Source organism: Amblyomma americanum, chromosome 6 (genome assembly GCF_052857255.1).
Source record: "Amblyomma americanum isolate KBUSLIRL-KWMA chromosome 6, ASM5285725v1, whole genome shotgun sequence".
Taxonomy (NCBI): domain Eukaryota; kingdom Metazoa; phylum Arthropoda; class Arachnida; order Ixodida; family Ixodidae; genus Amblyomma; species Amblyomma americanum.
The window spans coordinates 81,012,762-81,084,490 of record NC_135502.1 but is presented as its reverse complement, the minus strand read 5'-3'; the positions used below and the strand labels follow the sequence as shown (position 1 = coordinate 81,084,490).

Below are 71,729 nucleotides of genomic sequence, written 5' to 3'. Positions count from 1 at the left end.
TGCAGCGGTGCAGAAGAAAGTTTTTCTAAACATGTTGCCGTTTTTTGTTGAAGCTTCTGCTTAGAATTGGACGCATGTACACAGATAAAGGAGATCGCACAGTTCTTGAATAGATCGCAAAAATGTGCATATTTGACTAAAAAATCCAAATACTACATGCTTTATGTTAGCGATAGTTCGGTGACTGTATATGTCTTCATCCAACCGATTTTAATATTGCAATTGTTTCTTCCAACTGATTTCACGCAACGCACTTATTCGTTTAAGATTACATGATTAAACGTGAATAGCATTTGCTCGACGGCATAGGAAGCCTCAATGCATCGAATGGATGCAATTTACTTTACTTTGGTAATTATATTAAAGGCTTTGCTGAATGTGCACGCTATGCACACGCATAAGCTCTACGATTTACCAGTTTTGGTATATATCATGTACCCATATGCCAGTTCTAGTGCCAAATAGAAGAAAGCCATTGAATGGACCTGAAGAGATTTTTATAATTAAACGAGCTTAAAGGCGCCTAGTCTGTGTAACCTGCCGGGTAAAGCAGGCCAATCATTTTAGGCTACCATTAGAAATGGTGACGTACTTGCCGAATAAAATTGCGCGACGTTTGGGGGGAAGGGGTGACATTATGTCGTCATCTACTGTTCCGCTACGTTTACAGCTCATAAACGCTTTCTTTGAATTAAAAGGCCAATGCCATCGAAGGCAGCGCCTGCAGAACGTCGTTTGGCCGCATGCAACGACGCACGGCCAGTTGTAGGCGAAGGCAGCGGAAATTTTAAATCTGCCCCTCACGAGGCTGACACCGAGCTTCTCCACATGCCTCTGGTGCTGTGAGGAGAAGTGTTAAATTTGCTCGTCGATTGCGTCATCATTTTAAGTGCTAGCACATAAAACTTGGCAACATTTACGTGCTGCCTATATATATTTGAATCCCTGAATGTTTTGGTGCAATTCTCAAAAAGTGAGGCGGCTGCCGTTTAAATCATCATCATCATCATCAGCTTGACTACACCCACTGCAGGGCAAAGGCCTCTCCCATGTCTCTCCAATTAACCCTGTCCTTTGCCAGCTACGCCCACCCTGTGCCTGCAAACTTCCTAATCTCATCTGCCCACCTAACCTTCTGCCGACCCCTGCTACGCTTGCCTTCTCTTGGAATCCACTCCGTTAAGGGTAACGGAGTGGATTCCAAGAGAAGGCAAGCGTAGCAGGGGGCGGCAGAAGGTTAGGTAACGGCTTAATACCCGGCCGTAGTTCAAGCCTCGTATAGCAAGCTGTTTAAAAGGTTTATTTATGACCCTCGACACCAGCACACAACCCTTGAAACACCGAGCCCTGCAGCATTCCATTTCATTCTCTTTCACAGCACCGCGCCAACCGTAGCAGTTTTTGCACCAAACAATGGCCACTTTTTCGCGCACTGCACCGTAAAGATAGAAGTCCCACATCCGGAGTGAATCGCATGGTTTTTGTCTTTGGCAGATGCTTGCGCGCCATCTATATCCCCCAGAAGTTAAATACCGCATTGCCTCGTTCTTCAGAAGGCGTAGAACAGCCATCCACATTGCCGTTGTGGACTAACGAAGTAGGAAAATATCTCTACGTCCTCCAGTTGTATAACGTTGCAGAACTGCGGTCTCTCAAAGAACTTTTTCCTTCAAAAATTTTTGTGACGTTTTTGAGTGTAAATGACAATTTTGTTTTGTAGTGCATGGAGAAAACTGATGCACTGAAGAAAGCGCACTCACTAAATACTGGTCAGAGAAGACATGCACAGCCTTGATTAAAAGTTTTCAGGTCATACTGTACATTTCTGAGACACGTAATAAGATATTTATGGCACCACTGATTCCTGAAACGTCCTAAGGGGTGGCAACGATCGTTTATTTTAATTCATGATGCTCTGTTATTGTGTTACTATGTGGCTGGAAAGTAAACTTTATGGGCTGAAAATTTTGTGTGCATGCTTGCATCAAGTTGAAGACTTCTGTTTGTTAGCTGTGACACTTTTACACCCGGTTAAAAAAAATTCTGCCAATGCGCCTTTCAGGAGTCCGATTTGCACTTTCGTAGTCTAATTCGAGACGGCGAGGTATTGAGCCGGATGAGCGAAGATATAGATGGGCTCGTATATATCGGCTATGATAGCTTTATGTATCAACACACGATGGTGAGAGGATGGCCAAGGCGGCTGAATGCGCCACTAAAGCCTATGAAGAGAAGACGAGGGTTATATAATGGGGCCAAACAGCGAAATCATCGAGGGACAATAAGTGCGTTGCGTTGCACGAAAAACATAAGAAGGAGTGGTTGAATACGACGGTACGCACAAAGTCACAAAAGCGGCTGGGGAAGCCGCGCGCTCTGCCCGTATAAGAAAAGCGGCAGATGACGGAGGCTGCTCAATTCATTAAATCAATAAAGGACATCTTGAAAGTTGCGTACCTTAAGACGAGCAGGAGGCGAAGGCGTTGGCTTATTCAGCAGCCAAAAGCATTCGCCAATTCTCCTGAGTGGATTCTCATCTATGAGCCACCCTAGAATGCACTGCGCTTTTCCTGTAATGCAGTTCATTCTCAAAGCTACTCTGGACAAAGAGGATGGCAAGGATCTTGTTTTCTCTACTGGGTGCCATTCGTACCCAAACTTCCTGAATGTTTCACAGATGTTTGGCTTTATGTTCAGCCTTAATATTGCACCAGTTTCTGAAAATTGATCACTTAAGTCTTTCAAAAAAGGAGCTAAAAGCATTCCATGATTAATAAGTGCCCTTTTTCCTTCAACTTGATAAAATGAAAATAAGGAGGAACTTGCGCCAGTTCTTACCCCTCCTTCGACAGTGCCGCGGTAAGCCTCGCGCAAGGCAGCCGCCCAGTCTGCCGCCGACAGTTTGGGCAGAAACTTTTCCAGGTCGGTCAGGTTTCCGTGCACTGCCGTCCAGTCTCTCGCCAAGACAGCTCCAGACAGGCTGTTGAGCGTTACCGCCTGTGGGGTTCCAGAAGAAGGGCATCGTTTAAAGAGTTGTCATGTAATTAGTAACCTACGCCACATAAAGCAACCCGTGCGTTCAGGGGTCTTTAAGGCAATAAAATAAAAACAATTAATTTCTGTGCTCATGACATAAGTCATATCTGCACGCACGGCGCTAAGGAACTCGCTAAAAGCACGCTGTGGCACAAGGTGTAATGCACAAGGTAACATGGTCTAAGGCTACATATCCAAACTAGAGCATCGGGCCTTACTATCTATATTACCACATAAAGGCTGGTTATTAACAAACGCAGGTGCAGCCCTGAAGTAATAACACTCGTTTTGATGAAGTAGAAGTGATGAAGTTCATAGTTGTAGTAGAACTGACTGATCTGCATTATAGCTTCTCTTTATCAGCTCACTCTCCCTCTCTCTGTTGGCACATTATGTATCATCACCGTCAAAGCCCATCAGCAGAGGGAAATCAACTTCCAGGTAAAGGAGTCACCCTTTTATTCACAATTAACATTCTTCTTTTAGGAGGAACTGTGGACACCCCAACTACCAAATTTCGCCAAATTTTCTAAAAGGGCGGTTCTAGCAAACTCGATATTTTCCTATCAAGCTTACTCCTAAAGAGACTGTGAAACGATTTTTAGCGAGGTTAAGAAATGCAGGCGAGGATTAGGTATTCTAGCACTGCTCATCCCACGCAAAGAATTTTGAACTAGGTTCATTAACGTCGAAAATATCGGTTAATACAAATGACGCTCTTTCATTCAACCCTGAATACAGACTCCGACGCGCCGTAAAAAAAAACTGGATGGGACTGCACCCCACCCACGGTTACTCTGCCAAATGACGCTCGGTTTGCCTACTGTCGACGCTGACAGGCCAACGCCTTCCAAGCAGCTTGCTCTTCTTTAGGAATGGCATGCCCGAGTTTAACGCCTCACCAGTCACTAGCTTCGCTGTCGACGACAAAGCAAGGCGTATTTGTATCGGTCGATTCCAAAAGACAAGGCGAATGAATTCCGTTATCACCGAAAGAAAGATGCGGCAGTGGTAGCAGCGACAGGTCGGAACCATATATGCGTGCGAACGCACCCCGAGGGGTTCGCGACGCCACACGAGGAGACGGCTTTCGTGACTGCCGGAAGCGTGCCTGTGACGTCGTGCTGGTCGTGGCTACAACAAATGGCAGCGTCTGGTGGTCTGTAGGTCATCATGACATCACCCGTGCTAGTGACGCACACACTGCAGACAATAATTCCAAGAGCCGCCACTAGGCAGGGATCAACCGGCCAGCGCACTTGAAACTCTCGCTTTTTTTTTTAATAGTTAAACGCTGAATGCGTTTCAAAGGTTCACACCTATTGTGAATGCTCAAAAATATTCTTTCTACGCTTGAACTCATTTACCGGCAATTTTAACAACCATTTCATAGTCTCTGAAAGCCTACAATTATCAAGCCCATGGGCAAGTTCGATTAAAATGCATGGAATATTTACGTTGCTTCTTCTAGCGGGATATTGTCAAGCTGGTGTATATATTTAGTGATTCCTTGCCAATGTGCTTTGTCTTCATCACAATTTCCCGCTGATTTTCCTCACATAATCTAGTCCCAAAAATACTTGATCCCAGTATATACGCTACTGTCCTATACTTTGCAACTAATTTGAAAAATGTCTCCCCTCCTCGATATTACAACTTACCTTTTCATTTTATTCGATTAGATTTGAAGCCAACATCTGCTTTAACACAGTGGTCGGGGCCACAAAGACACACTTTCTATGCCTCGGCCTCCGTCCCTTTATTCCTCGCCATTTCTTTATTTCTTCTCCGTTGCTATAAAGTCGTCACTTTCTGCATTATAATTTCAAATTTATTCCCGAAAAATGTGTTTCTTGACCAACATGCACGTTTCTTCAGGCGACCCATGACCGCACTGATGGCTTGCGAACTGCGAATGAAGCTGGGGCGAGTTTAAAGGCTCGAAGCGCACGGTGGATGGTGGAGCCCATCAGCGCTTAATACTCCATCGCTCAGTATCTCCGGTAAAATTACGACGGCCCTGAGCGAGCGCTTATCGTACGCTTTCACATAAAATCACACTGTCCAAAAACCATCCTCCAGGATTTTCCCCTGCCACGCCAAAAAAGTCACATCAAGCTTTTGCACTTACGAGTGTGGCCGCAAGACTGCTAACACCCTGGGCGACGGTTTCGAAGCGCCCAATTTGAAACACACCCCCAATTTCAAGCTCTAAGGCCGCACTAAATTGTTCATGGTTCTTAGAAACGAAATTTCCAAATCATGTCATGACAATGCGGCCATGAGAAGTCTCTTAATCTCCAAGAGGCAAGATATTTTTGATAATAAAACTGCCGACTAAGTCGTTCCGCATCGATGCATGCAGGATGCCGGGTTTCACTTCAGCTTCGCATTAGTACGTCTTGAGAAAATGGGGAATTGCTCGCCTGCACGCTAACACTCTTCTGGCGGAGGAACCTGAGGTAGTCGGTCGTGACCGCGCTGTCGTTGTCGTAGAAGACGTGCACGAAGGCCTCCACGTACTGGGCGTAGGTTTGGCGCGAGGCGGACGTGACTCTGTGCAGCGTCCGAGATCCCAGGACGAGCGGTTCGGGCGAGAGCACGAAGATAGGCGCGTTGCCGGCGGATCGGAACGGGAGCATATCCACGCGGAACCACAGTGGGACCAGCCACTTGCCCGAGAGGAGCACGAGGCTTCGTATGAGGCGCGCGAAGCTGGGGTCGTCGCCGTACTTCTGCGGGGACAGGAAGGCCAGGTCGCCACTGCGCAGAACCTCCTTGAAGGCTCGAACGCCAGCTTCGTCGGTGTCCGGTCTCCCGTCCAGGCACAGGGTCATCAACTGGCGCGCTCGGCTGTCGATTTGTTTGTCATCCCAAGTAGCATTGGCCGACTGCTTTGCGCTGAGACTACTCATTCCCCAGAGCCACTTCACCGCCGCCTGCGACAAGGAGTATACGCGAGATCAACTGGAACGTCGCTCTCTAATTTCTGATGGTGACTCCTACGTTTTGACAGCGAGCCATTAGCAAGCTTAATTATTTGCAGTAGGAACATAGCGTTACCTAGTCGAAGAATTCCGCACTTGAAGTATTTTCGAAGACAAAGTTGAAATAAGTGAAAAGAATGATTCAAAAAATCAGATTCACAAAGAAAACGGCGCGAAATACAGGGACAAAAGGGAAACATAAACGACAGGCAGGCGCTGGTCCTCTCGTGTTTCTCTTTTGTCCCCGTATTTCACGCCGTTTTCTTTCTGAATCATGAACCATATAGCCCAAACTAGAGTTCTTCTCAAAACAATCACATAATCAAAAGCCTGACTTCTCAACGTAACTATTGAATAAAAAATGTTTATTTTCCTTGAGGTTGCTGACGGAACTCTGTACAGAAGATTTCGCGGCAGAAATCTGTGCACAGAATTCCAATGTAGGAATACTCGTAGAAGCAGCACTTAAAGGCGTGCTTACCTAAAGTTTCCCGGAGTTAACTTTTAAGGCGCAACTCCTTTGTGGAACCGTTTAGACGTTATCTCTAAGGAAGGTACGTGTCCCACTTGCATAGCAATGTGAGGACCAAATGATGTTGAGAAGACAACGTCCTTTCAGGGAAACCAGCACAGAAAAGCAAATTCTAATAACTATTGAGTGCAGTAATAGCAACCTGGGTTTACTTCTGCATTTATTCAAACAGAATTCAAATTGTCGTTGTGCACTTTGAGGTGCATCTTTGAGGTGCAACACACCATATTACCCATAAACGCTTTGGTGGATCTCCTGATGAATGATTCTTTCAAGTCAGCATGTTTGACTACGCCATACCTGCAGGGTAGTTCAGCTAACAATTTACACAATTTTTAAAAAAAGGCTTTTTGATTTATAGGCTTTTTTTCTGCACAACGTTGTCAGCAGTGTAGTACATCAGAATACAGCTAACATGTGGTAACTAGAAAGCTGATTAACAAACACTGAATAGTTAACTTTTTAACTATTAGTGTTAGGCTCCTTAATTATTGAGAGGCGTGCAGCCCACCGTAAGTAATATCTATATCAGTTTTTAGAATTTCGAAAAGCCGGTTACCCTCTGCGCTGTGCTCAACAAATTTCGGCTTTCGAGAACCCTGCCAGCAAAGCGGGTAACTCGTCCGAATAACCAAACTTTGTTGGGCCACAGCGCCGAGAGTAGCTGCGTTTGACATTCTAAAAACTGACATAAATAGTACTTACGGTGGTCTACCGGTATTTCTGTTATTAAGGAGCCTTAAAGTAATATTTAAAAGTTAAGTATTCAATATTTGTTAACCAGCTTGCTAGGTATTACGTCTTAGCGTACCTATTTTTATAAATTGCGGAAAGTCTTAGGTTAAACACCCTGTATACACGTTCTTAGTTTATTCTCACAGGGCACACATCGATAGGGCTGCAATTTTCCAATTAGTCACCTAGCTACGACTGAAACTGTAATGCGACTGGACCGTAGCCCGTGTCGCAGGACTCGTGCCTTTCACTCGCTCCTCAACACTACTCCCATGCGTTTGTTAAACCATACAATAAACATGCCGCATAATCCTGACATTTTGTTTGACAAATGCTAGACTTCTATTACCCTGAGTGAACGAATTTAGGATCAAAAGGTAGCAAATAAGCGTACGAAAGAGGCTCTCTGCGTTTGAGTAGTTGTTTGCCTTGGCAGGAAATGAGCGCTGCTTATCTGCCTTATTTACTTATAAAGCGGCCATGAAAAATGGGTATGTTAATAAAATGAACAAAATGAGAAACTCAGATGCCCATCATCATTGCGACATTGCTTAGATGCATAGTACTTGTGTTGCGTATTGTTTCTTTCGTCTCTCCTTTCTTAGCGATCTGTTTATCAAATTAGCATCAACTTTCCCAAATCACAGCCTTATCGTAATTTATAGTACCGTGGGCTCTCCTCTATGTCAGTATTTGTGTTGCGTGTTCATTCTTTCGTCTGTTCCGTCTTCCCGCGCTGTTTAACAATAAGTCGGCCCCAACTTGCCCAATTCGCAGCCTTATAGTACGATTGTCGCAGTGTCGTATGCCTCGTTTAGTATTCAGTGCATTACATAGTAGCGTGCAAAAAGCACGTCCAAAGCACATTGGAAGTAGTAGTACCGAAAATTCAGTATGAAGTTTCAACGCGACTTCAAAGGGGGCGAGCAAACAAACGCCATACGACAGCCAGGACCAGGATGATTCGTTTCACGTTCATCTCGTGGAACACAGGGCCTGAACATCATGCTGAGCGATCACTAACCAGCCCAATTTTTGCTACTGTTGTTCCGAAAAGTTAGAAAGTTAACTTTCCCTGATACCCTACTTTTTCATTAGATTGTAGGAGGCGAAATTCAGTAGTAAGAGCACAAAAAACTTGAAACTGCGCCCGGTCTGGCACCCGGTTCGTTTACCTGCCCCGCGACTCTCAGGGAGACGTCCGTTTCCGCGCGAATCCAGGCCGAGCACACGAAAAGACTAAAGTCGTCGCAGGGGTCCAGGTAGCGGGTCCGGTTCATGCCCAGGACGAACGTGTGCCTGAGGCAGTCCGGTGTGGCGCACACGCTGTAAACGGCGGTTTCGTTGGTCGCGTTGGGCTTTGCTTTGGTCTCAACTAATGCGAACGGCACGGCCAACAGCAGAAGCCCTATAAACAGCACAACGACCACGGTCAGGATGATTCGATTCGTGTTCCCCGCAGCGGTTGAGGCGCACAGCACCCCGATTGTTTGGCCCACCTGCACGACAGAAGCGGGAAACCTACTTGGGTGGGGATGTTTGAAACCTTTAGAGAGCATTTGCACGATTTATGGTCGGGTTGTATTTTGTGTCCACTTTTCTTTCCTATTCATTCTTTGTTTTGCTTGCCGTTGGTGTACAAATCCTCCGATACACCTAAGCCAGCTTATGGAATTTGTTGTTTAGGCGTCAGACATGATGTCAGGAGCAGCGACTTCCGATAGCAGAAGAGCGAAAAAATAAAAGTGAAGAAAAGCTGAAGTAAACGGCCCCGCCTTACATCTTTAAATAGGATATGAAAGGGTGCGGCTGGAATGTATAATGTACAAAGGATTGTGGCTCACAGAATTTTCTCTTTTGCAAACAATTTTCTTGCTTTCTAATAACGACAATCACAATGAACAGCAGGTTGGCGAATGAATGTGCATTCATTTAGTGAAAGGCTTTCCACGAGACTTATTCCAAGATCGGCCACAATGGCTAGGCGCTAATGCTTCAGCGCCAATGGCCGACTGGTAAACTGTGGTGCCAGAAAATGGCGCCTGCATTAGAATACACTCAATTTTAATATGTCAAAAACATTGTGTGACTAGTTGAGATAAAACTGACGCCAAGCAATATTTTTAACTTTACCCAACGTTTCGGGACCACCTCGGTCCCTTCTTCAGGGGTGACTAAAGTGTGCCAGCAGCAGCAGTGGGTTGCTGCCTTCGCTCTCCCTTTGTTAGCACGTGGAGCAGTCCACTTATGTACGCGGAGGGGGGCGTTCGTGGAGTCCTATTCATCGCCTCCTTTGTGATCCGGATGTGCCATGACTCCACATGTCGCCTCTTGAACAGGTTTGGCTCCACGGCCAAGGCGCTCACCTCCTCGAAGGTTATCCGGTGATCGGCGCGCTCACAGTGTTCAGCGAGGGGGTTGGATTATGTATTCATTAGCCGGATGTCATTTTTGTGTTACCTTATTTTTTGGTGGCGGTTTCTTGTTTCGCCGATGTATGAAGCCGGGCGCTTTGAGCATGGTATTTTGTAAACGACACCTGGTTGTTTTTCTCTGGGGAAGCGGTCTTTCGGTCGTGGTGAGACTTTAGTCACCCCTGAAGGAGGGACAGAGTTGGTCCCGAAACGTTAGGTAAAGTTAAAAATATTGGTTGGCGTTAGTCTTTTCTTTCAACTATCTCAAGAACCCAGCCAGACGGACTTCCGTTGAAGATGTTTTCGTTCAAATTGTCGAACTATAATGACTCTGAATCGTCTGTTATTCAAAATTACCGAATAAAAATAACATTTGGCTGTCCATAAGCAATGAACATGCTCCTTTTTTTCTTCAACTCAAGAAGCATTCACAGTGAATGGCACCCTTACTTTTCTTAGCTACTCGCTATTATTTGGCGCCTGTTTTCGACCCTATTTCGACCATTGTGCACGAGTCCTAATGGAATCTGTTGCCGGCCGAAAGTTCAAGATATACAGTCTCGAGGTGCCAACACTCAACAGCGTAAGATCTGAGCGCATATAACCCGTACTCTAACAGTTCAACTTGAAATGTTGGCTGTTCATTTTCCAATGGCATGCGTTGGTAGTCTCCTTGATACTAGGCACTGACACGTACCCGGCGCTGTGTCTCAGTAGCCATAATTGTTGCTATTTAGCTGAGGTCCAAGGTTTGATCTCGGCGGGGTGTGCCACTTTTCAGTGCACATGAAATGCAGAAATCCTCGTTTGTGTAGATTCTGGCTGATATCAATGATCTGAGATGACAGGACCCAGTCCTGAGGCATTCAATCGACATTGCCCTTAAGCTTCTGCCAGTGTTGTGACATGAGCAACGAATTTGGTTACGTGAGTTTTTTTTTTCGTTAAGCTAGCTGGGCGCTGATAAAAGTAAATAAAACTAATGAACAATTATTGCCCTGGTCAGCACCGAGCTTATACTACGTTATTAAGAGTGTGTCATTCTACTTACTGCAAACTACACGTGCAAAGTCCTGAATGCTAAGAAAAAAAAAAAGCAGTGCATTACTAAGGTGATTTGAGATCGTGAAGAGTAAACTGAAAGCTGTAAGGCTCCATCTGTAAGTTAGCCCGAACAACACCTGATTAAACAGTCGCGAGAGAAACTTTTATATTTATCGACATGTTTAGGAGCTACAGTCCCTGGCTGAATGATACGAATACAAAAAAAATTGTGTTAAGCAGATGGACGGAGCTTAGAAAAGCTTGACAAGAATATTCATTTTGGCGAACCCGATTGACGCCAACCCCCCCCCCCCCCCCCTCCCCCCCCCCCCCCCCCCCCTCCTCCTCCCATCTGTGCCGCTGCTTCTTTGGTCGTTTCCGTCTTTCACATCGCGTTGGCATAGGTGGCCATACCCGCGTCCACAGACTCCGACGTCGGGGAGCCTTGGGCACTGGCGAATCACCATCGTGGGCTTCCGGCTCCTGAACCGGGCCTGCTGTAGCTTCTTTGCCTGCGGTCGCAGCTGGTTTCGGGGTTGGCTTGGGTGATGGAGACACGTACGGCACGACGGCGGATGGTTGCCTCGAAGGCGTAACTCCCGTGCTTCTTCCAGCGGCGCTTAAGGGATGGTCTGTACACAGGAAAAGGTAGACAGGAAAAAGGTTGCGAGTATTGTTTTCCAGCAAAACAAAAAAAAGTTGAAAAATGCGCGTGTGTCGTGCAGAGCACAAAACGAGGGCGATGGAGAGACAGTTAAAAAGACGAGTCATAATGGCAGGCAGCAATGACTAGACACCTCTCTAGCATTCTCGGACAAAAACTTTCAAAATTGAAAAATTGTAAGACACTTTTATGGAAACATTCTCAGGATATGTACCAAAATCATTCTTTTAAGGTATTTCCACCAATCGCATTTAACAGCTAAGACTGCCGCATAACCCATCTAGGGCTGGGCACTAATAACAGTAAAAATTTACAGCGCGCTCAGAAAATGTATATTTTATTGCTCAAGAACAACCGTTCTCTTCGCCAAGCATGCTTGATAGGCAGAGAGCACATGTTGAACAAAGCTGTCGAACTACTGTCTAAAGCATCCTCGCTACTGATCTGCCCACTGTCAGTGCGTGCTAGCCCTCAATCGAAATGCAAGCACCGGAATCAGAGATAAGGACCTGACTCTATAGAGAGTAACAAGCATATCATGAGTCGTGAAGCTGTAGACCTCATTACAAATCTTTATCATTGTGATCATCACTGTGGAGGCCCCATGTTTCGGCAGGTGCGACCAGCATAAATATACAAACTTCCTAACCTTATGTATCCACCTGGAGTAGCATGCCAGGCCGACAACCAGGCAGGCCTCTCCCCCTCCTCCTCCACCTCGTTTTCTCTTATTCTCTGCAACACTTCTCTGCTTTTAAATCCACTCTGTTATTCTATGGAAACGTAGGTTATCTGTCCCTCACATGCCCTCTCTTTCCCATTTCCTCCTCCCGGCTTCAGCTAGGATATGCAGTCGAGTTCCCTTGCTAACCAATTCCGCTCTCTTTCTGTCTCTTAGTATCAATTATATTCAGTTCCATAGCTCGCTTTGCATATGCGCCTGAGTTCAGCTTCCCAGCGCCTTTGCAGCCCGCTAGTAACGGGTTGGCACAAAAGAACAAAAGCTAGCAGACTGCCACCAATGAGCGAAGGGACGTCAAGGATACGACAAAGCCTACATTTACATTGCTCCAGTCTTAGTAGCACGAAGTTTTTCACGTACTGCGATGTGACCCCACTGAAACAGCACCAGCTGCAACTCGAGGCAGCTTGGACGGTGTCGCCGTTTGCGGTAAGCCTGTCTGTTTGGCAGGAGGGCCCGTGCTCGGCGGTTGAGCTCTGCGTACCGACGATGCGGACGTGGTCGAGCGCTGGGAGCGGCTACTGCCGCTGGTGCTGCTGCCGCCCGAAGATTTCGAGCTGCCCTTGAGACCACGAGTCTTCAGCCGACGCATTATGGCAGGCCGCACACGCCGCTGCAGCGTCGACGGTAGCAAGGCAGAGACTTCGTCCTAACGTTCCCTTCGGATACGACGCAATACGCGTGGTCGTAAAAGGCGAAAGATTGGTACGAGAGGGGGGAGAGGCCAGAGCGAACGACGCGTGCCGACGTGGTCTTCTTCTTCTTCTTCTTCTTCTCCTCAAGTAATATGGCACATACCCACGTGGGGGGATTGGCCAAGGTATAGGGTAGAATGCCAATGAAGCATTTGCGCGGGGAAGGAAACGTCAGAAGACTGAATCAAGAAAAAAAAAATTGGGAAAAATAAAATGAATTCAAGAGGTATGAGTCATCCGGAATAGAATCAATCTAGCCTTTTTGGACATGCGAAAGAATTTTGTGTATAGCTAACAGGATAATCGATTAGTTGCACTTATGTAATCGTGAAGGTAGCCGCATACACTGCTTAACGGGAATCCCTTGGCACTCGCACCGAACGATAGAAGAACTGTAAGAGACAGAGGCAGTCCAAGTCTCGAAAGAGGAACCTCCAGATATTGCTTTCTCTGAACCGCGAACCGCCGGCAAGAGAGGAGAAAATGATCGATTGATTCAACTTGCCCACATGATACACAAAGGTTTGTCGCAGCGAACCCGCACCTGCATAAGTACAAGTTTAAGTGAGGGATTCTACATCGCAGGAGCGTCATGGACACTTCACAAAGCCTTGACTTACACCACCGGATATTCCATGGGTACTTTAGGTGTTGAAAGTCCACGGTATTCAGCAACGGATCACTCAAAGTGGCTGAAATATGTTGGAACCGCTGGAAACGTGAAGCTGCTAACAGAATGAGGTGAGGGACGGGATATATTACAGGTGCGCTGAGAGCTGACCTTGCCAATAAATCAGCCACCTCGTTAAAATAGACGCCTGAATGCCCAGGTACCCAGACCAAACGGATCTCGCGCACTGTGCTCGGAACAAAAAACCTAAGTGAACGAGTCAAGAAAGATTTTTCCGAATTTTGGAGAGAGACAATAACTGAAAGGCAGTCTGTGAGAATAAGAACCCGTGCGACATGTCTGGGAATTTTGAGAAGAGCCAAACCAATGGCCAAAAACTCTGCGAAGAATATAGGAGTATAATCAGGGATACGAACGGAGTAGCTCCAATCTAGATCCTGCGAATATATGCCAATCGCCGCCTTCTCACAGCTGCCGGAGGCATCAGTGGAGAGAACAGTATGATGTGGAAAATTCTGTAGGTGTTGAGAAAGAAGACGTGGTCTACTTCTTCTTCTTCTTCTTCTTCTCCTTAGTAAGCATGGCACATACCCACGCAGGGGGATTGGCCAAGGTGTAGTGGCATAAACAAGGAAGTTTTGATGGAAAACGACAGAAGAATATTTAAAGTAAAATAACAAACAGTATTTCGGTGAAAAAAATAAGCACGGATAATTTAAAAAGAGTTATAAAATCAAGCTACCAGTTGCAATTATGTAATCATGGAGAATCCCATATACTGAACCCAATGCAAATCCTTTGACGCTTCTTCATCTACTTTTTTTCCCACTATGGCTCTCGGCAACAGATGTAGCACGTGCACGTGCTGATGAAGGATGCTAGGGAAAAAAGTAATCACGTTTTAGAGGTCGAATAAGTGATAAAATTTACGCGAAGAGAAACTCAAAAAACATAACATGGACTGGAGCAGGCCACAAAAAAAAAAAGACGGGAGAAAGAGACTTAAAATTATGTCGTTGGTACATCTGTAATTTCCTACTTCGCCTCGATCATACGGTTGAACCAGTTCAAGAAGAGGCAACTACTCCATAGTTTCAGTCGTTTCTTCTACAAGTTCCCAGATCTCCACGACCAACGGCTCAAACAATTCTAGAAGAGACAATTACTTTGTCCTGTCAATTATTCCCTCCACAATCTCCTACTTATTCGCACTCGACCAGAAAACTGTCTCGACCTATTTCTTCGCCCCGACCTGTCTACGTGTGTACACTTTTGTGTTGGCTGTTTGATGTCCCCGCGACCAGAACTAACTAATCAATTCTCGTGCATTCTCAATAACAGGCTCTCACGTCGAGGAGGAGCTACACCCCCCCCCCCCCCCCCTCAAGTCTCGGCTCCTTTCACTCGGCTGCCCCGGCCAACACTACATTGGCGACGAGGAGGGCATGATAAAACAAAAACCTACACAAGAGCTCCAAAGAAATTCATGGTGTCCATGGAAGTCTTGGCGTTCCTTAAAGTCCTACATCGCACGGTACACGAGCGTTTCTTTTTTTATTTCGCCTGCATCTAGATACTGCCGCCGCGGTCGCCATCGAACCCACAGCATTGGAATCGCCAGCCGAACGCCAAAGACACCGGGTCACTTTGGCGGGTGACTAAATGGTAAAGGCTGACCACTACGCAGCGGTGCACCAGTGTCCGCGAGGAGTACGACTAAATATTAAAAATGAAATAGGTGGCCGTAAAGACATGACGCATTCAAACGGCGAACTTATCGATGGATGATTGATGCCAGCAATTTTGTCTTTTTTTCTATTTCTGCTGCCCTGATTTACGCCACCGGAGAAGACGATCAGCATGTTCAAGGATAACCATTTTTCCAACAGGCCGCAATTACCGACGTCCATTTTAAAGCTCGCTAGCAGCTGTGATCAGTGGCTTTATTTGTACGCGCCAGAACTAGAGAGCAAGTGATAGGTAATTTCATTGATTTTCGGGAATAATTGCAATGCGATGACCTTTTCTAGAAAATAATTTGCAATGTAAGTTATTTACATTCGCGACAATTCTAGGAAACTAGTGGGCAGTGTAATTTTATTTCCAGACTTTCGGGAAAGTAAAGAGCAGTGCAATTTAATCACTTTCCAATTTTCCCAAGTATGTCTCCAGACTAGTATGAATCGGAACAGAAGGGACCGCTGATGCCATCCACCAGCCCCTTCACAGTACCGGCACCACTTGAGCGCCCACGGAGACCCATGGCGCAAAGCGTGGCTTCCTAACCGCTATGCTCCCGGGGGATATCTCTAGACAACAAAAAATTTGCTGTGGTTTAGCTCTGGTTAAACATGGTTAAATTGCGGAAGCTTGCTTAGCTTTCGCCTTAGAATTTAACTGTTGCGAAGCGGTAGAGCAACTAGATTCAGATATAGACTCTTCGTCGGTAACTTCCATGGCGAGACTGATCAACCAACGCGTAGCGCACCACTATATATCCCAGTGAAGCCGCCACGGAGCGCGCGCAAGGCGAGGAGGTCGTCATATCAACGGAGAGACCAACTGTTAGCCACGGCGCCGGCTCGGCGGCCACGGCACACGCGACGAGCGGCTCCCTTCTAGCTGCGGCGGCGAGCATGATGACGTCACGCGTCGTCATAGCAACGGAGAGCTGACGTCACACCACCTGCCAAGCGCAGCGCCGGCTCTGGGGAGAGCACGGCATGCGCGACGGGCGGTTAGACATGGCGTAGTATTGCTTTCGCAATAAAACGATTCACTGTTCCTGTATACTCCGAGGCACGACCTGATAAGTGGTTTCCACGGGGCCAGTGCAAAGACGCCAGAAACATGTTCATGCCCTTGTTTGCGAGGACCTCCGCGAATAAGCCTTCCCATTCGGGAAGGATGGCAGCGCTCGACATGGGTCTTCTTGGTTGGGCGTCGACCTTTGCGCCACAATATACACACAAGTGTACACACAACTGCCTAGCAACAATTAGTGAATCATGTGCCGCAAACAAAAATGCACTCGACAGTTAGTGTCACTTCTTCAATCTCCTTCCGTTCCCACATCCCACACCTAACTTGTCGCCAATATACTTTCATAAGACAAGCAAGAACTCATTTCTCCCCCCCCCCCCCCCCACCCCGACTGTTAACGCTACTCTTCAATGCTCAGTTGCCCTAGTACCCCCGCCTCCACCATACTCCAGACATAGTAACTAGCGCAAAAAGATTGCTGACAATGCAGTTTCGTTAGGCCACACGCGAATTAGATACACTAACACTACGATTTTGGTACAAGCGCCCAACGCTGCGCTGGTGCAGTTGGAGGTGACGCCGGCCAGACACACCATGGGAGACCAGAGGCGCTAGTCGCCATCGCCAAAGCATCCGCAGAAGCTACTGGAGTACTGGACTGAGGACCTCACCCACAATCCGCTCTGGTCTCCTTCTATAAAATAAAATTGTGACTCTCTCTCTCGGTTCAGTGCTCGGTTCTCAACGTCAAGCAGGCTTCAGACGGAGATCGGCGAAATCGCCGTCTTAAGGGTATGACGCGACAAGCATTAATTGGTTAATGTCCATACATACAGAATTTTTCGTTCTCTACTTAGCATTCATAGGTCGCTGGGAGTCCTCATACCATTCCAGGCGCCGTGGTGCGGGGTTAAGCGATGCGCCACTGCCCTGCGCTGGCAGGTACTCCCAGCGGTGGGACTTGAGACTCATGTCGCTCTTCCCCAGCAACCTCGCACGATCAATGATTAATCTAACTGCCACCTGCCGCGGTGGGCAGTTCGCTCACAATCCGGTCAGCAGATTGTGATGACGTCACAAGGTCACGTTACCTTGGTGGCCTACCTGCCACCTAGGAAGTGGGGGGACCACCTATAGCAGGTTGCCCACAACCCGGTGGGCAGAGGGACTAAATCGACAACGGCTACGCAGCTGAGTGGAAGTTGTAGTGGTAACGCGCTAAAAGACAGACAGGAAAGGTGTATGGTATGACGCGCCTACCCTAACATTTTACATCCACACTAGTACTGCAATCGGGGCACAACCACGCAACCCTCTTCCGCGCCAAGTTACGTATTCCTTCGAGAGCTCGAAGGCTCCACCTACTTTGCAGAGGTCGTAGTTGCTGGCCCACATAACCGGTGACTACCCTATTTGTTACACTGTCCTTCCGCAGTCCCTGGAAGTACTACCGTTAGCAGAAGTAAGAGACCTACATCCCCCCTTTGTGTTCCAAAGCTTGCCGCTCTGCTTGGGGGCGCCACTTGACGAAGCACTCCTGGTGTCGACGCCGGCGCGAGGAGGAAAGGGGGGTCCTCACTTTTTCTCACAATAGCACATACCTCGTTATTAGGCGGCTTCAGCTCACATAACAAGGTTCGCAAAAATGTTTGTCCTCAAAGTAAAGAGGGGCGAAGGAAGGAGGTGTACATGTCGATGGTTCAGGTTGCTTAACCACGCAGGTGCATACAAGCACCAGCACTGCTTAGAAGGGCCCGGCACTACGAGGAAGCATTGTGCAGCAAGGAACGCTCAGTAGCAGTGCCTACGGATGTTACTCAAGACAGGACGTTTCCAAAATGCTGTCATGAGCGAAACAGAGGTAAGTTTCCAGTGACCTGGAGGATCGTTCGAGGTTTACTAACCGATAGGACCAGGAGAGAGAGAGAAAGTAATTTAATTAAAGGATGGGACCAGAGATAAATTCACAATCGGGCATGTACGAAAAAAAATGGCAACAGAGAAGTGTCCGAAACAAGGCAGGTATCCAACGACTCACGGTCGCTCAGTTTCTACGCCCGAATAATTCTCAGTCAATAATTCCAAAAACATTATAAAAAGAGAACGAGATCAATATATAAGCTGCACTGTCTCAGCTGTTGAAAACGAAACAAACAATTCGGAGAATCAAAGCAGCGTTAAGTTTGCCTACACAGTAGCGGTGCACTAGCACAAGACGCTGTCTTAATACAATTCAGCTTTGCAGAAGACGAATAGAAAAAAAAATGTTCGTTGTAATACCACGTTTCATAAAATGCCCCTTTTCAAAAAGATGCCAGAAAGATAAAGGACCACTAGTGTGTTCACATTAGTTCGTAATATTATGCAGTGTATTTCTCTCATGTTTCGCGCTTTTCGTTTGGAAATATTCTAGAACGCCCCAATTCTGTGTCATCGTTCATAAAAATTGTTTCTCGCCACAGCAAAGAGTGCGAAATAAAGTGGTGCGAGCCCGGTTCATCTCAACCAAGGCTCGGGGCTTCCACGGTCTATCGAATATGCATAACCTCCCCATCAGTGAGTATACACAGACTGCTCCAGCGCGAGAGGCCCGTCAGCGCCGAGAGCTACGCGTTGAGGAAGCTGCATTTTTTGGCCGGGTGCATGGCCGATCCGCCCCCACATTTGAAGGCCCGCGCGAACGGTGCGAAGTTTCGGGCAACCGCGTTGCACGCCGGCGACCAGGTGCTTCCTCGGCCGTCCTCTTCGCACAGAGTGTGACACATGGTCAAGAAGAACACCTGCTCTTCCGAGTACTGCTCCATACCCCTCAGGCGCTCGTCCTTGCCGTTGGACACCTGTGGGCGCGAAACACGTGCACTGGTCAAGTGTTGGGAATCACATAAAATCAAGGTGTAAATCGCATGCAATGTTGGAATCAGATGCATTTGTGCTCCCGCAAAGAGGCAGTGTTTGGAGCTGGGCACGGAGAAAACAGAAAGTTCAAAGTGCACATCAGCTTCGCCAGGCAAGCTAGTCTGTGTTGTTTTGATCGCACGAAATTATAAACAAATTATTATTTGTTCCTCTTTTTAGCGCTAGAAAACTTTTTCCTCGCCGAATCTTCCAAAAAATAGAACCGGAACAAGCTGAGTGCATCTTCAATCATTCAACCCGATCCAGCGTGCTTTGCGTACCTTATTCTAGCGAACTTTGTCATACACAAAAGCTTGCTCTTTTAACCCTTCCAGAAGCTTTGCGCCAAATATTATAGATTGCGAACCCTCGGCTTTATTTTATTCTGCTATGCCAACAGCAATTTCTTCGTACTGATGCATTCAGCTGCATTTATGCCGCTACAAATGTATCTTGAATTTGGCTAGCGCAAAAAAAAAACCGCAAGTTTCCAGAACAATTTGATTGGCAGTGCGCGTCTCAATATAGTCATTTTATAAAATTAAATGTTCATTTTATAAAATATTACTCATGGTTCCTCCTGTTATCGGGTGCATGGAAAATAAGTGATTACATGGTCCCTCTGCCGAATACTTCCTTTAATATTAAGAAACATGTTATAGTTTCTAAAGAATGGCGACGATTCCTCGAAACAGATTAGATACTTGATGAAAATAACAGTGAATATTTGAAGTTTCAATGGACAGTTTTTAGCTTTCTAATTCTATTCCATTCGTATGTAATTATGCAGTAATAAGTACTACTACTGACTGTTACTGGTTAACATGACGTACTTTCCCGCCTTTGATGATGTCGCATCGTTTATACCAATCGCGAGATTTGTAACACTGTCATTTTCTGGTCGATGCTGTGTTTTCGTGTCCTGGGCCACCTAATGTTTTCGCATTGAAAGGCAGCACACTGGTGTTCTCAACGCTCCCTTGCTCGGCTTATGGCAGGCTTACCGCGTCGCACCAACTGATGTAGTTCCTTGTGATGGCTCAAAGCTACCACAGCGTTCCACACCCCAACATCACAGAGCCTAAGGCGTTCGTCTGCTTGATCGCATTCGGGTGGCGCTCGCTTTCCGAAAGTGTCAACGCAAAAGCGCATGTTTGCTGCGATATATCTGCGCACGCAGAAGAAACTCAACTCGACCAAAATAATCTGAACTCACAGTCAGGCGCTTGCTGACATACACCTACCCGCAACTTTAGTTTAATGAACAAGGTACATCCAACAATATACCGAACACATGCCCATTCTGCGGAGAGCACCCGAGTCTATAGCACACAGTCTATAGCCCGAGCCTGTAGCACACAATAGTGCAAGCACTATTTAAGTAGACGCAGTCCAGCTCAAAAACCGACGACCAGAGGATCCTAGTCCTAGGGCACGAGCAGCAGCAGCAGCTTTCAATGAAGCCTTAGACAGAATACTCGTCACGCTCTGCCATTTAAAATATTCTTTGTCTTTACGATCACCAGCACCTTTCCTAACGCCCGTCAATGTGCTTATTTTTCTTAAGGCTTGTTTCTCTCCCCTCTCAACCCTTCTTCATACTTCCCTCCACGGCGCACTTCATTTATTCAAAAAATTTGCTGGCGGTTTACCATCGCCAACCACGAAATATTGTGCGAGAGTAGGTTTCGCAGGTGGCCACCACAATATTTCGTGGATAGCGATGCTAAACCGCCAGCAAATTTTTTGGATAAATGAAGTGCGCCGTAGAGGGAACTAGTTTTTGCTGGTGGACGCTAACCCACCGCGGTGGGTCAGTGGTTAGGGCGCTCCGCTACCGATCCGGAGTACCCGGGTTCGAACCCGACCATGGAGGCCGCGTTTCAATGGGGGCGACACGCAAAGGCGCCCGTGTGCTGTGCGATGCCAGTGCACGTTAAAGATCCTCAGGTGGTCGAAATTATTCCGGAGTCCTCCACTACTACACCTCTTTCTTATTTTCTTCTTTCACTCCTTCCTTTATTCCTTCCTTTACGGCGCGGTTGAGGCGTCCGCCGGGATTCGAGACAGATACTGCGCCATTTTTTCCCCAAAAACCAATTAGTTAGCAGGTGGACACCAGCGCCACGCACCTGAAAGCGCGATTGATTGAAAGAAGAGCTGTGATTGAAAGCGACTTTCCTTTCGTGACTTGCGCACAGATGGAGCTTGAAAAAATACGACGTACAATGCACAAAATTTTGTCGTAATTTTCTATAGAAATTTCTTTGCTTATGCCACTACACCTTAGCCAATCCCCCCGCGTGGGTATGTGCGATGTTTACTGAGGTAAAGAAGAAGAAGCGCGAGTGTGTGATAACAAAGCGTGATCGGCTGCGGCTTTAGCATATAGTGCTTTTGTGCAGTGGCCAGCAAAGCTGATCTGTTTGTGCCGCCATATGTTCTTAACCCAGTTGCGGCAATATACATTTTATTTTTCCAGGTTGTCCAAGGTCCACCACATTCAAAGTCTTGCTTATTTCTCGCCATTTCCCGCATCACGTGACTAAATTCAGCGGCCTCACCACACACCGCCATTTTCCAGGTTAAGAAACGAATATTGTTTTCGCACTACAAATTACTATTACTATGCATATCGCTTTTTTTCTAATCCGCACTTTGGACTCTTTGTGTACAACTATGTGAGCGCCACGATATCGCTCTTGAAGCTTTCCTAAGCTTCAATAACGTGCACACAAATTTCACCCCGCGCAAACCGCTTGAGCCGATCTTACCTCGAGGTAGGCGGCGTGCGCCACTTCCAGCGCCGGCAGATAAGGAAAAAGAGCTCCTTTGTCAACGTTGGGATCAGGGCAGCTGGCTGCGTCGGCCAGACGCGTCTTGGCCAATGGCGAGTGGCCTGCGGTGGAGTCCGTGATCTGCGTAACGACATCCAAGCCTTGAAACATGCCCCGCGCGAACAGGAAGCCCAAGCCGCCGAACAGCATGGCCGCCGTCCCGCTGCGGTAGTAGAACGGCGTGTCCAGAGCCGCGGTCGACACTTGGATGGCTCTCAGAGCAGGGTTGTACAGGGCCAGAGCCGTTGTGTCCACCCTGTATATCCGGCCCACGACTGAACGCATGTGCCTGCGATGAGAAGCCTGTTCAAGCTCAGACTTTTCAAAGAGAGCGGACTTGTGTAGCAACAAGCCGCATTTTAGAAACGTCGGCAACAAGCCATCCTCCTCGGTGGCTCAGTGGTTAGGGCGCTCGGCTACTAAGCCGGAGTTCCTGGGGTCTTACCCGGCACCGGCGGCCGTTCTTCGATGGAGGTGAAACGCAAAAGGCGCCCATGTGCTGTGCGATGTCAGTGCACGTTAAAGGTCCCCAGGTGGTCGAAAATATTCCTAAGCCCTCCACTACGGCACCTCTTTCTCTCTTTCGTCTTCCACTCCCACCTTCGTCCCTTCTGATACGGCGCGGTTCCGGTGTCGACCGAGATGTGACACAATTACTGCGCCATTTCCTTTTTTCAAAAGCTAATTTTAATTCTTTTCAACAGGCCGAGGCTAATACAACATGAGGCAACGGCAATTGTAGGGTTGGCATCCTTCGCTGGAAGCGGCAACACACTGTATAGTAGTAGGAGTAAACAGCGGCATTAAGTATCGACATCAAAAGTTCCTGTTTTCTAGTAGGGGCAAATAACTACGTTACGCAAAGGAGGCGGAAGGGAGAGTTCTCGTAAATGTGACCATGTGGCTCAGGGGGTCTTGGTTCATGTGGGCGACGGAGTGCGCCTTCTGGGGTCCCGTTAGTTGGAGAAAGAGAAGGGCTACCACAGCGATCGATATCATGCCTCGGGTTGAATGGAAACCTGGGAGTTGTGTCTTCTCTGCATGATTCATTACTTTGCCTCCCTGTCATTGGTGCCTAACGTCTGTGACGTCGGGTCTCAAGGTTAGCACGCAATACCTGTCCCTGACCGGATATCTCGGACGTGGCTGACCAATTAAAGGCACATGATGAAGCATGAGGAACAAAGTCCTGGATTCTTTTCGCATGACCCGGACCAAACAAATCAATAGCTGTTCAATGGTACTTTTTTGCCGCACAAATTCCTCATGTTTGTTATCTCCAGAAATAATTTTACCACAAGGAATGTGCACACAGTCTAAGAGCACCTCTGAAATGAGAATGAAAGCATTCTCATCAGCTATCTGGGTTATGGGGTTTACCGCCCCAAAGTGACTTAGGCTATGAGGGACGCCGTAGCGAAGAGCTCCGCAAATTGTGACCACTTGTGATTTTTAACGTGCACTGACATCGCACAGTGCATGGGCCTCTAGAATCTAGCCTCCATCGAAATTCGACCGCCGCGGACGGGATCAAACCCGCGTCTTTCAAGTCAGCAGCAGAGCGCCATAATCACTGAACCACCGTGATGTCATCATCAGCTATCTGTTGAAAGCGAGGGTTCTCTGTCCCGTATACAGCTATCGTTATGAATGGAATCTTCATCAAATACTACAGCTGGGTTGCATACTCAAGTACCATTTAGGTTTGGCCGCCGCCTGTACATTCGTACCTTCGTCTGTTGCGATCTGCCTAGAGAAGCCGAACTCTGGCCGCTCACTAGCGAATTTTTGCATGACGACGGAAAAGAGCTTGATGAATCCGGCCATAATCACCGAACTTCTAGCGCAGAAGTTCTCACAAGGAGCCTTTTTCTCAACAGAGAGTTTCGTAGCAGGTTATCACAGATTGAAAGAAGGCACAGGCCACTCATGAGCAGCTGCTCAAGTGCACGCAAATATACTGTTAATGCTGCTTGCAATCTCCGGTCCTAACCTTGGCTGCTTTTCATACGAGCAGGTAAATGCCTGTTCATTGACGGCATTAGACGCGTAATGTAGTTGACAAGCCAGATGGGCTCCATTTCTTTAGTAAAATATCGCAACCTCGCAACCTTCACTTGTGGGTTAAGGCTGCTACTGCAGTAGAAGCTGTGGCTTTGATTAGTTAATCGTGCAGCATAAATAGCAAGTGCATCTTGAGGTAGCTGACCACAGATTAGAACTAAACATTAGCATTAGGCATTAACGGTAAATGTTAGTGATTCATTACTCTCTTTCTAGTTTTCATTACTGATTCTGACGTATTAATCTAGTATGCAATTGACAAGGCGTGTATTTTAAACAGTTCAAGCGCAGAGGGACAGAAGTACAAGGCGCGGTAAATATCGCCAATTATTCGCAGCACTAGCGGACGTATTACAGCCACAACAAAGATGCACCCTCAGTGCCAACGAAGGACGCGTGCAGAGGGCCAAAATAAGCTTTTCCTCACAGAGTTCTAAGGGAGTTCTGCAGCTCCTTGCGGCTGGACAGCCAGTGCCCGAAGAAGCCCCGGCTGTTGTCTACAGTCTCGCCGTACACTTGCTGAAGCCCTGCGGCGTTGGTGTGCGTCATGGTAGGCCAGATAATGCCTCCTGTGCGTTTCAGCTCCGAGACGAGGGCGTCGCGCACGTTGTTCTTTAGGCGCGACACGAGCGCCACCTTCTTCAGGGCCAAGGACTGAATGAGGTCCAGGCTCTTTGTTATGTTATCTGCCTCGCTGCCGCTCACAGCAGCGTAGTTTGCTGCAGCCAGCAGCACGTTGTAGGTGACGGCGATCTGAAAAAAATGAACACCCACAATGAAGTCACCGGCCGTATCGATGTAGATTTGTTCGACTTTCGATGAAACCCCGTAGAAAACTGAAGTGGTGACAACCTTTGAAGAACGCCCCCTTCGATTTCACATCGCTCCTTTGGCTAAAAACTCGCATTCTTTTTTTTTCGTTTATGGCCGCCGTTTCTAATTGTACAACGCAGACGGCTAGATGTCGCTACCACTGGCATTTTAAAGCACAAAAAAACTCTACTCGAGAGTGCTGGAAGCCTTCGCTCCTCCCGCGCCTTTCACCCACTGCCGCCTCTTCCGATTGGATATTTCGACACAGGCTAGATGTCACCACAGATGGTGCGTGGAATAAAAAATAAATTAAACAAGAGTGTTTTGGTTTGACGCTCTGTGGAGGAGCAAAGTAGAGGGTTGAGAGGTCGTTCCTTTATTTATTTATTTATTTATTTATTTATTTATTTATTTATTTATTTATTTATTAATATAACCCGCAGCGCCAAGGAGTTACGAGGGGGGGGGGGGGTACATTAAGAAATACATAAATCATACAAATTATGTGACCCTCCTCGGCAGAGTAAAAAGTATAAACACCAGAAAAAGACAAACGAAATGTAAAGAGCTACACATGCACATACATTTACTACAAAGAAAAGAAAGCATCATTTCATGCAGCACCCACCACATCACTCGGCAGCTAATGACAACTGATGGTGCTGGGATAGAAATACATCCTAAACAATTAAGTTTTCGTCGCAGTTTCACGAACATTAAAATCATGGTCAGCACGGTTAGATTTGTAACAAGGCTGTTGGAAATACTTTTCTCGTTCAACCCGAATAGTTCAATAAATAGAATGAAAAAGCTTCAAAACGTAATTTCATTCGGCGCGTGACAAGCAATTCCCAGTTGAGAGCTTCTTTCTTACGCGATGCACCGAACTGAGACCCACGTGTGCCCGACTCAAAACGAGAGGCAATGTTTTGCACCCGCTCCAACTTGTCAGCTTATTATTTTTTCGAGAGCTTCAAGTCTGGAAGACCAATAGGGCCGCAAGACACCTCCTTGTACCCAACGTATGACGCATAAAGAGATCGCAGGTTCTTAGTCTAAGCAAAAATGGCTACATCCCCTGTACTTTCTACTCGGAAGAGCGATGGCCGTCAGCAGAGTTAAGTGAAAAAGATTAGTCCACAGACTTTCGCGCCTGTAATATCAGCACATTCTACCTCCTGTCACAAATTTACAGAATCTTAATAGTGCTTATCGTTAATCATCGCATGAATAAATTCCTTACCCGGAGCAACCAAAACTGGAGGTTAGTGCGACCAAAGTACACGCCGTTGCACGGACGCACCAGTGCTCTGTCAATTAACAGAATGCGTTCAAAAGTTGCTAATTTTACATCCCTAACACCAAGGCCGGAAGCAGTAGGCAGAGTGATATTCTATATTCTGAAGGCCACTTTTTTACCGAGGTTAAAACTCGTTTGTAAGAAAATATAAATGCAACACATTTATTGCAAGTTTTACAAGACACCCTGAATCTTTTTTACTAAATATTTCGCCCTTGAGTCACCTCTGGTATGTGCCGTGTATCACAATGTTCCCTTTTCTCGCATTAAGTAAGCTTAAACTTTGTTACTTGTCTTATTGGAGAGAACAGGAAAGTTTTCTGCCTTGCAGTAAGTGACTGATGACATGAACTCACAGCCTCCTATACTCCACAGGTCTGGTTTTAAGCTTAGCTCAAGTTACGCTATATACCAGGCGTTAAACGATGTCCTCCTAAGATGGCACGTTCAGTCACTCCACAGCGAGTCGAAGACTGCACTTGCTACTGTTGTCTTCATTCCGGCAATGCCATAGGCCTTCAGAAACTGCACCTAAGCTCAGATTGTGGCGTCCACTACGTCATTCGCCACGTTGCTTCTGTCTTATACGATAAGCTGTACGCCACTTTAATTTATCAACATTACGGTGTAAAACGATCCACATTTCCCTTTGGGGTAGCCACTAACGGAACTTATAGCGCAGCCAGCGATGAAACAATTGTGATTTCCTCGTCCATGCCATATTTTCTGCGCCAGTGCATTCGGTTCCATTGCTGCAATGCATTCCCAAAAGCTCTCCAAAACCACCCCGCCAGAGGCCAGCGTCAAACGAGCCACGATGACCAACACAGAGCTGTCGGCACTTGAACGGCAGCAAGAATTCTTTCTCCAATGAAGCAACAGAACTAACTAATGGCAGATGTTATTAGGAAGGAACCTAAAAAGGGGAAAACACAGAAATGATACAAAAAACGGCGCAATGGGCTTGAAACACACGCTGCAGGAAGGGTCTGAAAGGCTGGAACAAAGCTATCCTAACCGAGAGAAGGTAAAAAAAAAAAATGCTGCCAAATGTTCTCTAAAGCATCAACCTTTATATTGTAACGGAAAACAGGGAGACAGGTCGCTAACCAGCAGAATACAGCAAGCAGCCAGCCAGCCAGCCAGCGCGAGACACTTCAACGTCTTCGAAGACACTTCAGCGCCACCTGAGAACACCAGGTGGCATTACTCCCCCTCCAAAAAAAAAAAGAAAAACAAAAGCGGGGTTGCAGTATGGGCAGTGGAAAGAGAAAAAAAAACAGCACAAGCACACAAAAATGTACAAGGGAGGTGGGCGAAGGTGTCCCACGCGAAAACTAGCAGAACACTGAGCGTACTATCCATTACCGCGTGAAGTAGGGTTTCATGCGGACAACGTGCACAACCTCAGAGCGGGGTGGACGACGCTGAGGCTGCACAGTCCCGTCAGGAAGAACTTCGTAGGTCACTTCGGTGACGCGGCGCAAAACTCGGTACGGTCCAAAGTAACGGCACATCAGTTTTTCAGACAAGCCTGGGCGGCGTACCGGGGTCCACACCCAAACTTGGTCTCCCGGATGGTATTCGACGTGCCGATGACGGAGGTTGTAGCGGCGTGCATCCGTGCCCTGCTGCCGCTGAATGTGAAGACGGGCAAGTTGACGTGCTTCCTCGGCGCGCTGAGCGAACTGCTCGGCGTCTGGCGTGAGTGGGTGGTCATCAGTGCTGCATGGAAGCATTGCATCCAGCATCGTCTGAACGTCACGTCCGTAGACCAGACGAAATGGTGTAAATCGGGTCGTCTCCTGCGTGACCGTGTTGTAAGCGTATGTGACGTACGGGAGAATCTCGTCCCAGGTTTTGTGCTGCGAGTCTATGTACATTGCGATCATGTCGGCGATCGTTCTGTTGAGTCTCTCTGTGAGCCCGTTCGTCTGTGGGTGATAAGCAGTAGTTTTGCGATGGTTCGTGTGACTGAGCTCGAACACGTCGCGCATGAGCTGTGCCGTAAACGCCGTACCTCGATCAGTGATTACGTGGGACGGTGCGCCATGACGCAGCACGATTTGTTGCATAAAAAACTGGGCGATCTCAGATGACGTACCGCGCTGCACCGCTTTAGTTTCCGCATACCTTGTTAAATAGTCGGTCGCGACTATGATCCATTTATGACCGGCCGATGACACAGGGAATGGGCCCAGAAGATCGATGCCGACTTGATCAAAAGGCGTCCGAGGGGGTTCAATAGGTTGGAGCAAGCCCGCTGGCTTGAGAGGAGGCGCCTTACGACGTTGGCAATCGCGGCAGCCTCTGACGTAACGCTGGACGGCGTGAGAAAGTTTGGGCCAATAATACGCCTGGCGCACGCGTGCAAGTGTGCGGGCAAAGCCCAAGTGGCCGGAGGTCGGCTCATCGTGACAAGCAAGAAGGATATCGGCGCGGAGATCTGCCGGAACGACGAGGAGGTGCGCTCGGTCAACAGTGCTGGAGTTTTTCTTAAACAAAATGCCGTTCCGGAGACAGAAGGCCGGCAGGTTTCTAGAAAATTGTCGGGGTACGACAGAAGCTCGGCCCTCCAGATAATCAATGATAGGTCGCAGGTCTGGGTCAGCTCGCTGGCGGGTCATTAGGTCTAAGGCGCTGACAACTCCAATAAAACCACTCTCGTCCTCTATGCTATCATCCGCTAACCCGACGGGCGCGCGAGAGAGTGCGTCAGCGTCTTCGTGCGTCTGGCCAGATTTGTGCACAATGGTGTAATCGAATTCTTGGAGGCGGAGGCTCTATCGGGCTAGGCGCCCCGATGGGTCGCGAAGATTTGCAAGCCAGCACAACGAATGGTGGTCGGTAACTACTTTGAACGGGCGGCCGTAGAGGTACGGACGAAATTTCATGGTTGCCCACATAACCGCAAGGCATTCTTTTTCTGTGGTCGAATAGTTTGTTTCAGCGCGAGAAAGCGTGCGGCTTGCATACGCGATGACCCTTTCCACGCCACCTTGGTGTTGGACGAGTACGGCGCCGAGGCCGACGTTGCTCGCGTCGGTGTGGACTTCGGTTTCAGCCTCTTCATCAAAGTGCGCAAGAACAGGGGATGTTAGCAGTCGTCTGCGCAGCTCGGCAAAAGCCTCCTGCTGCTCGGCAGCCCACACGAACTGTGTATCATTGCGCGTGAGGTGGTACAGGGGTGCGGCAATCTTTGAAAAGTCGGCGATGAAGCGGCGGTAATATGCGCACAGACCCAAAAAACGTTGCACACTTTTCTTTGTTGCAGGAACAGGAAAGTTGGCGACGGCAGCAGTTTTCTCGGGGTCGGGCTTAACGCCATCGGCACTCACGAGGTGACCGAGAAACTTCAACTCTTTGTACCCAAAGTGGCACTTCTCGGGCTTTAGCGTTAAGTCGGCCGATCGGAGGGCATCTAATACTGTCCTCAGGCGTTCAAGGTGTTCGGCAAAGGTTTCGGAAAATACGACGACATCATCGAGATAAACCAAACAAGTTTGCCATTTTAGTCCAGCGAGAACGGTATCCATCATCCGCTGGAAAGTTGCCGGCGCTGAACATAGCCCAAAAGGTAGCACTTTAAATTCGTACAGTCCGTCGGGTGTCACGAACGCCGTTTTTTCGCGGTCCCGCTCGTCGACCTCTATCTGCCAGTACCCACTCTTTAAATCAATGGAGGAGAAGTACTGGGCACGACGAAGTCTGTCGAGCGAGTCGTCGATACGAGGCAGCGGGTAGACGTCTTTTTTGGTGATGTTGTTCAGTTTCCGATAATCCACGCAGAAGCGGAGTGTCCCATCCTTTTTCTTCACCAGCACGACAGGTGAAGACCAGGGGCTGCTGGAAGGTTGAATGATTCCATCTGAAAGCATCTCCTTCACCTGCGTTTGGATCGCCTCACGCTCCTTCGGTGAGATACGGTACGGCTGCTGATGGATGGGGCGGGCATCGTCGGGCGTAATGATGCGGTGCTTGAGAAGAGCCGTTTGCCGGACTTTCGACGAAGAAGCGAAACAGGAGGAGTATTCAAGTAGGAGGGCACGTAGTTCTCGCTGTTGAGTCACCGAAAGGTCCGGGCTGATGTCAAGGGATGGGCGCACAGGTCTAACAGCGTCGAACGCGAAACATTCAGAAACCTCCGCTAAGGGGTCGGCGAATGCGATGGCAGTAGCACGAAAAAGGTGCCGGGGCTCGTTAGAGAAGTTAGTCACCAGGAGCTCAGAGCAGCCGTCGCGGAGGTGGATGAGACCTCGCGCTGAGCAGATGCCGTGGGTGAGCAAAAGGGACAGGTTGCCCTCTGCGACCGCTGTCCCTTCACGTAGTCCGTCGCAGTGAACACTCACAAAAACGCTGGCGCGTGGCGGAATCCAAACGCTCTCGGCGGATATTCTAAGGGCGGCGCGGCGTGGACAGTCCTCGGAGTAAACATCAGCTTTCTCGGTAGAAAATGTGACAGTGCGCTTTCGGAGGTCAATAATAGCTCCATACTCTCGGAGAAAATCAACGCCAAGGATACAGTCACGGGAGCAGTTCGGTAGAACTAGGCAGCTGACAACAAATGTGGAGCTGCGAATTTGGACTCTTGCTGTGCATAGGCCAAGCGGAGTTACGACATGTCCGCCAGCCGTGCGAATCTGCGTGCCGGACCATGGTGTCATTACTTTTTTAAGAAGCGCCGCTAGCTTTCCGCTTAAAATCGAGAAATCAGCGCCAGTGTCCACCAAAGCACTAACCTTATAGCCATCGAGAAGCACGGGTATATCCAACGAGAATCGATCTCCGAGTTCAGGTACTGCAGTCGTTGCCTTTAAATCGCGGTCGGTCGCTGTTCGCGTTGTCGGGGGGTCTTGTTCGTATCGATTGCCAGCGGCCTCGCCCCCTGAGGTCGCTCTCTTTAGTTTTCCCGGCGGGGACTTGGCGACCGTCTCTGCGCCATCCAGGAGGAGCTTTGGGGCTGCGGCGAAGGTCGGCGTGGTGATGGAGACCGAGACTGCCGCTGGGGAATTGTCGCCATGCGCTGCTGGGCTACGTAGTCCTCGATCTCCCGGGGTCGTTGACCTCTTGGTGGACGGGGCATGTCGATAGGGAACCCCTGCAGCCCAAGCTGTCGATACGGGCACTGGCGATACAGATGACCGGGTTCCCCGCAGTGAAAGCAGAGACGCCGCCGATCCGGAGCACGCCACAGGTCCGTCTTCCGCTGGGGTGATCGTCGATTGTCGATGTAGTACGTGTCGGGGTGTGCGGAAAACAGCGAGCCTTGATTGGACGGAGGAAACTGCGCCGAAGAGGGCGCAGGACGTTGCAAGGCTTCAGCGTACGTTGGACGACGGCACTCCGTTGGTAAAGGCGGCGGGTCAACGGACGGGAACGAAGGTCTCAAGGCTTGAACCTCTTCGCGGACCAGGCTAGCGAGAGAGCCGGCCGTCGGCAGGGGAGCACCGAAAAGCGCCTGGAGCTCTTCGCGCACAACGGAGCGGATCAGGTCGCGGAGAAGACCAGGGTTAGCCCCGAAGGCAGGAAGCGGCTCTGTAAGTGAAGCGGCGAGTACCGGCCGGTCGTAGGTGGTAGACCGCCGCAAGAGCATCTTCTCCATCGTGACCGCCTCCGAGAGAAACTCAGCAACAGTCCCAGGTGGACTGCGCACGAGGCCAGCGAAAAGTTGCTCTTTAACGCCGCGCATGAGATGGCGCACCTTTTTATCTTCGGGCATGGCCGGGTCAGCTCGCCGGAAGAGCCGAGTCATATCCTCCACGTACATGCTTACAGTCTCATTCGGCATCTGAATGCGAGACTGCAAAGCCCGTTCAGCCCGTTCTCGACGATCCGTGCTGGTGTAGGTCTCCAGCAGGCGTCGGCGGAACTCGTGCCATGATGTTAGGGCGTCTTCTCAGTTTTCGTACCAGGTACGTGCACCATCCTCGAGACTAAAGAAGACGTTTCGAAGTTTAGCGGCGTCGTCCCACTGGTTGAATGAGGCCACGCGTTCAAACTCGAGAAGCCAGTCCTCTACGTCTTCGAGCTGACTGCCGTGGAATGGTTTGGGCAGTCGCGGATTCTGCAAGGTGTAGTAGGCAGCAGCTGGCATGACAGGTCGATGGGTGGGTGCTCTGGCAGACTCCAAAAGCCCGTGTTCGGGAGGTAGGCCTTGATTTCTCCGGCTAGCACGGTGCACGGGGGTGTCCACTAGCGAAGGACTGGAGCCCAGGGTATCCGGAGGAGTATGAGACATATACAGGGATCTTTACCCAGCGCCTACACCAAAATATGTAACGGAAAACAGGGAGACAGGTCGCTAACCAGCAGAATACAGCAAGCAGCCAGCCAGCCAGCCAGCGCGAGACACTTCAACGTCTTCGAAGACACTTCAGCGCCACCTGAGAACACCAGGTGGCAATATACATACCTACATTCACGTAGGCAGTCAATAAATTGTCCAAAGGCTGCAAGTTTATTTAAGGTAAGCATGTCCGCCATTGTGAACCACGCGACTTATGTTGTGGTTATACGAGTGAATAGTGGCGTGCATAGTTCTTTCCTAGCGCGCTACCCTTCGTCTCAGTTGCTCGGAGAAAAGAATTATTGTAAAAGACTACTTTCATAAACACTCGTTTTATGTCTCTCAGTTACCTGGAAGGCGCAAGCGACCACCTGGACCGTTCGTCCGAACTCCCCGTATCGTGTCACGAATGCGTCGAAGAGGGCGTTGCTCGTAAGGCTGCCGATCTGCTGGGCGAACCACCAGGCTGTGTGGTGCAGTAGGTCCAACGCCGTGTGCTGTGCCATCACTTTGTTCATGGTCTCCAGATGCACTCGGCTCTTGGCGTGGATACCGTCTCCTGGCGAGATGGTGATGGGCCGCTGCGGAAGAAGGTAAGGTTCGCAAGCGTCGCACGTTTCCATTGGTTTGACAGCGAAGCTCAGTGGGTTGGGTTACCGCGAATGGAATATTTCGCCCGAGTGCACACAGGCACAGTACCCAAAGTGCCTCCAAACGCTGGATGCTTCCCTGCCTAACACAAAAAAGCGAAAGCATCAGACCTGGAAGTCATGGCAACAGCATGAACGTGCGCGCATTCTTTCGGATGCATGGGGCATCGAGCGATATGCACCCACTGGCAGCTTGATTTTAATCAAGTTATTAATGGTAGTCCTACGCATCATTACTTTCTCGAAAAGTTTCAATGGTATCTACTCAGACTACCTAATTAACTCGTTGTCTTTGATAATCCTTATAGTCCATAGTCAAAAACAACGCTATTGGAGCGCCAGCATTTTTAATAAGGCGCGAACCTGTTCAATCGTGTCCGGGAAACGACCACAGCTGCTCTCATGAGCTCGCAGAACTGCAAGAAAGCGCTCAGCAGCTGATTATTACCACAAGCGGCCGCCAGTTTGTGACGTACTTTGTGGAGTATTTTACCTCCTTCAAATTGTTGAGCAACTGTTTTTTGAATAAAGTAGTTGAGCAACTGTTTTTTGAATAAAGTAACAATCAAGTAACAAGGAAAGTGAAAAACAAAAATTATGTGCAAACGTCATACAGTGTGTAGGCTGGAAACGCAGTCAGTAAATAAGTCAGTGACAATGACAAGAGCGAGTAAATCTTATTTTTAAATATGTAAGTGCTGCACGCACAAGGGTTTAAAGAATGGTTCACTCACCACGGTCGACTGAAATTTATTTCATGAGAACAAACGCTTGCAGCACGGAATATCTAGATATAACTGGAAAGGATTGTTTCATACGAGAAAAAAAAGCAAGGTAACAAGCAATAATAAAAAGATGTTTGCTTTGAAGGCTGAGGCTGTAAAGGAGGCAACAGGATTATTCTGCAACTGCCAGCATGCTTAAGCCGGCGTTGTGCCAAAGACATTTTCGGCGGCGTTGTATAACGGAGCATGGTCAGTAGGTATTGACGCATGCTTGTAGATCAACAACAGGCTATAATTTTTGTTCGGGTTTCGTGTGCACTTAAATAAAAAAGTTTTAGGCCGAAAAGAAAGGCGAAGATTTATACCAATCCGTAGTCAAGCGTGCTGGTAGGAGTCCAAGACTAGATAGTGCGAGTAATGCGCGTCTTTAGGCAGTTTTAATCAATCGTTCACACCAGCAGCTTTGCGAGTATACCACATCTCAACTGTGAGGAGGCACGTTTCGCCAGCTAACTTACTGCCTCTGGAATGATAGAATGGCATTAAATCGGCGAGTGTTATATCCTTGCCTAAACCCATATTTACATTCTCACTCTAGAAATAATGTCAGCGCAAAAAAGAAACGCACTGCTGTTAAGCGAGATGTACGAGCGAGCCCATCGGTATTTTGTTTTTTCGTGCACTCCGTTGGAGCCGATTTAGTTCTGCTGTGACCACGTTTGTTTTTGTACTTTTAATATTTGTATGTTTCTCTTTATCAAGCAGTAAGGCGTCGGGAAACTAGAGCTGGTTTTAAGAGCTAAGCCACCCGCATCGACTGAGCATTGCACTTCACCATTCGTCTCGTTCATGCAAGTGGTGATACGTCTTAATTTGAAATATATCAGTTTGTTTTAGTCACTGTTTCAGGATAATAAAAGAGCGGCCTTCTGTATAAACGCTTTAATTGGCAAGCGCATTAAAAAACTATGCTATAACAGTTTAGCTGCACCCCTGCTCAGTCAAGCCTTTCACACTATAGTGATATTTATTGAAATCGTGTGCTCCCATCCTGCTAGCCGCAAGCCTTTTGTCACTTGCCAACCTTCTCGTGATTATCTCTTCTGACCTGAGATAAACGGTGGATAACGTAGAGATGCATGGTTAAATATTTCCCGCAAAAATGTCACATGCATGTGGCGCATACGCGTGCAGCATCGCCATAATTTTCAAGTCAATCTTGCTAAATTTGTCACATGCGTATGCCGTGCACATTTAGGTGTACATTTGCCCTGGAAGCCTTGTGCTCTTCAGAAAAGCACAATTCGTCTCGATTGGATGAATTCTACCAGGTGCAAAGCTTGCAGTGTGATTGTCTCCCATTGAATGTCTACTGAAGAATCTGTTTTATTCATGCGAGCAGCCAGCAATGATGACGATGACGACGCGTAATGATGATGATGAATGATGCAATATCTAAAGGAACCCGAAACACGCGCTTCTGCTATCAGAGCAACATTTTAATTTAATTAATAACGTCAAACACATGCGACTTTAGTTATCTACTTAGAAATCAAAGCTTTTGAGTGCATTCGGGCTCAAATTCAACCCGACGCTAATTACTACCGCGAAAAACGTAAATAATCCAATTATTACGAGAGCTCATAGTGCTTTAATTGTATTTGAATTTTCTGCAGATGACAAGCGCAGAATAATACCTTGTTTTATCAGCCCGTTAAGTCCATACAAATATAATTACCGAATTACGCTTATCCCATTTCGATATTGACAGGACAAGCATTTAATTAGGAAGTGCAGTATGGAGAGAATCGAGCATGCTCTAAAAACGAAGATATCATAAAAGCGGTCAAGAGGAAAGTAGGCAGAGGCTAAATAAGACATATGCACTAGCTGACAAAGCCAATGCCATTAGCAGAATGGATAAGATAGTCAAAGTAGCCGAAGAGTTCTACATAAATCATACAGCTGCGAATGCAATCAGGACGTTAATGAGGTGAGCTAGTAGCGCACAGCAAATGGACATCCCGCCAGTCACGAAAGAAGTAAACAAAGCATATTGGGCAATGCAAAGGGAGAAAGCAGCTGATGAGCAGCAGATCTCTTGCAGGGCTATGGGAAGATTGTGCTCGAAAAACTAATCACCCTCTACGCACAATGCTTTGCAACCTCGAGCACACACGAATCATGTAAGAACGCTAACAGCATCTTAATCCATAAAAAGGGTCGTGAAGCACTTGAAAAATACAGATCGATCAGTTTATTTTCCGCTTCCGACAAGTTATTTACTAAGGTTATCGCAAATAGAATCAGACCAACATTATATTTCAATCAACCAAATGATCAAACATTTTATGTGCAGAATATAACCAACCCCTATATATAGAGCTAACAGATGACGCGAACGCATTAGACTCAGTCGAAACATTCATGCAGGAACAGCGGAATCACGATGTAGAAGAGCTTTATGTAAAAGCACTGGAAGATATCTATTACAGATGCACATATACTGCAGTCCTGCCGAAAGAGAGCAAAAAATATTCCAATAAGGAAGAGGGTGCGGCAAGCGGAAGCGATCTCTGCAGTGTTACTCACCGCCTGTTTACAGGAAGCATTCATAAACCTGGATTGCAAATAGCTAGAGATGAGAATGAATGCAGACTATATAGAGTAATCTGCGAATCCTTCATGACATTTGCAATTAAATGCAAACTATGACCAATGGCAAAGCAGAACGGTTGGTACAAATTTAATATGCGGGATGCCAAAGCAATGTTCAGCGGTCTCGGAAGGAGAGAGTAGTTTACGATTGGCAGCGAGGCGATGGAAGTGGTAATGGTATACATCTACTTAAGGCAGGTAGTGGCAGCTGATCCGGATCATGAGAGGGAAATTACTGGAAGAATAAGCATGAGGGGGAGGGCATTTGGTAGGTTCTCTTAGATCATGAGTGGCAGTTTACCAATATCCCACAAGACACAAGCAGCTGCATCTTACCGGTACTCAGCTATGGGGCAGGAAGACGGAAGTTAAAGAAAAGGGTTCTTCTTAAATTGTGGAAAGGAAAATGGAAATCAAAATCCTTTGGTGCAGTGTTAGAGACGGGAAGAGAGCAGAGTCGCTATGGTAAAAAATGGACGCTAACTATATCTTCGTCGAGATCAAGATATGGACTTAGGCAGGGCATATTCAGAGTCGATCCCACTTGTCTGGAGTGGGCTGACGGGCTCTCCGTACTGCACTTGCCCGACGCCCGGTCGCATGCACCGGGTTTGAGATGGCGTGGTCAAAAACGCCATGGTCGTGGATGCTGCGGCCTTCGCGACCGACCAAGATAGAAGCCTGCGTGATTTGCTAGCCGCAAGTGCTGGCTCTGTATTACTGAGAGAAAACTGGTGGCGACAGGGCCGTGAACGCGCATCACGTAGCCCGCACGCACTTTCACGTCGTTATCGCATCGCGCGAGGCCTCGAAGCACTGCGATTAGAGTGGCGTCAGCGCGACGTTTCCTCGGCTCAGCCAGGAGTGCTATTTCAATGATAAAGAGTCCGTGGTCTTGGCACGCAAATGACACGGGCCAATATCTCGGTCGGCCGCGAATTCTGCAGCGTCCATGCTCGTGGCGCTAGTTGCCGATGGATCTCGAACCCGGTGATTGCCGCCAGGCGTCGCAGGCGCAGTTCTGAACGCCCGTCAGACCCCTCTATGCAAGTGCGATCGACTCTGTAATGCGAAGGCAAGGGAAGCGATGGTCGTTGAGGGTAACTGACTGAATTTTAAGAGACGTGCAGCAGAGGCGACAAAACTTTAGGTGGGCGGATGATGGTTTATGGTTTATATGAGGGTTTAACGTCCCAAAGCGACTCAGGCTATGAGAGACGCCGTAGTGAAGGGCTCCGAAAATTTCGACCACCTGGGGTTCTTTAACGTGCACTGACATCGCACAGCACACGGGCCTCTAGAATTTCACCTCCATCGAAATTCGACCACCACAGCCGGGATCGAACCCGCGTCTTTCGAGCCAGCAGCCGAGCGCCATAAGCACTGAGCGACCGCGGTGGTTAGGTGGGCGGATGCGACTAAGCAGTTGCTTTGATAAGGGGGCCGCGGCTGGCACCAAACATGGTTAATTTGAAAGATACGAGAGGCCTTCTACCTCCATTGGGCGTATAAGGTTGATGATGGTGAACCTTTCTTTATACATCAATTACAATTACTTAGTTGAGTTTTTTTCAACTGATATGAGGACCGAAGGATGGAAGGGGAGCGGCTCCGCAATCCCCGGCTAACTGATGTTCGGACTTCGGCTGCAACGAAATGACCCTGAATCGTAATATTTTTACGCGTTTTTCGAATATCACATTGGTAGATATAGCAGTTGTTCCGCACCATCCTAATACAATGCTGATCCGGAAGGACAATTATTCCGATTATTCTTAGCCTATTGTTTCCGGCCAAAGGCAAGCTGCACTGACAGCAGCTATCAAGTTGTTCCACTGCGCGCCTAAAAACTGCTGCCGTCAGCCACTTTGGCAACGGCATACGCGAGACCACATTCTGAAAGATTGGAAGCGCGTGTTTGGCTGATAACATTCTGGACGCCCTCGATGTAGCCCGATTAGCTGACGCACGCCACCTGTAGCTTCAAAAGAGCGCGGAAACTCATGCAGGTGGGGTGGAAAAGTACTGCTATAGTGCACAAAAAATTAATTTTCTTTTCACTACGCTGTGTGCTGCCTATACGGCTTAGAGTTAGGGCTAGCACGAGTAAGGCAGTCGTTAGTATCGGCGCGGCCGCCTGGGCGAGCCTGAAGCCCGCTCATCCCATTAAAAATAGCTCGCTAGAAGAGGTAACTGCAGGTTATTCCAGAGAAAAGAACACAGATTCAACCCGTGCCCAGTCTCTGAAGGAGCCTCACATCGACAGTGCTACCTCGTCGCAGCTCGAGAACGACAGAGACTGGCATATGCAGCGAGGCAAATCGAAGCATGGGCACCACATGGGACGGTGACTGCTTCCAGAAAACCTTCGGTGCTCCTTCGGCCCACTGACAGCACTCCGGTGAGTGAAATTTGCACCACTGCACTGGAAGCGGTAGCCTTAATAAGTACCTTGTTGCCAATGCACAATAAGCTGATCAGTCAGTGACTTTTCGAGTCCCGGAAGTCCCTTTTTTTATGGATTAAGGTAATGATGCCGTTCTTCGAATATTCCGACACGCTCGAGGTTGTAGGACATTGCATGTACAGGGTCGCCAGTTTTTCCAGTACAACTTCCCCACCGTTCTTAGTAATACCTTACTAATCGGCGCTTCGCTGATTACATTTGAATTGAGGACAGCGCAGTGAGATATAGAAAGGAAAATGATGGTGCAACGTTAAGAGACAAGAACAGAGTGGGTGAGCGAACAAATGCGAGTTAATGACATCCCAGTTGAAATCAAGAATACATGGACAGGGCATGTAATGCGAACGCAAGGTAAGCCATGGCGGTTAAGGATTACAAGAGAAGACAAGCTTAGGAACTGTCTGGGGAACGTCAGATCGGCGGATGAGACTAGGGCATGTGGTGGCCGCAGCCGGCGCAGGACATGATAAACTGGATAGATATTAGAGAGGCATTTGGCCTGCAGCAGGCTCAGTTCGGCTGATGATGACAACGATGCTCTGGAAACGGGAAAAGTCCGAGCATTTTGCAACGTGACCCCCTCCCCAAGCGACAAATCCGATTTGATCACAATAACTGTCGGCAGCAAGGACATCTCTGGAGCATCTGCCTCGTAAAAAGAGATCCTTGTCAAGCAAAGCGAGTCCCGTAGGAAGATCCCTGTAGACGTTGTACCACTCAACAACGAAGGCACCAGAAATTGAAGGCCCATGCACACGATATGCGAACAGGCAAACATACCAGATATTAAGAAATTGTGCGCCAGCAACAGCGCCTAAGCTAGGCTCGTGAGATACCACGTGCAGCTCATGACGACTCGGCCCTATCGGCCGAGACAATTACGAAGTTGTATGTACCTTAACAGGTGTGTCGAAAATGTAGAGGAACGCATGGAGATCACAAAGATGAATGACTGCAATCGATAGTGAGTACGCGATCCTGTCGACGGGAATCTGGTGACGTAGAAATAATGCCAAAAAGAGACTCCCAGTACAGTACCAAATTTGCAAGCATCGTTCATACCGTGTTGCATTGCCCGTACTTTTACATGCAGAGAAATGAGCACTAGCCTCAACACGTACATTTGGTGTGCCCCAACACAGGCCCGGACGGTACACTACCGAGTGTACAGAGCTTCTACTTGCAATACAAGCTCCAGTTGGCAACGTCAAAGAATAAATACATGGATCTAGCAAGATTCTCAAGAATAACGTCTCACCAAATCCCGATCCCTTTCCTCCTTCCCTATAAAATGGACACGGAGCTTCCTTTTATTTATTCATTCATTCATTCATTCATTCATTCATTCATTCATTCATTCATTCATTCATTCATTCATTCATTCATTCATTCATTCATTCATTCATTCATTCATATGAACAACTGTGGGTACACCTGCTGCAGTGCGTTTAAAGCACTACCGACAAGAAACCTAGGGGTGCTGCCTTTGTATTTATTATACATCAAAAACTGCGAAAACATTTTGCACAGATCCATAGAAACTGTGGCCGACAGAAAAACTGCATGACAGAGTGGCTGCATGCCCGCAATAGAGCGCTGCGGATTTTTGAGAGTTTACCGACGTTAGTATGATAACCGCTTCTCATTTGCTACTGGTGTATGAGGTTTAACGTCCCGAAGCGACTCAGGTTATGAGGAGGAGGTCTCCGGATAATTCCGACCCCCTGGGGTTCTTCAACTTACACTGACGTCTTACAGCACAGAGCTCTAGCATTTCGCCTCCAGCGAAATGCAACCCCCCCGGCCGGCGTTGTACCCGCGTCTTTCGGGCCAGCAGCCGAGCACCATAGCAAGTGAGCCATAGCAGCGTCGTGCTCCTCATTTTTGGCGCTTTCTTTTTAATACGAGCTTTTGATTGGGGGATGTTCCAAAGTTTGATTTCCTTAGTGTTTAATAAGTAGCTACAGTTTCAGGGCCCAGTGGTGCATCACTGAGTAAAGAAGAGGTGTACAAGAAGTCAGCAGGGACTTTTATTGACGGGAACTGTTACTAATAGCAGCATAAGTCATTGAAAAACACGGCCCCAAAAATCTTTTTTGCATAAAAGCAACTCTCTCTCTCCTAACAGCATAGCTGTATATTCAAAGGTGGCACTAAAGAAATTGATAAATAGAAAGAAGAGGAAAGTGCTAGTCCTTACCCCTCCTTGAAGGGTGCCGTCGAAAGCCTTGAGCAAGGCCGCTGCCCAGTCGGACCCTGACAACCTCGGCAGGAACTCTCTCAGGTCGAGCAACCTTCCGTGCACGGCCGTCCAGTCCTTGGCGAGGACAGCTTCATTCAGGGCGTTGAACACTCGTGCCTGTGTAGTTGGCAAATTAGGAATCCGATGAAGAAGTCGTTGGGTGCCTACTGTTACACACAGCGTAGCATACCTGCTCCGACGAAAGGGCTCAGCGCTATTACAGAAACATTAAATGATATACGATCGGTTTAGGTTGTTTTATGGGGGTTTAACGTCCAAAGCGACTCAGGCTATGAGGGACGCCGTAGTGAAGGGCTCCGAAAGTTTCGACCGCGCACCTAGGGTTCTCCAACGTGCACTGACATCGCACTGTACACGGGCGTCTAGCATTTCGCCTCCATCGAAATTTGACCGCCGCAGCCGGTGTCAAACCGGAGTGTTTCGAGTAAGCAGCCGAGAAGTGGTATACGAATCCACCTCATTGTTGCCATGACGTGTATCCTTCCAGACCTTCACAAGCGATTCCCTCATATTCATTTATTTGCCACCACAGAGTCCTCATGAAGCAATTCTGAATACTGGTGAAATTTCACTCCAGCTCCTTACGAGAGGAGAATGAACGGCCAGAAATGTTGATGCCGGGCGGAAGTAATGAGCAGCACTAATAATCGCGTCGCGGGGTTTACACATAGCTAAAGCAAAATGTCCACTCTTTTCCCCTTATATACTGGTTTTTATTGTCTTATTTGGTAATTTTTTACATACCACCGGCATAATCACTTCCCAAGTTAAATCCCCTGGGAGGCAAATAACTCGCCCCATCATTTCCGCTTACCCTGATCAAACACAGCGCGCTTTTGGAACGAATAGTCATGGCTTACTGTACTTCGCTTTCGAGGCAATTTTTGAGCCGAGTTTCAGGTTGTCGTAGGAGATTTCATTGCTTATTTAATTTGTTTTTGAGCGAATAGATACGCTGCCTTCACGCGTTGCTCGTGAGAGCAAAGTGCGCTCCTGATTTTCTTATCCTCCTAAGTTTCTAGACAACTATTTCTGCGCAGTTTAATGAAACGTGTTTTTTGCATGTCAAAATGATCCAAATAAACTTTTTTTTCAATGTAGCCGTTAAAAACGAAAAAGGGAAGTTCGGAGCTTGTTGGTGCCGAGTTCGGTACTCTGGGACTTCGTGCGTGTGACAGTGCAGGAAGCAGCTCTGGTTCGGAAGACAACTGAGGACACGGAATTACGTCCATCTGAATTTCCTGCTGCAATGTGGGTTCTGACACTTATTTAACTTCATCTTGAAATGGTCGGGATAGTGGCCACTCATGTCTTGCCATACATTATCTAGTGGTAGTGAAATAAACTTAGCCCATTGGCTTGTAATTGCCTCCCAGTCATTTGCGCGTCTTCTCGAGACCTCCTTGAAGTGGGTACGTTTGCTTGCATGAGCACTTTAATTTGCTCTGTAGATCCACAGATGTAGACTCTCTTTCTTGTGAACGATGGCATCGTCATTGTCCCCGTTCCACTCTATGCGCCTATTGTAGCATGCATGCCCTGTCCAGGAAGCGTGTGAAAACGCGAACAGTCCATTTCTTGCTGCGCGCAGTGAATCATTAGTTCCGAGCATTGCAGTCAGTCAGGTGAACTCCGCCCATGTGCCTAATTTATCTGGCTACAGTGTCAGGTTGCGCGACTTCGGTTTTCTTTTCCTCCTTTGACCACTTTCGTCATTTGCCCTCTCGCTTAGTGTCAAAGGCAGTTGACAACATCATGACTGACTTGTCCCTGCTTTTCTCTCGAGAGAGCTCGTGGCCACTCCGTACACTGAAGTGTGATTCACCACTCTTAAATGATCTGTCATTCGCCGTTGAAGCATTTTGCGTGAAACACGCGGTGAGATAAAAGCTCTTTTTTTTAATCCAAAAACCACGCTACAGAAATGTTGCTGTCAATGAACAGAATCTTGCTTATCGCTGAGTTACAGTTGTCATCACAGCTGTGCATTTTAGCGCAATTGTGATCAGACCTGTTGATTTCATCATCTTATTCATCTGAACCTTAAGCGCCGTTAGCAGACAAAAATGAGTTATTACTGTCTGACAAATTGACATAATTCGTGATCGGTCAAAGGCCCCGCTTAATTTTACAAAAGCATAACTGAGTCTCAAAGTACCCAGCAGGGTAACTTCAATTTAAAGCTCTGAAAACATCAATGTTTCCGTAAAGCGTATTTCAAATTTGCATCAGCATGAGCCATACTTTCTCTAAAATAACTTCTGTGCTGCGTAATGACCCGAAAGCACCGGGGAGTAAATTAAAAATAACTATCTTCAGCATGTAGACGAATACGTGCACGGAAGGTGGACATTTTGATCTATAACTGCACATGTTGTTATAACACCACAGCTGGAAGCGCCATCTAGCATACAGGACTAACAATATGGTCAGCCGAATTGAGCGATGCAGGTCTCAATACTGTAAGTTCATTTAAAGAGAAGCTGCCAGTCTTTGAAACTAAGGCACACAATTGGGTGCTCAAGGAACACGGAGGTTATGGTTCGGAAATATCGTGTATACCTGAGCGAGTTCACGGGCTCGTTGGTTTTGCACGGTGAATATACAGGGCAAGGCACAAGGCAAGAGACAGAAAGAGGAAGACAAACACTGTGCACGTGTGTGTCTTTTTGTGTCTGTCCTTTGTCTTGCGCCATGTGCTGTATATTCACTATTTGCATATCTGACCTAGATAAATCTAGTAAGTCATTGCTTCCACACCAACAATAAAATGTTGCGCCTTCTCTGGCTCCAAACTCCACATTGCCGTATGAAAAGTGAAGCTGGTCCGCTTAGGATATCCTCGAGATCATCGCCACGAAAACGTCCATACGCCTTATGCTTTGTCCTTGGTCCACTGTTCCTCGTCGTTTATGATGCGCAAGGCATGAGAGTCATTGCTGTCAAGACCGATGGGCCTCGCCATCTGTAATGGCGTCCGAGCTATAATCGTAATCAAAACAAAATCTAGTACAACATGCGGTTGCTGTGACGGGTTGCGGTTTGTAAATGGAGCTGACGCTAGATTACGAGAGCATACAACCAGCAGATTTCGCGTACACCGTTACTTAATCCGCCATCTCGAACATCGAGCAAAACCTAACACACACAGAACGCGAGCGCGCCTCACATTCGCACATTGTCATCCACCAAAGCACTATCATACAGCTACAAAGGACAGCGCTAAACCTATCCACTACTTGCTGGCCATCCTAGTTGGAGTTTGTAGAAAAACTGCCCCAGATAGGCGGTGGTCCCGGGTTCGATCCCGTACCAGGACGAACTTTTCTTACGCGATCGTTCTGTGCAAAGCTGTATAGCATATGGCTGCGATTAACTGAATGCTTATGAACAATTACTCCTCATTCCCATTGATCATGTCTGTCGTCACACAGCTCCGCTTTAGAAGCGACAGTAGAGCCACCGATTCAATGTCTCACCTCCACGAGGATACTGTCCTGCCGGAGGAACTTAAGGTAGTCTGCCGTGACGGCGCTGCCGTTGTCGTAGAGGGCGTGCACGAAGGCCTCCACATACTGGCGATACAGTTCCCGCGAGGATGACGTAATCATGTGGAGCCGGCGATAGGCCAAGACGAGCGGTTCGGGCGACAGCACGCAGAGGGGAGCGTTGTCGCTGGCACCGAACGGGAGAAGCTCCAAGCGGAACCACAGAGGAACCAGCCACTTGCCCGAGAGGACCGCGAGGTTTTCTATTAGGCGCGCGTAGCTGGGAGCGGTGCGGTACTGCTGCGGGGACAGGAATGCGAGGTCGCCACGGCTCAGAATATCCTTGAAGGCTTGGACGCCAGCTTCGTCGCTTTTAGGTCTCTTGACCAGACAGAGTGTCATGAACTGCCGCGCTCGATTGTAGACGCTTTCGCCACCTGAGGCGTCGCCAGTGTACGTCATGGCGCGGAGATTGGCCAGCGACTGGATCCAATCCATCGTCACCTGCGACGCGGTGTGTGCGCATTCTTTGCAGGTAACATGGCAGAGCAAGGTCAAGTGATTACATCTGGCAACGACTCTTAAATTAAGGCAGCGACACCTTTTTCGATTGTGCCTAATAATCAGCCGTTTATACAGGGCGTCCAAAATTAGGCTATACAGATTTTCAAAAAAAAAAATGCCGACAGCAGTACACGTCATTTTTTGCACATGGCTTATACGGTCAGGCGAACACAGAGCGAAATTCTCGCCGTAACTTGGGTAATTCACAAAAATAATAATTCTGTACAGCAATGCACTTAGCGTGCATTACTGTAAAGAATAAGTACAGCCAGCACCCTAAAAATATTATTCTATTTTAGTACAGCTTTAGTACTGAACCTCTGCCCTGAGAACTGCACGTCTTAAATTTCGGCCCAAACCGTCTAATTACGCATGCGATACCGCAGCCTAAGGCTCCTCCCTTGTGTGACGCAGACGCATTACAAAAATTGTAAAAAATAAAATAGTTTTGGAATGCCACTGTCTTCAAGTTTTCAATATAAGCATGCACGCTAACTGCCATAAATAGAAAGTTAATGATTAAATTTTAGTTACTCAGTTTGCGTTGATAGTTTTTCTCATATTTGTGTCCCGCTAACCGCGTAACCCATTCACAGAAACGGCTTGTGTGTACTGCTCTTCTTACCTTTTTTTCGTAAAGCCTAATTTTGAACACCCTGTATAATCTGCGCTTCCAGTCTTTTCCAACGCAACTGGCACATTGACTGAAAGGAAGTACTGAACGCTACGTTTACTAACAAATAGCAAGTATGCTTGTTTTCTATTATGGCTCATTCACACTCCAACATTTCTCAAAATCTGCGCATAGAAATTCGGCAAGACTAACAGATGAAAGGGTACATTTTATGCAGGCTTTGGAGCCATTAGACTAACATGTCCATTATGCGGCCGGCCTAGTTTGGCCCCTTACGCCTCAGACAAGGTAACGTTAATTTCAGTCGAATCGAGCACACAACGCCGAACTATTTCTCATAATTTATTGTCGACTTTAAAGAGCCCAACCTTTGTTCCTTGCTCATTTAGTTGCAGAACCGGCAAAAAGATCCTGCAATGATGATGGACCCAGCGCTGAAGTCGTCGGCCACCATCGAATGTATAAAAGGTGGAAACAGGATAACAAGAGTCACGCAGTTCCAGATAACCGACCGGCATTAGCAGAGTATTTTTGAATTTTCGCTAACTTTCTACAGGGAATAACAATGTTTTTGTGTGGATGTAGCAATGTCGAATTTCTTTTTTTGACAGATCGACGGTTTCGTTTTCTTCATGGTCGTGAATCTTCAGACCACTTACATCAAATCAGGCAACCGCGATAAGCTCTGTTTTGTGCAGACCGCTAAACAAACCACTCGTATTGCACCTTGAAACTACATAAAGCGCCACTTTTATTTCACGCGTGAAACATGCGAACACTCCACTGTTATCGGCACCGGCTGTTTCCCGTCTTCTCGATAATGCAGCCCACTATTTCAGTGACGACGCGGCGCTGTCGAACCACAGCCCGGACATCTGTACTGGACCCAACCGCGCGCACACTAGACAGCCACCTTTTCTCCGCCTCCTATTATCCTCCTCCAATTCTCACTCCTCTGACACCCGTATTTTTCGTTGCACACAGCATCTCCATGGCGTCCATCCAAACTCAGACAATTATTGAACCTATCTTTCCTCGCACTGTCCTCTTTCCTCTCTATGAGTGGCACAAAATATTACTTTGTGCTAAAAGCCACCAGCCGAGAGCGTAATAAAAAAAACGATGGAATTGTTTGCTAATGCGTTAACTAACTCTGGCATAATTATCGTTGAAACGGCCTCAAAGTTTACTGTGTCTGAAAAGTGAATAGAATGGTAAATTATAACCTATTGCTTGGCCAGAACTTGACTACAGATCCTGTCGGCAGGTTTATGGCTCAGTTGTCGTCAACATAGCACTAATTTTCATCGCAATGCCACAGCTTCTCCAGTCACTGTAGCATGTTTTCGCACAGTCCAAGCTAGACTCTCTTCAAATTTTGCTCGAAATTAAGATGCGGAACAGCTAATTCACAGGGACGTGCACCTCATCAACGAGAGGTTATTAGTTTTGACCCATGTGCTTTGCGCCATTGAGTTACCTGTCCCGTGAGGGTATTAGATATACCCGGGAGCTTCTGTATCCATGCAGAGCACACGAAAAGGCTGAAGTCGTTGCAGGGGTCGACGTAGCGGGTCCTGTTCATGCCCAGAACGACCGTGTGCGTGCTGCAGTCTGGAGTGGTGCACACGCTGCGAGCGACGGTTTTGTTGGTTCCGTTGTGCTTGACGTCGCGACCGGAGAATGCCCACGGCACAGCCAACAAAACGAGCGCGGTGACCACAATGGCCGCCAGGGCACCCGAGAGGATGATTCGAGCCGTGTTCCCCTCATCAGATGATGCCATCAACACACCGACTTTCTTGCGCAGCTGCAGAAAAGAAACTGTTGAACTTAAGGTGTGACGATTTCAGCTGGGGGTAAGCGTTTATGCGATATTCCAAAACTCCAGAGTAACGACCGTGTCCTGAAGAAAACGCACACATCAAGAATGGCGAGCAGAGTCAACGCGTCCACAAAATGGTGCACTTTGCAGCAACACTTATTCATCCTGCCTTCTTAAGGCTGCATCTAAGGACCTGGGCGTACCTGTCGCAGTAAATGAGTGTCCTGGCACCAACGAGCTCCGTGAACACTTTCATCACTCCAGTCCAAAAAAAAACCTATGATCGCTCCCACCCACGTACAAACCATGTGCATGTTATGGTCTCCGCTAGCACCGCAGTAACAACAGGGGGGGAAGGGGGGGGGGCAGCCGTTTCTTATAGAAGAGACAATGGCGTGTTTAAGTCGCATACAAAGCACTTGAATTTCATTGCTCAAAGTTGACAGGCCTGCGGCGAAAGCACAGGGTCAGGCCTTCAGCTTCTAGCTTCGAAGCGTGAATATGTCCACAGGTGAATGCTGACTGCATCCTAAAGAAGCTATCCGCCCTCGCAGCCGAATCGCTCATCCTCCGAATGGTGTGACGGCGCGGGGAACCTTTAGGGGGCTGGGAAACGGGCGTTGCCCCCTTACATTCTTAATCCTCCAGTCTACATAGGCGAGGGGGGCATGTTTTATTAAAATAAAGCTTTATGAACCCATGCCTAAGTCTTTCTTCGCTGTTTAGTTCCCACGTGAGGACACCTCTGCAGTTTTGAGTGGCAAGGAAAAACAAAAAAAATGATCAAGACTACGTCAGACTGCTTACGTGCTTTGAATGGGACAGCATTGTCTCATCGTGAGTCCTGTCGAGAGGTTTATTAAAGATTCCTTCCTTTCTAATCAAGCACCCACTCACTAGTGTACAGTAGTTACGCAACGCACACACCACGTTCAACTTTATTCACCAAGAAGCAACGCAGTTTTGTGGCCCAGAAGGTTGCGTGCTCGCTTCGCAATTTGAAAGTCAATAGCTCAATTCTCTGCACCTTCAGAAGAAATTCTATTTCTCTTTGCTGTAGACGTCACTATCTTATGGTCTACTGCTGAAGTCATGCAAGACGATGGTGGCATCACTGGTGGTTTTCGGACAACTCACGGTGGTCAATGCCGCCGAATTTCGTTGCCGATGAGCCATTTAATGCTTCAGCATTAAAAAGGGAGGGTAAAAATTGACAATGGTTAAAATTGGTTTAGCTTTGGTAAAGCCAGGAGTGACGCGATAGCTGCAGCTGGCCGAGTGGAACTTGGTCACGTGACCAACCACGTGACAAACCACGTGATCAGCCACGGCGCTGCGCCGCCGACAGCTGCTCCTCATCACGCGACCAACCACGTGGCAGCGTGGCGGCGCAGCCACAGGGTGGAAGCGCCACCACGCTGAAGGCTCGAAATGCTACCGTAATGTAGCTATCGCTACAGAAAACATCAAACGGTCTAGCACTGCGAGGAGCAAGTAAGAACGTCAGAGCATGCGCCATAAGGTGACGCCAACTACACGTGCCACAGCGGCCGCGATACGCATTTGTATAACCTCATGGACTATAGTAGGCAGTGAACTTTGCTGTGTTAACATTATGTAAAAATACACGCAATATTGGGCACACACTACGTGACGAGCACAGAAAAGCTTGCCAACATCATTCACCCCACGCTTCTGGGGAACGTTATCGCCAACGAGCAACATTTTCACGGCGGCGCTAGTCGCGACTTTTCCGTCATTCACGTCGCGCTGATTGAAATGAGCATACTCGCGTCCACAGTCTCCAAGTGCAGAATGCCCCGGACTCGGCAGAATCACCGTCGCGTGTTGTCCCTTTCAGACTCGAGCCTGGCACGGTTTCTCTGCCATGGCTCCCAGATGACTGGACGGCTGGCTTGGGCCCTGAAGACACGAACGATGCGACGGCAGATGACTTGGCCGCTGCCGGCCGACTCCCCACTGGCACATGCGCCGAGCTGGCTAAAGAAGCGCCTGGACCAGGCTCTGTGCGGAAAATGACGAAGAGTAAACAAGAATGCAATTAGAAACATAGTATGCTCAAACATAATAGCGGCCGGCATGTTTGGGATCAAAAAGTGCTGTGAAAACATGAGCGTTTCTCTTATTTACTACGGCCAGCTTCTGCGCCATGCACTATGGAAGCTAGGGTCTACCCCCTAAGGTGCACCTGTGGCGTCACAAGTAAACTATTTTTTGTCACCGACCAAGAAAAACAGAGTGACATAGGACACTGTATTTGAAAAAAGGAGTTTGAGGAGGAGGTGTATATCACTTTAAATAGTCATGCACGAGTATTATTACCCTTCATCCGCAATCGCAGTGGATCCCAGTTGTAGAGACGCAGTGAGTTACAATGGCGTGGGCAGCACTGTCTCATCAACTGCGCTGCTTGTTGTCTAAAGGAACACTGAAACCAAACTGAAGTTGGGGTATGCATCGATAGATTAACGCCAGTAACTAGATGGAAGTTTTACTGAAAGCATGGCTATTATAAGATAGGAGGGGTAAAATGAGTGAAATACCTGTATCGTCGCCAACGGCCAAACTCGCAAGCAAACTGCGGTGATCTTTTTTTATCTCGCGCGGATCCCTGAGTTTAGGCTGCACCGCCATTCAGTCCCGAACGGGAATCGAGCATTTTTGACGTCACGACTTTGATAACAGGGGCGGAAAATTTTTTACACACGATCTTCTAGCCAGTGATTGCTTCTTTTGGTGGCAGATAAAGATCAACGTAGCCAGATTAAAGCCTTAAGACTGATATTTACCAAGCGTAGCAGGCGACGACAGAAAAGTAGGTGGGTGGATGAGATTAAGAAGTTTGCGAGCATACGGTGGGCGCAGCTGGCAAAGGACAGGGTTAATTGGAATGGCATGGGAGAGGCCTTTGCCCTGCAGTGGGCGCAGCCAGGCTGATGATGATGATCATGATGATGATAAAAGTTGGATGGAATCGTCCTCAGCGGCCCTTCAAATCTGAGGGGTGCCGACACATGCCGGCAGCATTGGTATCGACGACAGTATTGGCATCGAGGTAGCTGCTGTGGGTAAACGAAGCTCTCAAAGATACTTAGCCCAACAGATTTATGAACGGGTGGACGAACAGATAGCACTAAATGGCATAAATATAAAGAAGAATAGAAAAAAGATCAGTATATTCTAATTTCAGCGAACTACAGGTGGTGTCCGAACACTGAACACTATTGAAATACCTTCTGAAAGCTCGTTATCGAAAACAAAGTGCTGCCCAGAAAACTCCTGCAATTAAAATGCGCCGACTATTACACTCGAGTATCACATTTGTGGCAATCCGCCTATTTCGTTTTCTTGCGCTGCCACCATGCGTACCACGCTGGAACCTGAATGTTGGGGTACTGCGCCGGATGGAGACACCTGCTCCGTACAGACAAGTGCGCAGTTGTCGCTGCGGAATATGTTTTGTTTGCCTTGATTCCCTTTGCTCTGCCGAGGTTGACGTGTCCCGGACAGCATTACAGCACCTCGCAGATTTTTAGGGCTTAATTACGTGTGGGTACGAAATCCGAGGTGAAGGCAAGGCAGGCGCGCGTTGAAAACGGCTGGCTCAGAGCACTCGCCCATTTGGCCTTGTTGCTTGGAAAAGCGTCGGGATGAAGTTTCGTTGCCTTCGTGACATCAAGGCTTTTTATGCCCATCAATAAAAGGTTTCTTCACAGAGCTGCCTCAGCACCTCGTCCGTTGCTGTCACAAAGTGATTCTCGCACACTGTTGACGTGACGGCTGCAGAGAGCTGCCGTGATCGTCCAGCTGCCGAACAGCTTTGATCCATGCTTCGCGTTACCCCAGTCACTTGGGCAGTCTAATAGCGGCTATGCCTAACCGCGGTTACCGAGCTTAATCATGGTGAATCAGCGGCCTCAACGAATCAGAACGAATTCCGAATCAGCGGTGACCAAGCAATTAAGTGGCGCAGTGATCGGTATAGCGAATCTGTCTTTGCAAATATCTTGCACTGCAGTATACAATGCCTCCCTGAAGCCGTCCACGCCAAGGCAACATCTTACGACGGATCCTAAGCCCCAGCGTCATAGAGCCGTGCTTAAGTATCTTCTTGTGTATAACAGGCTGGGATAAAGGGTGATAAAAAATTGATCCTCCTTGAGGTTCGCGAATCCGAACAAATTTGCTGATAAGAGTAATGACTGCGATACAAGCTAGCTTCTGTTCACAGCCGCGTAGCAGCTGCCGGTACAGCGCGGTGGACCCGATCTTGCAGCCTTGCTCGCTAGCTCCGCTGCAAGGCGCGTCGCTGAAATTGATCATATATCTTGCTTTTAACAAGAGAGAATGACGTTTTCACTAAATTAGTGCCATGTGTAGACCATTTAGTAAAGCGTTGGTCAATTACAAAGCCCAGTCCGTAGTGGCTTCGATGAGAAACAAGTTAGGTGTAGCGTCGACCTCGGCGTAGCGCACTGCCAGAGCGCCGTCGTCCGCAGCGATAATAATAATAACAATTGCTTTCTTGGGGAAAGGAAATGGCGCAGTATCTATCTCACATATCGGCGGACACCTGAACCGCACCGTAAGGGAAGGGTTAAAGGTTTGGGTTAAAGAAGAAAGGAAGAGGTGCCGTAGTAGAGGGCTCCGGAAAAACTTCGACCACCTGGGGATCTTTAACGTGCACTGACATCGAGCAGCACACGGGCACCTGATATGCTTGGGTATCGGGACCGAGGTCTTCACCGCATGACGATGAACTCTGCAGACGACGGAGAGAAGCCTTCAGGAGGGTTGGTAAACTTGAAGGTTTATTTACATATTTCCAAGAGAAGCAGGGAGACCAAAAGTCAGAGATGAAGTGCTGCATATTTACAACAGAAGCAGGGAGACCCAAAACTCAGAGATGAAGTGCCGTGAAACCAGCCAAATCGCGGCTTAAATACAGTGGATATTCCCTAGGCACCTAGCTAGGGAAACCGGTGGCTGATCAAGCATCCAATGGGCAGACACACTCTTCATAGTCTCTTCCCTAACCCCGTGACCGCTCCGCCCCCACAAACACGTGCACAGGCGATAAGGAATCCTGGCGCCTTGAGGTCCTGGAATTGTTTCCGACCGGTTGAGCAAGTGCATAAGGTCGTTGGCTTAGAAGGCGGTGACCCCCTGCGTGGGAAAGAGGCGTCCTGGAATGTGGGTTCCGACGGGTTTATCATGTGCACAAAGTCGTTGGCTTAGCAGGCGGTGATGCCCTCCGTGGGAAAGAGGCGTCCTGACGGCCCCGGGCATTCCAGAGGGTAAGATGAATCAGCCGTGTCCGCCCCCGCTTTGTCTGACCGCACGTGCAAGCGAGCGAGGCGGGTTCGGCGCCTTTGTTCGCGTCTTTCTGCCGGTCCACGTGATGGCGCAGTTCGGGAGCAATGCCGCATTCCATACTCCGGACGAAGGGATGAGAGTCCTTTCGTCACAGCTCACCGTCGCCAGGAGCCGTTCCTAATCCTCTTCTCAGGACGACAGCACCTATGGGTCAAGCATAGTTCGACGGCGCCTGCCGGGCTCGTCTGTTCCCGCTGCCGGGGCCTCCGATCACAACAATCCGTCCGCCGCCAAGAAGACGCCACGAAGTGGTTGCAGCTGGTCGGTGCACCACGAATGGGCGTCAGAGTCCCAGTCGGCCTCGTAGTAGTCAGTCCACTTGACCTGCACGGCTGGCAAGGGTCCTCAACGGAGCATTAGCGATCCGATCTGAGCTCAGCCCCTACCTCCGGCTAGGCAGCACGCGGCAAGCCTCAGAACATTGCCAGGTCTTTAATACAGAGCAATATGGCTGCAAATTTTGGATGACTTAACCCTCGCCAACAGCTCACGCCCGGAAGTCCGCTGAACCAAAACTACTTCCTCTTTGTTTTTCCTTTTTTTCGCAAAAGACATGGGTCTGAAATTTGGTAAGAAAGTTTCTTTTTTTCGGCAATGAGGTAGGTACGGAGAAGCAAGAAAAAAAACCAAAAATGATACGGTAGCTTTTTTCGAGCATTAGGGCATTTTACCCCAGATTATGCAGGAAAGCTACGACTGAGACCGTCGGCATTCCCGTTTTCCCGCCCTTTTCGGTAGCGGTAGCCCGACTGAGTCACTGGTAGAGGACCGACTACGTCCCCCACCAAACGACGGAAGGGTTCGCTAATCACGGGCACTAGCTTCATCGGAGCCCTCCTTAAATCCCCTGGCTTTCCGACACGCTGACAGGTGTCGCAGGACTTTACAAACTGCTTGACATCCCTGACGCAGCCGGGCCAATAAAACTCCTGTAGAAGCCTAGCTTTTGTTTTCTTCACTCCAAGGTGGCAAGACCAACCCCCACCATGGCACAATTTAAGGATGCCTGCGCCGTATTTCTGCGGCACCACGAGCTGATCGAACTGGACCCCCTTTGAGTCCTTGTACTCGGCGTCGCATCTGTTCCTGCCGCGAGCCTCTCCGCTCGTCTCTGAAGCATCGCCTCCTGGGTTAGCCCCTGCCCGACCCGTCGTGGGAGAGCCTTCGTTCTTCCTACGATTTACTTCAGCTGCAATCTCGTGAGCCTTCGCACGAGTGAGCGCTTGGACGGTTCGATTGCCGAAACTGCGACCCTCTTCTTGGAGCATCTGCTCCAACCGATTTGAAAAGAGGTACGGAAATTTTTCCGGCAGATTCGGTGATACCGCTGCCTCCGTTTCCAGAACGCCAAACGGGCCCTCTATTCCAACTCGTGCGATCGGCAAGCACGCGCTATTCTCTTCGGCCACCTGCCTAATCCCTGCACATACCCCAGTAAAATCAGCTGCGTTCACGTACGTGGGGTGGATTACGTCCATGGTGGCCGCGGAGTCCCTCAGAACCCGGCACGGTTTTCCATTAACCTGCATGTCTTTCAGGTATGGCTCTAGCAGGCGCATGTTCTCATCGCCCGCCTCCACCAAGGAGAGAACGATTTCCTGCTTCCTGCAAGCGTGGACGAAGTGACCGGGCTCGTGACAACGGAAACACACTTGTTTCTTTCTGGCTTCAAAAGCCTTATCCCTCTCTTTTTCGGTCGCCCCCTTTGTGGGGTTGCTTGATTCTGCATTGTGGCCCTCCTTCCGCTCCCAGTAGCGGCTTGCTGCCCCTCCTGGCTGGATCCGTTGAAAATTTTTTTCTACTTTTGGGCTTACGGGGACACGCGCACCCTCTGCTACGCGCTTGACATGGAACTCTTCGGCCAGCTCTGCTGCACTTTCTAGGGTTTTATTTCCCGGCCTGTCCTGCACCCACACGCGCATTTCTTCCCTTAAAGAGCCAAAAAACTGCTCCAGGCAGATCACCTGTATTACTTTTTCGTGAGTTCCGTAAGCCTGTTCTCCCTTTAGCCATTCCTTCAGGTCTGCCTTAAGGTTATACGCAAAATCCGGAAATTACTGGTTAGGCTGTTTTCTGGCTTCCCTGAAGCGGCGCCGAAAGGCCTCTGCGGACAGGCGATACTTTTTTAGGAGTGCTGCCTTTACTTTAGTATAGTCTGCCGCCTCTTCTTTTGCCAGACGAGCGAGTACTTGGGCCGCCTCACATGGAAGAATGGTCACAAGTTTCTGCGGCCAAGACTCGGTCGGGAACTCGCAACTTTCACATGCCCGCTCAAAGTTCACGAGAAAGAGCCCTATGTCCTCTCCAAGTTTGTACGGTTGCAAGAGGTCCTTTATTTTTATTTTTGATGCTGCCTGGCATGCCACTGTGTTCGGCACCTCTAGCCTAGTGCGTTCTGCCTGTGCAGCCTGAGCTATCTGTAGATCGAGCCGTTTTTTCTCGATCTCTCTTTCATGCTCTCTTTCCCGCTCTTCGCGCTTCCTTTCGTGCTCTCTTTCCTGCTCTTCGCGCTTCCTTTCGTGCTCCCTTTCCTGCTCTTCGCGCTTTCTTTCGTGCTCCCTTTCCTGCTCTTCGCGCTTTCTTTCGTGCTCTTCGCGCTTCCTTTTTTATTCATCCTCTCGCTTCTTTTGTTCATCCTCTCGCTTCTTTTGTTCCCTTTCCTTCTCCAACTCCTCCTTAATTAGCTCCCAGCATTCTACTACCCACAATCAATGCCCAATTCCCCGCATACGAGAACTAGGTCTGGTTTGCGCAGCTTCTTCCAGTCCATGACTATTTTAGAAACGGCAAGTCTCTACTCACATGGTCAGAGGAGCCCCGGCTGCCTCTTATACCAACCTTCGATTACCTAGGCTAACAATCTTCCAAAGTTGTAAAACCTGGCAATGCTCCAAGAGAAAGACCGCGCACTTACCATACCAGAGTCAGGACCAGGCGCAGACCATCCCACCGCTGCCAACCAGTTGATATGCTTTGGTATAGGGACCGAGGTCTTCACCGCATGACGATGAACTCTGCAGACGACGGAGGGAAGCCTTCAGGAGGGTTGGTAAGCTTGAAGGTTTATTTACATATTTACAAGAGAAGCAGGTAGACCAAAAGTCAAAGATGAAGTGCTACATATTTACAACAGAAGCAGGGAGACCCAAAAGTCAGAGATGAAGTGCCGTGAAACCAGCCAAATCGCGGCCTAAATACAGTGGATATTCTCTAGGCACCTAGCTACGGAAACCGGTTGCTGATCAAGCGTCCAATGGGCAGACACACTCTTCATAGTCTCTTACCTAACCCCGTGACCGCTCCGCCCCCACAAACACGTGCACAGGCGATAAGGAATCCTGGCGCCTTGAGGTCCTGGAATTGTTTCCGACCGGTTGACCAGGTGCATAAGGTCGTTGGCTTAGCAGGCGGTGACCCCCTCCGTGGGAAAGAGGCGTCCTGGAATGTGGGTTCCGACGGGTTGATCATGTGCACAAAGTCGTTGGCTTAGCAGGCGGTGATTCCCTCCGTGGGAAAAAGGCGTCCTGACGGCCCCGGGCATTCCAGAGGGTAAGATGAATCAGCCGTGTCCACCCCCGCTTTGTCTGGCCGCACGTGCAAGCGAGCGAGGCGGGTTCGGCGCCTTTGTTCGCGTCTTTCTGCCTGTCCACGTGATGGCGCAGTTCGGGAGCAATGCCGCATTCCATACTCCGGTTCGAAGGGATGAGAGGCCTTTCGTCACAGCTCACCGTCGCCAGGAGCCGTTCCTAATCCTCTTCTCAGGACGACAGCACCTTTGGGTCAAGCATAGTTCGATGGCGCCTGCCGGGCTCGTCTGTTCCCGCTGCCGGGGCCTCCGATCACAAAACACCTTAGAGTTTTGCCTCCATAAAACGCGGCCGCCGAGGTCGGGTTCGAGCCCGGGTACTCCGGATCAGTAGCCGAGTGCCCTAACCACTGAGCCACCGCCGCGGGTCCGCAGCGATCGCGGACGCACCACTGCGGTATGCTCGCGGCTTTCAGTGAAGCGAGCATTGCGAACTTGTTGCCTAATGCCTATACCTTAACGATGTGGTAGGGACCGGACCGTTTTCTACTCTTACGGCGAATGCTTAGTTCGAGCAACGCGGAGGGTGCTGCAGTACGCTGCTGCTCCGCCATCTGACAGTACTCGAAGGCTGCATAAAAGCGCCGTCGGGCGGCACTCAACGCTGCCTATCTTAATGTGCTGCTCTTGAAACATGACTTTCTGCGAAAGATGTTCGTTGTTGAAGCGGGTCGCCTCATGCACTTTTCGAACTCGGACGATGACAGGCACTCTCCGTCTACTGACGTTGCCATCTTCTCGGTTAACTATATGCAAACCGAGGTCAGCAAGCTCGGACCACGATAACTGCGGTTTGTGGCGTAACCGCGATTTAATTGGTCCTCCACGCGAACAGCAGTAACCACAGTCAACGAAAACCTCGGTCATCTTTGCCGCGGTTAAGCGTGATCAGGAACGGTCCGGTGAATTAAGCGCTCAGAAACTGAAAAAATTAGCGGTGGTTTAGCTTTGGTTAAACCTGGTGAGAAGCGGAAGAAACCTCAGACTCCCGCCTGAAGTACTTTCTGCTGTTTCTTTGCAGTAGCACTGTTCCGTCGTTTCTCGGCGCGTGTCGCACGTTCGTCTTCTGTCTCTTCCGCACGGCGTTTCTTCCTAGCCTCATTGAAACGTTGAAGCTTCACTTTCCGCCGCGCTATCACGGCAGGATGTTCTTCCTCCTCCATCTCAAAACCGGTTTCTACCCCTACCGGCTCGCCGTTGATATATATGCACAGCTCTCCATTGACGTCACAGACGGTGGCTCCGCCCCCGTTGTCATCTAGAGTATATATCTCCATGATTGATGTGCTTGTTTACTCAAATTTTTTTTGTACACCGTCATACAGCATCGCAAGTTGCCCCAGCTCTTCAACCTTTGACCTTGACCTTGACTTTGACCTTCGAGAGATTTGGGGGCGGCCCACCATCTTGGTTTAGCATATATGCTCCACCATGGCCTATGCGACTTTGCTACATTGTTTGACCTCTAAAGCTTTTCTAGGTCATAAAAGGAAGTACATTACCCTCTTGAAAACCTGGCGTAGTGCAGCTTTCGGTTCAAAAGCCGAGGCAGCTTCCGTTTACGCACCGATAATTGCAGCCATATATACGCGACGAAAGTTGTCGGCATCGTCTAATGTGTCGCACGCAACGATCAGCATGACTGGTGACGGCTGGGTCAGCCAGTTTGTTTACTCTGCCAGTGTGTTTCGCGAGACCGCCGCCAGGGGATGGGCGCATGCGCAGTCGCGTCGTGAAAAAGGCGGATTATAGGGCAAGATCACGGTGCGTGAGATGTCCGAAAACGCTGTGTGGCTTTGCCGACGGCGCTATCGCGCATGAGGTGTCGCTGATAGTCGAGACATAGCTCAATCCGGTTGGCGGACTCGAAATCAGCGCCCTCGAACAAAATAAACAAAGCTGACATGACTGAGCGCCTGTATTAAATAATCACGAGTTTAATGACTAAGCCGCGCGCAAAATGACTTAACTGCAATTACATTGTTTTTAGCAAGTAAGGCTTTCGTGCGAAATGCGTCCCGGAAGATTCCGTGGCGGTCGAATGCGTATGCGACCTGCGGCCCACATATGGACATACCTTAGAAGCGTGTGATAGCGCTTTCAGTCTGTCCAGTGCAAAATTTCAGTATTTCTTCTAATAAAAAGTCCCAAGTATTACTAAACATTTCAGTCAGGACAGTTGAAATCTTGAGGATCGAACTGCTTAGTATGAAGTACGAACTATGTTCAAAACACACAGGAGTAAACTGTCCTCTGGCGCACGGCCGCTATAGCAGATATTACTCCCTTTTTACTCTCATAGAGGCCTATTCTTGTTTAGAGTGTATATAATGCCCCAAGCGTTCATCACAGATCAGAGCGTGTGGTTCACAGCTCCCGTAGCCCCGTTAGCTTAGATGGGGACTTCATGGTAATCCAGAAATTTCGGTTTGGAAGCAACCAATCAAACGGCTTTCCGCGTGTGCCAAATTTGTTAGAATGTCCGAAGATTTGCTTCAGAGCATGCTTTATCACAGTCGTGTTGAGATATAGGTGGGGAAATATTGAGCTTCGCTCTTCACTCCAAAGTTGTAACTTAGACAAAAATAAAATATTACAGCTTATTAGCTTCTACCTAGCAGGATTGCAGGATTTGACAGTTGAGAAATTTCTTCGTTCTGTCTCTCCTGTGCCTTACTCATTGTAAAAAAAAAAGCTTGTTTTTTTTTTGTAAAACGAAGGCTGATCTCCTTGTGTGGACGCAGTTTCGTTAAAAAAATGTTATATCTAAGCAGCAGTGGCTCAATTGTTAGGGCGCTCGACTACTGAGCCGGAGTTCCCGCGTTCGAACCCGACCGCGGCGGCCGCGTTTCGATTGAGGCTAAACGCAACGGCGCCCGTGTGCTGTGCGATGTCAGTGCACGTCAAAGATCCCCAGGTGGTCGAAATTATTCCGGAGACCACCACTACGGCACCTCTTCTCCTCTTTCTTCTTTAACTCCCACCTTTATCCCTTCCCTTTCGTCGCGTTTCGGGTGTAGACTGACATGTGAAACAATTACTGAGCGATTTCATTTGCTCAAACACAAATTTTCATCCAAATGAAACTTAAAACAAAGCTTTTATGTGCAAGAAAATTGCGTAAAAGCTAAGTACATGTGCCACCACCACTTGCGAATTTGTACCACTGCGGCTGGAGACATATTTGTGCGCTTTCTTGACCAACGATGTTTCACCGCCGAAATGTGAGTAAAACCGCGTGGTAAGAATAGCCAAGAATGCGAAGTTTCTTTCCAATTTTCAGTGTTTTTCAAGCTTACGGGCTTAGCGCATTAATCGGCGAAAGCTGGTTGACATTAGCGCCAGAAAGGTCTGGAGTGGCAGGCCCCTTTTGACGTTTCAAAGGCGACTGCCCTATTGGGCGTCTCACAGGCCCATATTGGCGTCTATACGCTCACGTGCATACTCTGCCTTGTTCTACTTTCGCGTTTTCGGCATACTTCACTGGCTCTCGGGCCCACTTGTACGAAACAGTCTAGTTCCCAGTGTTGACTTATTCGCAGTCTATACCCTCCGTTGGTCTTGAGAAAAAGAAAGGCGCATAACTGGACCACTGGATCAGAGGACACCTCAGTCGCGCTGCGAGGTGCCGGCAGTGTCCACATACAAAATCAGGCCGTTTTGCGCCTTTCCTTTTCTCAAAACGAACGGTGGGTTTAGAGTCCGTTGGTCTTGAAGAAAGGAAAAGCGTATAACAGAACCCGTGGCTCAGTGGACCACAATAGCGCTTTGAGTTGCTAGTACGTTGCAGTGGTGCCAACCTAACGCGTTAAACGGCTACCGCTGTACCCACTAAATTGCTTCTTCTAAATGGCTTGTAGAAAGCTATGACATTCTCCTCTGTAAAAGAAAGTGGTTCAGTTTCATGGAGCTGGTCGCGTACCTGGCTGTGGTCCAGCTTGTGCGCGAGCGCCTACGGTCTGCGGCGGCATTGATGGCGTCGGCGTTTGGGATGCGCCTGTCCCCTTGTCAGGGCCAGTGCGCGCCGGCTGGGCTCCGCGTGCGGACGTGGACGAGGTCGAGCGCTGGGAGCGGCTGCTGCTACTGCTGCTGCTGCTAGCCGACTTCGAGCCCCGCTTATTGAGGCGACCCTTGCGCGGATGATGCATGGCTACAGGGCCTACCTGTAGGTGCAGTGTAGGCGGGAGCTAGACAGCGACTTGGTTCTGACGTTCCCTTCGGACGCGGCGCAAGACGCGTGCTATCGTGGTGTCCTTCTTCTTCTTCTTCTTCTTCTTCCTCTTAGAACATGGCCCATACCCTCGTGGGTGGGGTTGGCCAAGATATAGTGGCACAAGCAAGGAAATTTCTATAAGAGGTTACGACCAAATGTTAGCGCCAAGCGTGAATTTTGAAGTCTATCGATGAAAAACGGCAGGAGAATACTTAAAGTAAAATAACAAACAGCATTTTGGTGGAAAAAGAAGAGCTCAATAAATTTTGAAAGAGTTAGCAAATCAACCTACCAGTTGCAATTATGTAATCATGGAGAATCCCACAAATTCCACCCAATGGAATTCCTTTGGCACTCACTCCGAACGATAATAACACTGGTAGAGATAACGGGAGCCCTAACCTGGAGTGAGTGACTTCCAGGTAAATCTTTCTCTGAAGTGCGAACCTTGGGCAGTAGAGGAGAAAATGGTCTAAGGATTCAACTTCCTCGCATGAGTCACATAGGTTTGTCGGTTCAAGCTGGCAAATTCAAACTGGAAATCCCGCACCGCAACCGCGTCATTGATGCCTCACACAGCCTGGATTTACACGAACGGGTGTTTCAATTATATGCTAAGTCCTGATAATCAGTGGTATTTAGTAAGGGAATGCGTAACCTGGCTGATATGTGTTGGAACCGCTGAAATCTGGAAATCGTCAGCCCACTGAAATTAGGGACCTGATGTGTCACTGACCCGTCAAGAGCCGACCATGCTAATTAATCAGCCACCTCGTTTGAATGAGTACCTGCATGGTCAGGAACCCAGAAAAAATGGACCTCCTTCAAAGTGCATGAGACAAAAAATTGCAAGAAGCGGCTCAAAAAATTGTTTTGTCAATTTTCAAGGGAGATTAAAACTGAGAAACAATGAGCGGGGGTGATAAAGTGTGACACATGACATAGAATTTTGTGCAGATCCATTCCAAGAGCCAAAAGTTCAGCAGAGAATATATGAATATAATGTCGGACGTGAACAGAAGAGCTCCATGCCAAATTCTGCGCAAATATGCCAACTGCAGCTTTTTGGCAGTTGACGGAGGCATCGGTAGAAAGCGCCGTATGATGGGGGTGCTCCTTTATGTGATCAGAGAGAAGACTGTTTAAAATGTCTGTGGGCATGTGTTTCGCATGAGATGGCAAGATATGGTCAAAATGGAATTCCAATGCTGCCAGCGTGTCATTGTTGTTGTTGTTATCCTCACACAATGGCACATGCCCACATAGGGGGATTGGCCAAGAACTGGGGGGCACAGGCGGTTTTTCAGATAAATCTTTTCGTGGACGAAAATAAAATGAATGAATGGATGGTTGGCGTGTAATCAACCCACTGCAAAAAAAAATTATGTTGTTGATGTTGTTCCCCTCACAAAATGGCACATACCCACAAGGGGGATTGGCCATAACCAGGCGGTGACTATTTAAATTGCAGATTGCATGTGGCAAACGTGGCATGATCGAACAAAAATTGTGTAACTCTGTTTCCGTAGCAGAGGAGGTTGCAGGAGGTTAGGGCGACCTAAAACAAACTGAAAATTAGGTAAGGGAATCAGTAAAAAAATGAGAGAGAGAGAGAGAGTAGGAATTGCAAAAAGTAGTTACCCAAATACGAAAGCTTATGATGATATGGGCAGTACGAAAGCTTATGATGGTAGACGTTTTTATTCCAGGAGAAAATTTTGAACAGCAAAGCAAACATTCCCATTGGTATGGCCAAGCATAGAAGCGCCAAGGGACAGAACAACCGCAGAAGACAGGCGCAAATTGAGATTCTGCATTGGGACCTCTAATAGTCGCCTCCGGATCGATGAGTAGCGACGACAAAAGAGAAGAAAGCGCTCTATTGTTTCCGGCTCAGCACAATACGTGCCCAATGGGGAGATTGCCTGACCAGGCCTGTAGAGGTAAAAATTTAGTTGCGGCACCCGGCAACGAAGACGCGTGAAGGAAACTTCAAGTTTGCGCGATCGCCATGCTGTGCCAAGGCCGGTCTCGAGGGGAGCGCGCGCTCTCTCTTACGGCCTCAGCAAGAGGGGCAATTGCGGCCTACCGCCGCATCTCTCCGGGAGCGCTGCGAGCCAACCCTCTCCGCTCGAAGGGAGCCGCTGAAATGTTCGCTGGAGGCAGCCTCGGCGCGCGCTGGTTCTGACGCCTTGCACATGTTACTGAACAGGTGCTCTCAAAACATTGGATTGGAAGTTGGAACAGATGGATCTCAAAACATTGAAGTTGGCATGCAATGATGGCCCATAGCTGGGATGGATTATTTGGGACTGACTCGAGTAAAAGTGAAGCAATGCATTTCAGTAAAAACCAGGATTTGGAAACATTTGTTTTCATCTCAAAGGCCGGCAAAGTCTCTGTCGGTACTTCAAAATGTATTCTGACAATAATATAGCATTTGCCGCTCCAATGCGTTCAAACGCATCTGTTCAATCTGTGCGCACTGCGCGAAACTCAATACATCAGACAGATCATTTGCTCTTTGAAGCAACGTTTCACATACTTAAAAGAACTTACACCAATAACAAGAACTGCTTGTAATTAATTATACAACATTGTCGTGCGACTGACAGTTCCGACTGATTCCGTTTAGAGCCTGAAATGTTTTCGCGTTGGTTTGTGGATAAACCCAGACGGCTTGTCATTTTGGTCTGTCAACTTCTTTGTGTAATTGACGAGAATAATTCGGAGAAACTTTTCCGAGACCAGATGTGCTAAGCGTTTGGCGTGGCTCCTGTCAACACCTTCCGGGCAGCATAGGAGAGGAGGATCTTCAAGATGTGGCTCAACGATTAGTTGTAAGGTTTCAAGAATATTCGATCGTGGAAGATCCTTCAACGCCTTTTCAAAAAACGTCGAAATAATTTCCAAGAGAGCTAGAAATTCTGGCTTTGGATAGTGAAGTTCACCATTCTCCTGGGCACGCAGAAGTTTGTAAAGGGGGCTGCTAGTCTTGTTCGTCGTCACAAGCATAACGCAAGCGTCACACACAAGATCACTGATAAGTTTGGCAATATAGCCGCCTACGTACACCAAGCCTGAATAAGCAACAGACGCAGGCGGAGCTGGAAGATGTGCTCGCAGAGCTTTCAATTCTTCAACTAAATCTTGGGGAACAGAGGCGGCCGCTTCTTCAGCGTCTTCACCTTGATTAGTGGCTTCTTTCGATGGCAGTGCTTTTTTCTTTACAATGTGATCCAGAGCTGCTGTAATGGCTCTTGCGTCCAGCGCGTCGTTACCTCCGCACATAAAGCGCAATTTTCCTAACAATGCCTCGATAGGATCACCGTTTAACTTTCTAGTAAGAACGTAGTTGACGCCTCTTCTCAGTAGAAATTAAGTTACCTCCACTGTGGATTTCGTGGTGTAAAGTAGGGCACTGTACGTTTCCTCTGTGAAGTTCCCAACACCAGTGGCGATGGAACAGTCTTGAATATCCTTCACGTAGCTGCAAAACTCAGTTTGCAGCCACAGTAGTTGGCCATCGTCTTCCTTGGAGATGGGCATTTTGCAGTCACTTCCCTTGTATGTTGTGTCATGAATGTCGAAACATTTCTTCATCACTTTCATGAAGTTAATCGTAGATGTTGCGTCCTTGAAAGCAAAGAGAATGGAACTGACTCGCGAGTTCTGCTGGAGGTGCTCCAGAGCCGCGGTGAGTTGGGGCGAAAACACCTGCACGGCGCGTAGCATGTTCATTTTCTCAAGGTTCGACGGATAAACGTGCTTTCGTGTTAGATTTCTGGCCAACTTTACCGTCATTTTCTTCTGGTGCTCATACAGTTTCTGCACAAATGCACCGCTGATGACGCCATTGCCGTCTGTGAGCTCCCGTTCCAAAAATTGGCTGCGGACATTCTTGAAAACATGGCAAGGATCGAAGCTAAAAAAAATTACTCTTTCATCGTCCTGAGGATGCTTCACTATAGTTGACAACGAACCGTTCCCCATGTGCTTGAACATCGTTCTGTTGGCTGAGTAGTTATCCGTAACGATACGAATTACTACAAAGCCGCATTCCTCAGCTGCAGAGATGGCGTCCTTCGTCCACGCATACAAGACTCTCCCGCTGAGTTGCTTTGTAAAGGAATATGAACATGGTATCTTGTACGAGCTGACCACTCCGTGGAGCACGAAACATAGCACTCGGTTGGCAAGCGTTTCGTTCTTGGTACGTGGCGCACCATTTCCTGGCTTGTCTCTGATGCCAAAAACACGTCGGACTTCCGATCATATATGCACTTTGGCTTTATTGCTGCTTCATCGATTATTAATGACGCCATGTGCTGTTTGTGGCTGAGAAGGGAAGCCTCCTGAATTAACCTTCCTTTCATGGCGTTACTCATTCCAGAAGAAGTTGAGCTGGGACCAACGTAGCGCTGAAGTGTGCACTTATGCGGCAGTGTTAGAAGAGTAGTACGCGCATGATCATAACCCTTCGGCGAAAGAAATCGCCATATGACGCACTCTCTGATTACTTCTTCGGGATAAGACTGGAATTTCTTCTGATATTCGTCGATTTGGTGAAGCAGGAAGACGGCCTTTTTCTCCCCCTTTTCAGCACCTGAGGGAATATTTTTAAGAGATGAGTAGCGCTTGTCGTCGCGATATGTGGGTACTACCTTCCTTTCTGCTTCTAGTTGCTGCTGTACTTTTGAGACCTTGGAGCGATAGTACGCTACCTGTGAGCGAAGCCTCGCTGTCATTAAAATGTATCGGCTAGCTCGCTGCGCATCGTTGTTTGTTGTTTGCGTCCATATAGTAGCCATCTGCTTGGCTTCACCTTCCGGCGACTCTAACAATGCATTCTCGCAATCTTCCGGCTCTGCCTTTTGTCTTGCTGGCTTCCTGGAAGGAGCAGTGTCTCTGACGTTTAGGGTCCTGCGTGCTTCGCACTGGGTGCTAGGTAAGAAGGATAGCCTTCAAATACGGTTGGAACCACACCGGGAACCAGTTCTCTTATTTTAGAATCACTTACGCAGTCACTCAAGAAATGCTTGCTGCATACTGCAGTCGAGGGTGATTTGTCATCAATGACGAGATTTTCCCGAGAAATGTTTTTTTGACATTTGGTGCACAGTTCCTGGTCAACTGGAAACTGGTGAAACGACACACCGGGAGTCTTTCCGGACCGCGACTGACAAAACGGCACACAACACGTCACAATAGCCACACTATATATGAGCGAAGCTTCGCTTCACAAGCTCGTGAGACGAGTATCCATGAGAAGTCTGACGCAGAAACTTACTGGGGAAGGTGTCCTTATCAGCATGGCGAGCGAAGCATGAGGCAGGCGTATTGATGGCACCGCGTGGCAAACCTTCCGTTCACACGTTTAAGCACAGCGACAAAACGTGAAGAAATGGGCCCGCACGCACGGCGACTTGCTGCTCAAAACCGGCTCTGGCGCCCCCGCAGCAAGGGTTGGCTCGCTGCGCCCCCTCGCTGAGATCAGCGGTGGGGCAGCGCAGAAAAAAATGCATTGTCCCCTTGTCGCCTGCTCAGGCCGTAAGGAGAGAGCGAAAGCGCGCGTCAAGACCGGCCCTGGCTGTGCTTCTCCAAGGGAACAGGAGGTGTTGGAAGTCGTCCAATCAAGTAAGCGCTGATGAACCAAATTCTTTCATTACAGTGTACATTCGAAATCGTGCCTCCGTGATGTAAGCAGTTGTTGGAAGGGGGTCAACAATCGGTCCACTCAGGGCTGCCTTCGGTAGAGCATCAGCTGATTCATTTAAGAGAAGACCCTATGCCCAGGAACCAAAAATAAATCGAATTGATTTGATATGTTGAGGGATCAGGAATTTTAGTATCCGAAAGAGCTGCGATTCAGTGCAGGCAGACAGGGAAGTGCATAAGGATAACGAGTCCGTAACTATTATTACCGCTGATAAGGAGATTGGTATCTTGAGCAGAGCATAAACCACTGCTAAACACTCAGCCAGATAGATAGGTGTAAAATGTTGAAGACGGAAAGAAAGGGACTGGGAGTAAATGCCTACACCTGCCTTTTCGTGACACACCGAGCCATCAGTCGCAATAGCAACATGTGTGCAGAAGGTCGACCAGTAATCCTGCAACATACCATTTAACAAAGAGAAAGGCAGAAATTTGGCATTGCGTGGGTAAATATCGTCGAAGATGATGGTCACAGTTGAGGGGATGGACCGCACCGGAACAATTTCAGGTATTCGCACATTTAGTGGGCCCATCAAGGATTCAACGAAACAGATTTGGGGAGTTTGAAGCCGAGACCAACCGACACCCAAGAACTCCACTCGCTGCCCTAGTAAGATCAAAATGGGATGCATGCTGCTCCGAGTCGCAAAATTTTAAAAACGCCTGTATCGTCAACAGGCGAAACCTTCCAGTAAGAGGCGGCACCCGCGCTTCCAGATACAAAACATAGTTTGCCACGTATTTAGGAAGACGCAAACAGAAGCCCAAAGCTTCACGCTCTAAGAGCAGAAGTGAGCGCAGTTTATATGCAGCCGCTCCAGAAAACAGAACGCAGCCAAATTCCAAGATAGGCCGGATATACATTTTGTAAGTCATCAGAAGAGCATGTCGGCGCATACCACAGCGTGGGCTACTCAGCCTTACCTTCTTCTTCTTCTTCTTCTCCTCAAGTAATATGGCACATACCCACGTGGGGGGGATTGGCCAAGGTATAGAGTAGAATGCCAATGAAGCATTTGCGCGGGGAAGGAAACGTCAGAAGACTGAATCAAGATAAAAAAAAATTGGAAAAATAAAATGAATTCAAGAGGTGTGAGTCATCCGGAATAGAATCAATCTAGCCTTTTTTGGACATGCGAAAGAATTTTGTATATAGCTAACAAGATAATCGATTAGTTGCACTTATGTAATCGTGAAGGTAGCCGCACACACTGCTTAACGGGAATCCCTTGGCGCTCGCACCGAACGATAGAAGAACTGTAAGAGACAGAGGCAGTCCTAGTCTCGAAAGAGGAACCTCCAGATATTGCTTTCTCTGAACCGCGAACCGCCGGCAAGAGAGGAGAAAATGACCGATTGATTCAACTTGCCCACATGATACACAAAGGTTTGTCGCAGCGAACCCGCACCTGCATAAGTACAAGGAGCGTCATGGACACTTCACAAAGCCTTGACTTACACCACCGGATATTCCATGGGTACTTTAGGTGTTGAAAGTCCACGGTATTGAGCAACGGATCACTCAAAGTGGCTGAAATATGTTGGAACCGCTGGAAACGTGAAACTGCTAACAGAATGAGGTGAGGGACGGGATATATTACAAGTGCGCTGAGAGCTGACCTTGCCAATAAATCAGCCACCTCGTTAAAATAGACGCCTGAATGCCCAGGTACCCAGACCAAACAGATCTCGCGCACTGTGCTCGGAACAAAAAACCTAGGTGAACGAGTCAAGAAAGATTTTTCCGAATTTTGGAGAGAGACAATAACTGAAAGGCAGTCTGTAAGAATAAGAACCCGTGCGACATGTCTGGGAATTTTGAGAAGAGCCAAACCAATGGCCAAAAACTCTGCAAAGAATATAGGAGTATAATCAGGGATACGAACGGAGTAGCTCCAAGCTAGATCTTGCGAATATATGCCAATCGCCGCCTTCTCACAGCTGCCGGAGGCATCAGTGGAGAGATCAGTATGATGTGGAAAATTTTGTAGGTGTTCAGAAAGAAGACCATTTAGGGTATGTGCGGGCATATGCTTCGCATTGGACGGGAAAATAAAGTCGTAATAGAAGACGGGATCAGCCTGCGTGTCAGTTACTCGTTGCAAGGAGATGAGATCAACTTGAAGCGGAGCTAACAGATTCTGCGTGAACCTAACTTGCGGAAGCTGATAACGTGGCCAGTGATTCTTTTTCTGCCTCTTCTTTTGTTTACAACCCGATCATATTGTCGTTTGGCGTCGCCATACTAGGGTTCAGCCACCGGTCTGTTTTTACCGTCATTCAAAATTTCTTACTGGAATCTAATCGCCTACCTTGCTACCATTTTGTTATATTAATATTATTTTTTAGTCACTCGGCTGCAAATATCACAGTGTCCATCTCTTGCGTGCGTTATGCATTCCCCGTTTTAATTCCGTGCTTCTTTTTTTGGTTACTCCTCTATGCCCCAGCATTAGTTATATTTTCGTCTGTGATAAAATTCGTCCGAAAACGCTCTCTGTGCACCCCAGTTCTTGACCGACCCCCCAGTGTGAGCATGCGCCATTGTATGAGGTTAACAACGACAACAACAACGACAACAACAACAACAACCCATCGCGTCAAATGCTAACGCCACCTAAAGATCTAGATGGTATTGCACATACGCATGCTGCTGGCGGAGCGAAAAAAAATTCTTACAGCGTCAGCTGTTAAGGGCATGTTTTCTGTGTGTGCGGCGTAGGCTATGGCACAATCGAGCCTTGCTGACTAGTTAGTCACTGTTTGACTCTGTGTCTGGTGAACATGCAGCAACAGCACGCATGGCGTTACTCTGCAGTGTGCCTTAGAAAAGTACCACGCTGTGTGGTCTTGACAGGGGACCTCACGAGTGACACCGTAATGATGCCCAGTATACCAAAAAACGAGATAAATAACAAATAGTAAACAATATTATTTTCGCCCCCACCAACTATGGCTGAGTCTCGCGTTGCGCAGGATAACCATCGTGTGGATTTTTGATGATAGAAAAGGGGAAGCTTTTAATCGTTGGTGCAATACCTTTCTAAAATTTGGCCACTTTCGAGCCTCCTTTGCGTAGCGCGAGGCTTGTCGCTCGACAGAGCCGCTCTCATGTATCGAGTGTGCACGAACTCTTCCTATACGCCGGAATGGTCGCACAAGATTCACCGCGCCACCTCAGCTGTGTGCGTACGCTGTGATGTGGTGGGTGATGTGAACCATTCCTTCTCATCATGCGCGCGCTTTTGTGCCGAGCGTGAGACACCCCTGGAAAGACTGACGGGACTGAACATTCCCATGCATCGTGTGTCCTGAGGGCTCCCGAACTGAGCGACGATTAGTGTCACGATCTCTGCTGAAGTTTTTAGAGGACACTTGTCTTAGAGTCAATGGTAGGAGGTACGCAATCTCTTAAGTGACTCAGGCGGAGCAAATGGCGACCGGCTTCTGTAAGGCTGATTCCAGCCTGTGCATTTACACCACCACTACTACCACCACCAACATCGAGAAGCACAAAACAAAAATACGAAGGAAAGGTGTAAGTATAGGCAAGTGCTGAGCATGAAACTGCTTGTAGAATGTACTCGTTCTTGCAAGCTAGCGTAAATAATGAATGCCGTCACTAGGCAAACAACTTTTAGTCAATACGGAATTGCATTCAAGTACGTATCCAAAGTTCTGTTAGCAGAAAAGCAGCCAGGCAGAGATAACATTAAATGAAAATTGTCGACAGCTACAGAAAACAAGAAAAGGAAAAAGTGAGCTGTCCAAACCAAATTCAGTCCACGGGGGTGTTCGGGTAACTGGACTGGAGTATGCACGACCTATACTTCTCCTAAATTATGTTTTTAAATAGGCTGATTCTTTTTTCTAGCTCTCGAGAAAACCGTTACGTTATCAGTTAAAATTCCTGCTTGTAGAGTGACGTGAAAGCAGGACAAAATACACTGATCAAAACGCACTGAACGCCCGGATGGGGGTGTTGAGCGAATCTATGAACAGGGTGGAGGGCGGACACAGGACGATGAAGCGCCTGTGTCGTTCATCTTCATCGTCCTGTGTCAGAGCTGTTCCTTCTGTCATGCGGGACAAGCTATCCCGTAGCAGTATATCTTGATATGGCCTGTAGGTAGCACTTTTCCAAACTAATGGCTGTAAAGAAGGACGTGGCGGTGAGGAAAAGAAGTGAGCGTGAACTGTTTTACTCCAGGCTGGCACCAGAACCAAGCTGAGAGTGACTACAAGCAGGGGCTGGAAGCGGCGAGGGTGAAAGGTTCGTTACGTCATGCCCCCACGCACCGTGCGCTTGCATAGGGTAGACAACGTTGCGCAGGAAGAATGCGCGTGTTACAAGTCTCCCAGTTCCAAAATTTATACGATCTATGTGCTTGGTTCGTGGTGCTAGACTGCATTAAAGAGACCGATTAACCGCTTAATTGGCCGAGGACGTAGCCACAAAATAGGGACCCACGTAGTATATAAATGAGTCACACCAGCGGTTTTAGTTTTTTTCTTGCTTTTCTCACAGCCGTCACATTTAGTAACACAGTTACTGTGTCTTTTCGTTTTCCATAACCGCAACCTTTCACGCCCGCTGTTTTCCTCCAACAGCCAAGAAAAAATAGTTGAGTCAAACGAACAGCGGCCTCAACAAGGGTTTTAGTGAGTTCGAACCTTAGAATAAGAAGCTTGCAGGATAATCCGGGCACTCCTGAATTCTTCCCCACGTTGAATGCAGTCGCTACTTTCTCACTATTTCCGTTGACCCTCCTTCCAGAACCCCGACAAGAGACAATGTATTTACACTTCCACTACGCCCCGTACCTGAATAACACCGATAAACTATCCTGACTATCCATGTCTCCTACACACGTTGCCATAAAAGCAGTGTACACTATGGACAGCGATGACACAGAGTACGCTTGCAACGACATGAGTTTTTTATTATATTTTTCCAAGCTTAGACCTGCATTACAACCCAGGTGCGCTTAATTTCCTACATCCAGTCGAGCTGTCCGCCGACGGGCGCCCGAAAAAACCCTGCGGGAACTGAAAGTTGCCCCCTTAGAATTTGGACACGTCGAATGCGGGCTCGGGAGAGGC

At 48.2% G+C, this 71,729-nt stretch overlaps 2 protein-coding genes across 2 annotated transcripts in view; both read right to left on the bottom strand.

Annotated features, from left to right (window-relative positions):
• The window catches only part of LOC144095342 (phosphate-regulating neutral endopeptidase PHEX-like), a 24,184-nt gene extending 13,759 nt beyond the window's left edge, over nucleotides 1-10,425 (bottom strand). Inside the window, exons 1-4 of the mRNA XM_077629107.1 lie at nucleotides 10,402-10,425; nucleotides 8,466-8,789; nucleotides 5,463-5,975; nucleotides 2,839-2,997 (exon numbers count right to left, since the gene is read on the bottom strand). Of these exons, the coding sequence (XP_077485233.1) occupies nucleotides 2,839-2,997; nucleotides 5,463-5,975; nucleotides 8,466-8,789; nucleotides 10,402-10,425 (1,020 nt within the window). The remainder of the gene's footprint in view (nucleotides 1-2,838; nucleotides 2,998-5,462; nucleotides 5,976-8,465; nucleotides 8,790-10,401) is intronic.
• A 7,737-nt stretch (nucleotides 10,426-18,162) lies between these two features.
• LOC144093784 (neprilysin-11-like) lies at nucleotides 18,163-47,691 on the bottom strand. The gene is made up of 7 exons (XM_077627489.1): nucleotides 47,368-47,691; nucleotides 44,681-45,193; nucleotides 41,139-41,297; nucleotides 32,789-33,019; nucleotides 24,467-24,792; nucleotides 21,913-22,264; nucleotides 18,163-19,080 (listed from the first exon to the last, which is right to left on the bottom strand). The coding sequence occupies exons 1-7, from the start codon at nucleotides 47,671-47,673 to the stop codon at nucleotides 18,850-18,852; spliced, it is 2,118 nt and encodes a 705-aa protein (XP_077483615.1). The 5' UTR covers nucleotides 47,674-47,691; the 3' UTR covers nucleotides 18,163-18,849.
• Nucleotides 47,692-71,729: the final 24,038 nt, after the last annotated feature.

Bases quoted from the DNA above. Each gene is read 5' to 3' on its own strand.
- LOC144093784 (XM_077627489.1), bottom strand. From the start codon at position 47,673: ATGGCATCATCTGATGAGGGGAACACGGCTCGAATCATCCTCTCGGGT. The intron at 45,194-47,367 runs GTAACTCAATGG...ACCGCGTCGCAG, and splicing joins CTAATACCCTCACGGGACAG to GTGACGATGGATTGGATCCA. The intron at 41,298-44,680 runs GTGAGACATTGA...CCAACTACACAG, and splicing joins AGGACAGTATCCTCGTGGAG to GCACGAGTGTTCAACGCCCT.